This window comes from Triturus cristatus, chromosome 8 (genome assembly GCF_964204655.1).
Source record: "Triturus cristatus chromosome 8, aTriCri1.1, whole genome shotgun sequence".
NCBI lineage: Eukaryota > Metazoa > Chordata > Amphibia > Caudata > Salamandridae > Triturus > Triturus cristatus.
In genome coordinates, this window is record NC_140591.1 from 36548314 (window position 1) to 36620402 (window position 72089).

Sequence of the window (72089 nt, forward strand, 5' to 3'; positions counted from 1 at the left end):
TTATCAATGTCAGTATCCACACTGCTAATTCTGACAGTACTGTTCTTGCTACTTCTGCAGACTGACTGGAAATGGCCTATTTTCTTGTGAGAGAGGTAACGTTTCCCAATGGCTGGACATCCTGTAAAATTGCTAATGTGGCTCTTAGAACCACACCTGAAACACACGGTTGGAGGAGTTTTCAGCTGTTCACCTTCATAGTTTCAGTTTCAATTATTCACCAAACATACAGGCTGAGCCTGGCAAATCTCATTAGCAGACAGTGCATTCACTGAAGCCTCAGCATATAGAACTTTCAATGAGATAAAGAGATTGTTCAACGCGTTTGGCAAGGTCAATGATCTCATTAAATGCAGGATTGCGGCAACTAAGTAATCTTTCTTGAATTTTGCGGGAAGAGCACCTGAACACAAATTGATCATGTATACTTGTGTCTACATTCTAACCAAAACCACAAGTGGAAGCTAAGATCCCAAGCGCAGTAACATATTCCTCTTCTCCTTCATCCGCAGCTTGCTTACATTTGAAAAAATTATGGCACTAACATAATACTAGGTTCCTCTGAAAATTGTTTTCATAAATCGCTCGAGCACTTCAACATATATATTCCATTGAGTAGCCCCAGACTGGGCTGCGGGCGGTAATGTGGAAGGCAAACTGTCAAATATTTTCTGTTCTGCGAGACCCAAACTGCCATACAATCATTCAAACTATTGCTGGAGGCTGTAATTACCTGCCTCAATGGCTACAATATAATTTCCAAAATCTAAGCCATTGTGACCATTTGATGGTTAGCTTGCTAAGTTTGGCCAAAAAGGGAGGTGGCTGGGTGATTTGTTGAGGGGTTGCTGTGTCACAGAAAGCCGATTTGTAACTTAAAGTTAGATGTACTCAAAGCTGCTGCAGAAAGTAATAATATGCAGAAGAAAAATGTACCACATAATAACTGTTAGGAAGCCAAAACACCTTGTCAGCTGCCCACCAGTCATTACCTTAGCAGTGATGAAAGAAGAAATTGTTTCGGTAGCAACTGTAAGGAGCAATGGACACTTGTGGCAAGTGCTAGGAGCGGTCACCGGTGAAACTGCTGAAACTTGACACAATGTCAGAAATGCCCTGAAGTAATATGGCCGACACGTTGACCGATGATGTGACGTTAGGACGTTGCACTCTGGGATGTTGGTGTGCGCTCACCAGCATGCGTGAGTGCACGAACCACGATACCTGTGTCGAATCCAAAAGTAGAAATAAACAAATCCACTCCAGAAAATGCAGAGGACGTGTGCCTGGTGTCTGCAAATGAAGACGTTGTGGGGCAAAAAAGTATTAAATAAATCCAGCTGAAGCGGTGTTTTGGCAAAGTGTGATAAAAAGGTAATAAACTCCCAAAAAGGCATCAGTGGGTGAATAGTGATGCAAGGTCCGCTGGTCGCCGATATGTAACGAAGCGATGACCATTAAAGCATGAATTCACAAGTCAGTTTATTCAGATGTAACACCTACGATGTCCTGCGACCGGCCAGACAGGATCCCCGTTCAGGAATGCCTCATCTGAACCTGGAATCCACAATCGCCTCTCGCAGGGAACACAACATACATTTATATGTGTACATGTTTAAATAACAATATCAAATTACCCACGTGCCTGTCGCCAGCACAAAACAAAAATCACATGACAGGCCCACATCATCTGGCTTCTGCGTCCTGACTTGGGTAAGGCAACCCAACCTCTGGCTGAAAGGTGACTGCTGTGGGCAGAGAGAAAAGAAAAAAAAGGGACAACTATTTCACACAAACTTATTCATGTTTAATAGGGGTATCAGGGGCCCTAAATATTAGCGGGTCAACGCCCCCATGCCCTTTAGGGCTCACCGCTGCTAGTATTCATGCTTAGATATACAGTCAGACACCAGAGCTCAGGCAGAAACTTCAGTACCTTTCAAGCACAATAAATCGCCAAACAAAATTGATTCCACACCTGTCCAGCTGTACATTTCATGAACCTAATAATGCATTGCGTGCCTCTGAACTGAGTCGCGGGTTTGGAAGTGGCTACTTCTATCAGAACTTTAGTACACCCCTTATCCCTTTCAACAGACTGTTATGGACTGCTAGGTCTGGGGTTCGGTTCACTCTGGGCATTCATTTTTAGTGAGCCCATTCTTGCCACTGCCAAAGCTACCTTCTTTCAGACGGAACCAAGCACACCTGCCTTAGTGGATGGATCTATTACCACTGGGTTTCTGTCCTAGGAATTGCCACAGTGCATAGTGTTCCAGTAATGCTGCAGGCCACAGTCCCCCAACCAGTGCAGCCTGTGCCTTGTATCCTACTGTTTCCTACCCATGTATTTATAGGCAGCTCCTAGGGACCAGCAATTTGAGTCAGGCAGCAAGACTCCACCTCATCCAGGGGAGATTCTGTCGGAGCTGCAAACTACTTGCCACAATCTCCAGCCAATGTCAATGGTGCTGAAAGTCACCGCGAGCACCATTACCAGCCATTACCTGCATGCGGTGGGTGTCATGGTAAACTTTGCTAAAATTGGCAGGGTCAAGCAGGGAGCTTGTCTTGCATCTGAATTGCATAATTAGGTGAAATGGACTTGGAACAGCAACAGAAGATCCTTGGATTAATTAAATTACATATCAGGTGGTAGATGCCTTTTGCATAGAAATAGTTTTATATGAAGCACTCTGCAATCCTGCTGTTTAGTATTTAGGTATCTTTGGGGAATCAACCATATCTCTGCACTTTCCTACCTATGAGAATACGGGTTGCAAGTATTGCACGTAAAAAGCAGGAATCCTCTTCAGGACTCCACCAGACATCAACGTGGAACCCTTCAGAACGCTGGAGCTACCAGAGGGACATGTATCTCTGGCAGTCTATTTTCGGGTCAACTTCCAGAGAGAGCCAAGATGTCTGAATACACCTAGACATTGGGCTGTCCTTTGTGTCCTGGTACTTGAGAGCAGAGCCTTAGTAGGCTATGAATAGTGCTGCATGGTTATTGTAGCTGCTATAGATACTTGGGTATGGTTCCTATCAGAATATTAATGAGTTACTATTACTTTGTTTTGATACCATATGTGTATAAAGTCTTATCTTGTCCAAGTTCAAGTTACTGATGGTATTGACTGACATAATGTATGTATTGTCTTGTATGAATTCTTATAAATAATTGTGTCACTGATGACTGATATATTGATGCTGGCTCTCCAGCTTGATAAAAATTATCATCAGAGCAAGAAAACAAAAGAAGCACTGTAGGGGAGATGGGATCTTTCCCCAAAGCCACCACCCACAGGGCAAGAGTCTGCACATCAGTCTGCAGGCAAGGACCATTTAAAGTCTGACATTGATAAACCATTACTCTGATTAGGAGATAAATAGTCATTGGAGGGGGCCATTTCCTACAGGTGCTGTGCATTAATTTTGCTTAGCCGGTTTGAGTGCTGAGCTAGGAGCCACAGTCACCTCGGAGATTCCATCAAGGAAGCTAGACACTTTTTATATCATGTTGTTTTGTTGAATCCTGTTCATCTTAGTAGTGGCATCACCAGGAAGGGTCTTTGGAGCACCCAAACCAAAGACTGACTGCTTGGTGCTGGACCAGGCATGGCTGCTACCCAAGATGGGTACAGTGCTGAGCATTTAAAGACCAGCTGCAAGGAACAAGTGCATTCAATCTCCTTTCATTGTAGTCAATCTTTTGAGGGTCGCAGTCCAAATGGCCAAAAAGAGATGGAAGTTTACAAGGTAATCAGCAACAAACTGGAAGCACCATATGATATTGAGAACGTAGATGTGATTTGTCCTACACTGTTCCCTAAGAAATCCTTCAGTTGTAAAAGATTTCTGCAGTAAATTCTTAAATAAAAGACTGTTTTTGTGCTTTATGGTGAGGTGGTTAGCGCATTATTCAGCTAGGACTGTGAAACACGAACATTGAATATATTTATTTGCCTTACAGAGTCTAATTTACAGTTTGCAGCCCTCTGGCTTTTAAAAATTAAAGTGTTTCCTCAGGCCACTGTCAAGATAGATCTCAAAGTATCGTTAATAGGGCTGGGGTCTTCATGGTGGTTGTGATATGTCATAAATGTGGATACTTGGGATGTCTAGGTGCTCCTGAATGCAAAAATGCAGAATACTTTACATGTTATTAAAAATAAAAATCTGTACGCCTATTGAGCATTTTCCATGATGCATTATTAAATACTGTGTGTTTTAAGATAGGTCTGTACATTTTACCAAAATAAAAATCTGTACGCCTACTGAGCATTTTCCATGATGCATTATTAAATACTGTGTGTTTTTAGATAGGTCTGTACATTTTACCTTTGATGACAAATAATTTAACAATATCCGATCACGGGGTTTGGTTTGGTATCCGTTTTTCTTGTGGATAGTGCCTCATTATGGGCATGTTTCAGATGCACATCATGGCAGGATTGAACATAATTTCTGGCATTCTAGTTAACAAAAGCACCTACCCAGCACATCTTCTGACTCCAGATTAGGTCATTCAGCTGCTGCCATGGCACCTGCCAAGGAGCACTCAACAATCTTATTTATTTGAACATAGATGAGAATTGTGATCACTTGGATGTCAGCCTTATTGGCATTTCTCATCTGTAAGCTAATTAAGCATTGTCAAGTTTAAATGGATGTTGTGACTTGGAAAAACAATAGGGAATTGCGAAAAATGTCATTAAAATTAACACAAAACAGGTTACAAGATTAATAAAATCATCTTCATTAACAAATATGAATACCAATAAGGATTAACTTTATTTTACTTTATATTAAATGAAACTTAACAGACTTAAAAAAAACTTAACCTAAGATCCTCCACCAGATTTCTTTGTCAATGCTTAGTACCATAAGTAGGCTTTTAATGTAATGGCTGTTCAAAGCCTATATCATATTCATTTCATGATTATGAATTACTCTCGCACAGTTACTAGACTACAACACTGGTACATTTTGCTCAGAAACGAGCTGTCATGACCCCGTAGTACTAGGAGAGATTTCATGATCTGCTTTCACTTGGGCATAGCAAAATTTAGTCATGTTACAAAAACCTTTTGCATTTGTGAAAAAACATTGCAAATCTACATGCATCCTTTTTGCTGTTTGTATGTATGTATGTGTGTTCTTATATAGCGCTCGACTTACCCTTGGGCATCTCGGCGCTTGCATTGGGAACCCATCCTGGTTTTTCCCTGTGAGATAACCCGTACTGGGCATCCCCAAGGTGAAAGCCAGGCATCCCGCCGCGGGGGGCCATTGTGGAGATTAAGCAAGCTTGTTGCCCAGAGCTGCATAGTGTGAACTCGTGCTTAGAGTGGGCACCGAAGCGAGAATTATCGAGTCCGTGGACAATTGGGCTCCGGTCCCTGCTGCGTCGGGAATCGAACCCTGGTCCCGGGTCTGACCTCTGCTTCAGGGTACGCCTCCTCTAACCAGTGAGCTACACTTCTCCACCAACCTTTTGTGAGAAAGGAGATATTTTTTCAATGGTAAACAGAGCAAAAACTGTCACTAATTCATAATAGTTTGCTGTGTCTACAAAACAAGAAAAAACATTTTATCCAAATGCCACATGTAAAGGTTGGACAGTTTGATTACGTACCATCCACCCATTTTTATAGGGTGAATGTACTCAAAAGCTAGCAGAGCACCGTACAGGGTCAGAGAGAGCTTACAGTCAATGGGTGATAGGAGGTGGTTGGTTTCTAGACAGTTAATGCACTGTGGAGTAGTATGCCTTAAATATGTGAGTCTTCATCTTTTTCGTAAATTGGAGCAGCGTTGGGGTGATCCTCATGGATACGGGGATGTTGGTCCATATCCTGTGTGTTTAGATAGAAACTGCCTGTTGTCTGCTGGTGTCCTGGCTACAGGCGTGTGAGAGCCACAAGATGAGTCGGGTGCTGGTTGTGATGGCTTTGTAAATTATGCAAGTGATTTTGAGGAGGGTGCAAGCCGGCCAGGGAGCTATTGGATTTTCTTCAGGATAGGGGTGATGTGATCATATTTCTTCAGGCCCTAGATAAAATGTGCTGCTTTGTCTATAATGCCTTTAAGGAGTGCCAGTGCGGAGTTTGAGAGGCCGTGGAGCAAGAGGTTATCGCATCCAGATGAGCGAGTACGAGGGGTTGAATGGAAGTTCTGATGCTGTTTTCTAGAAGAAACCGTTTAATTTTCTCTAGAAGAGAGAGCTGCTACCCTGCAGCCTTTGTTTTTTTGGCAATGAGTTTCTTCAGGATAAAGCCGAAGTCCAGTGTTCTAATGTATGAAACAAAATCAGTTAATTGGTATTTTATAAGCAACAGGAAGTTTTGGTTTTTGAAAATTTTTTGTCACAAGCCAAGGTATTTTGTTGGCTTGTCATGTATTCAATTTATACAACTGAGAAGCCCTAGCACAAAAATCTGTCTGTGGTACCAACCGGTGCATAACGCCTTTTCCTTAATAAACAAGTAGAAAAAATTGCATACATTGTTTTTCTTTGCTTTTGGGACCAATACAAAGTGCTGTTCTCATTCTACAAGTCACATAATTTCTTCACTTAAAAAGGGCGTTCATCGTTGCTGGGGCATGGGGATGGGACTTAATTTCTTAATCCCATGCCCGTCTGCTCAGTGATGAACACCGAGCACACTGACAAGTAGGTAAATGCAGGTATAACATTATATTTCACTGCAAGGCTTTGAAGCGCCCTCTGTTGGACTCTCCAGAAAAAAAGGAAATTCCATTTCAAGTCCCCACAGCAGACAGTCAAAATTTCTTGCAACTTCAATTCACAAACTGCTCTGCAACTCCTGATTGTAGTGTGTTTACCCTGGTTAAGAGTTTACTCCGCTGATAGGTCTATAAAGTCTGGACCTTACAATAACAGGGTTTATATTTATATCATTAATCTCTCTAGTTATGTGCAAGTGCCCTTTTTACTGCTGTTGCTCAAAACTGCTATACCTCCAGAAGTTGTAAGGTCACTTGCATAGGCAGCCCATTCAGCAGTTCTTTAAATATTTTTGCTTAAGCCATGAAGCTCTTACTGAGAATTAACATTTTTCTCAATCATTGTTTTCCACGCTTTGTGAATCTCTAGTTGCACATGCTGCTATTTCATGATATGTTTTTGCTTTCTATGACTGAACACTGGGAAAGCTGACAGGGGAGCTTCTTTTTGCAGTTTCTTCACAGACTGTAAGCCTTTGCACGGCAAGCAGCCCAAAAAAAGGCCTTTCATGTTTACTGCAGATGAAAATATTTTCTTGTGTGCTTGCTGATGGTGAATTAGAATTGATAGCCAAGTGAGAAGTTTATATTCTTTGATACAAAATTAAGTATGAAAAATGAAATAACTTGTTCCCATATCCAATACAATAGTAGGTTTTAGCTTTGCCTGTGTGCATCTGTTGATGGATCTCTAGAAACACTGATTTAATAGAGCTCTTTTTACAGTCCCTCCAGGTGTATGCTTTTCTACCCCTGTGTGTTCACTGGTGGTTCTTTAGATGTGCTAATTGACTGAGGCTACTTCCACCTGTTTGGTTTTACAGAAGTGTGTTTGTTTATGTCTCTTTAGGTGTATAAATTGAGTAAAGCTCTTTCCACATTCACTGCATGAATATGGTTTTTCCCCGGTGTGTGTTAGTTGATGAGTCTTTAAAGTTGATGCTTTATTGAAATTCTTTCCACATTCACAACATGTGTATGGTTTTTCACCAGTGTGTGTTCGCTGATGGCTCTTTAGGTTTGCAAAGTGAGTAAAGCTCTTTCCACATTCATAGCAATTATATGGTTTTTCCCCAGTGTGTGTTAGTTTATGTCTATTCAGGTGTGTAGATTGAGTAAAGCTCTTTCCACATTGACTGCATGCGTATGGTTTCTCCCCTGTGTGTATTCGCTGATGAGCCTTTAGAGTTGATGTTGCACTAAAATTCTTTCCACATTCAGAGCATGTGTATGGTTTTTCCCCTGTATGTGTTCGCTGATGGCTCTTTAGGAGTTTTAAATTACCAAGGCTCTTTCCACATTCATTACATGTAAATGGTTTTTCCCCTGTGTGTGTTCTCTGATGGATCTTTAGGGTTGCTGAATCACTATAGCTCTTTCCACATTGACTGCATTTATATGGTTTTTCACCTGTGTGTGTTCGCTGATGGTTCTTTAGAGTTGATGTTTGAGTAAAGCTCTTTCCACATTCACTGCAGGTGTATGGTCTTTCTCCTGTGTGTGTTTGTTTATGTCTCTTTAGGTTTACAAAGTAAGAGAAGTTCTTTCCACATTTACTGCATGTATATGGTTTTTCCCCTGTATGTGTTCTCTGATGAATTTTTAGGGCTGCTGATTGACTAAAGCTCTTTCCACATTCATTGCATATATATGGTTTTTCCCCTGTGTGTGTTCGCTGATGAGACTTTAGATTTGATATTGTATTAAAATCCCTTCCACATTCACAGCATGGGTATGGTTTTTCCCCTGTGTGTGTCCGATGATGGTTCTTTAGGAGTGTTAAGTCAGAAAAGCTCTTTTTACATTCACTGCATGGGTAAGGTTTTTCGCCTGTGTGTGTTCGCTCATGGCTCTTTAGACGCACTAATTGCTTAAAACTCTTACCACATTCATTGCATGTATATGGTTTTTCCCCAATGTGTATCCAATGATGGTACTTTAGGCTTGTTAAGTAAGGAAAGCACTTTCCACATTCACTGCATATGTATGGTTTTTCCCCTGTGTGTGCTCGCTGATGTTTCTTCAGCATTGTTGATGTAGTAAAGCTCTTTCCACATTCATTGCATGCATATTGCTTTTCCCCTGTGTGTGTCCACTGATGGTACTTTAGGCTTGCTAAGTGAGCAAAGTTCTTTCCACATTCACTGCATGTGTAGGATTTTTCCCCTGTGTGTGCTCTCTGATGACTCTTAAGATTTCCAGAATGAGCAAAGCTCTTTCCACATTCACTGCATTTGTATGGTTTTTCACCTGTGTGTTTGCGCTGATGCCTCTTGAGCTGTAATGAGTCAGTAAATCTATTTCCACATTCACTGCATGTGAATGGCTTTTCCCCAGTGTGTGTTCGCTGATGGCTCTGTAGAGACCGTAACTGAATAAAGCCCTTGCCACATTCACTGCATGTGTATGATTTCACCCCCTTGTGTGCTCTCTGATGACTCTTAAGATTTCCAGCATGAGCAAAGCTATTTTCACATTCATCGCATTTGTATGGTTTTTCCTCTATGTGGGTTCGCTGATGCCGTTTTAGTTGTGTACCCCGAGTAAAGCTCTTTACACATTCACTGTATGCATTTGATGGTCCTCCTGTAGACGTTTCATAATCATCCCCTTGAACTGATGTTGCATTATAACTCATCTTTCTTTCAATGCATCTGTTTTTGATCTTTGTGGTTGTTGTTGGCAAAGTATAGTGGATACCCTTTCTCACCAAAACTTCTCCTGTGTAGTTTTTCTTCTGTTATTGTTTGTGAGAGGACTTTTAGCTGTGATGCTTGATGAATGGACTTACCAAAGTCACTCTGCCTTTATGAGCTGTCTCCTGTTTGCTGATACTGCTTCAGTATCAAGTAGAAACCAAAGCTAACCTTTTGTTTGCTGTGTATGTATGATGTTTTTCCAGTGTTTAAGGTCCATGGGTTAGTCACATTTTGGCATGCACATCAAAGGGGTGCAACTGACTGTTGCTGGACTTCTAACAATGCTGACGGACTGTGGTTGCTGAAATACTGACAATTTACTAACATTCACTACATATAGGAGGTATTTCCAACAGGTGTGTTTTGTACCTTTAAATATAATGTTGAATGGTGACTAGAATCCTTGTCAATCCGTATGCTGTTTCTTCTGAGGTATGAATCTTCGATCTTGATTAAACGTTTTCAAATAACTGAGCAAAGAATATACATCATTGCTGACTAACTACGTATTGCAATTAATTGATTAACTTGGGTTTTCTAAAGTGCAACAGCTAACCAAAGTTTGCCCGAGCTCTAGTAACAACAGTATTTCTAATACGGAAAAGGAATTAAAAACAGATTAGATTTCCCTGGAAAAAGTCAGACGCTGTTTCAGAAAGGAAAGCAAGTTGTTGCCAAGTCTGAGTTCAATTGGAAGGGAGTCCTTAGGGAGGGTACAAGAAACCTGTACGATCTATCTCCTTGCCTAGAAAGATTGACTCTTTTTATAGTTGCTAAAAGTTTATTTTCAGAGCAAAGGCTTCTCCTACGAACATAATTCTGGATTTTACATCTAAGTTATGATGATCCCCTATCATGATAGGTCAACTCCTCTCTTATGTATCATCCACAAAGCCTAACGGCTAGGGCAGTCGTCCTTGAATCTGGGGAACTGGGTTCGAGTCTCGGCAACAACGCTGAACATCCTGTGATTCTGGGCAAATCACTTAATCTCCCCATGCCTAACAAAAAAAATGAATGTGTCCTCATGTAACGCAACTGGTGCTATGTAAAGTGCTCTGATACCTTCGGGTCAAGTTTGCGCTATATAAAACTCCGTAAAGTAAAAAATAAACTTTTTAAAAAAATAATCAAAGTCTTAAACCAAACTCCTTTCTTCACCAGAAGCCAGTGAAGTTTCCCCAGATTCTCGAGGTTAATCAGACATCCGGTCTAGCTGCCACATTTTGGACAGTTTAAAGCCTTTGCACAAGATACCGAGGTTAGCCAAAATTTATGACATTTCCACAATCCTATCTCAAGCCAAACAGTGGTCCGATGACAGTATTCCTAGAGGTAATGAGTAGCAGTGGAAAAATTTGAATAGCATACCCAGAATTACAAACCAAGTGGAAACAACCTTCTTCATGTGCTTAGTAAAAATTAACTGGCTAGTCAAAAGAATTCCCAAAATGTTGGGCTCTTCAGGTTGGGCCATTTTTGCCACACATGCAAGCAAAGTATGAACTTCATTGCCAAGTCTGTGCATAGTAGGATAGTATTCTGCATTGGAAGTAGCTGAAATATTCTATTATTGTAAACTTCAGTCGTTTGCCTCACGATTAATGTGTTGCACACATTTGATCTTTTTTTGTGGTTCATAAGGTATAGTGCAACAGATTGTATGATGGACTAAAGCCAAAGCATGGTTCTTATCGTGTTCGATAGTCAGCACACCCTTTAATAAAGAATGTTAAGTGCAACTACTGATGCTGCAATTTGATACTATGCAGATCTTAGGGGTAATGCTGCATGGTTGTTATCTGATTCTTGGAGCGACTGGATTGCTCTTGATGCAAGTTGTAGCATTTCTTCATGTGTGAGTTCTTCTGTCTCTTACTGTGCTGTTCGGTTTCTGGTGTCATCCTTGTTCTTCTTCATCGTATTACGTATTTATGACTGCTATCTGTGGAAATAAAAATAATTGCAATCACTAAATGTATAGGATGCATATAGAACACAGCGTGGAAAAGGGCATAACTAATTTCGATTAAATGTACACTAAGTCTGATGACATTTATGTTACTGTAATAATCACAGCCACTGTACAGATTTTCAGTTATTTGTTGTACTGCTCACTTTGCCTCTAAAAGACTGGAACCATCCTTATACAAACATGACTTGATCTTGCTCGATTGAGAACAGTGAAGCTCAAACTGCAAGGCAAATTTCACACTGAACAGGAACAAACGCAACTCAAGACGGGTTTCGATATTCAAGATCCTTGTAAACAACATGCATCGTGAATTTTATGTCACAGCAAGAACATTATTGAAGAAATCTTTACATCAGTGTGCCTACAAGTAACCCAAGAATAACAAAATCATGAAAAACAAAACAATAATGCATAAAGTAAAACAAAATACAACATGTTTGTTTAAAAAACAGTATCATGCTCAAGACAAACCATAACCCAGGGACAAGGTCCTTTTAAGGTCGCAGCTTACCAGACAGTGCAGCTGTCTGGTAAGCTAAAGACATCTTGGGGACTTTCAGAAAGTTGACCCAGGAATCCATCCACCCATTATTTACCACTAGGTTTGTGGTTTGTAACTCACATTTTCTGGCTTTCTATTTGAGGTTTTATTTGCTGTAGGCTCTCCAGGTTCAATTAGTCTCTCCCGTTGCCCAAACCATGTTTACTCTATTCTTCCACAAACTCAATTTCTCTAAATGGGCCTTTAAATCTTGTTCTTGCCACATTTGCTGTGCGTTCAAAGACAGAGGTCAAACGTAAAGCTGTCTTCCAGGGAGCTTGGTGGTTTTTTTCCTTTCTCTGACTTCAAAGTGAGAGGCTTCATGTGACAATCATGCAGGCTAGGAAATCTGTACTCCATGCCACTGCTCTCTCCTCTGCACCACTCAACTCTACACCTCTGAACTACTCCACTATATGCCACGTCACTCTATGCCACTCTGCATTACTCCACTCTATGCCACTGCACTCTACACCACTGGAATATGCTATGCATCGCTGTACTCTATGCCACTCTACATCACTGCTTTCTAAGCCAATCACTACACTCTAAGCAAATGCACTCTACACAACTATACTCAAAACCAATGGACTCTATGCTGACCTGCTCTGCACCACTGTACTTAATCCACTTCACTGTAGGTCACCCTACTCCACTTCACTATACGACACTATACTCTATATTCCACACTATTCAACTCTGCTCCACTGACACTCTACTCCACTCTAATCCACTCTATGCCATTCTACGACACTACTACACTCCACAACGCTCTATGCAACTCCCTCTGTGTCACTCTATGCCACTTTACTCCACTCTATTTTATGACACACTCCGTCACGTCACTCAACTCTATGACAATATACTCTGCTTTACGCCACTCAACTCTACATACAACTGTCTACTCCACTCAATGTAACACCATCTACACCACTAAACTTTGCCGTACACCACTCCTTGACACTCTATGCCACTCTACTCAACTCTGGGACTGTACTCTACTCAACTCTACTCTACTCCCTTCCACTGTACAAAACTCTGCTCCCTCCAAGACACTCCACAACACTGTAAGCTACTCCGTGACAATCCAATCCACTCCTCCCCATGTCACTCAACTCTACTGTATGCCACCCCACGCCACTCTACGCAACTCCATAAAACTCTACTATACGACACTCCACTCTCCTTTACCCCACTAACTTTTAGCCATGCTGAATAGCAGCCAATCTGGTATACAACATCGCTAAAACATATTGGCAAAGCCAATGCTCTTGCATAAGTGAGACTTATTGGCTTAGCCAGTGCTGGTTTTTTCTAGGCCTGCATCCCAATCCATTATTTTTTTTGCCCACAATGCCACTTCAGTTTGAACCTCGCCATGTGCAAATCAATCGTGTTTCTGCTCCAATAGGAACAGTCCAGGCCAAACTGCCTTGAATGGCAACACAATCAACCCAGGACCTGTTTCCCCCTTATTAGGGCTCACCAGCCAGTTATGGCATGGTACCAGTGGCACAGTGAGCATGGGACCTACATCTAAGCACACCGTTACGCTTAGGATATAAAGAGACCAGTCCAGCTTGAACTACCAGGCCAGGTCCTCTCTGAACAAGAACCCAAGCAACCTAGAACTTTATTTTGCCCTCATTAGGGCTTATTGAGTATAGCTTGAATTTAGTGACACAGATCATGGACTGGGCACGCTCATCACACTTCGGGCAAGGTGATGGATGGAATGTGTGAATAAGTCTCAGCACTGGTAATTGATTTTGCCCACCATGCCACCTCAGTCAGGATTTCAATGGCAACATATCAGCCCAAACCGCCAGGCCAGGTCCTCCCTGAACAGGAACTAAAACAACTAAACAACTCCGAACCAGTTACCCCCTTATTAGAACTCATCAGCCAGGTAAAGCTTAGTCACGGCCACGACTGGGCCCACCCGTCCCATGACTTGGATCCTGTGCGCACGGTGCCACCAGAACCAAGCTATAGCTGGCTGATGAGCCCCAATAATGATAAAACAGGTCCTTTGGGAGAACCCGTCGCTGAGTACTAAGCTTCCTGGTGGATTCTGTGTCTCACAAACGGACAGAAAGGAAACCTATATCGTAGACTAAGGCGGTTAGCCAACCCGAGGTGGTTCTACATTTATTTTACACGTTAAACTTTGTTTAATAAGGCATATCTCGTTTACTTACGTAAAGTCTGATTTCCCACTCTACATAGAGCAAATGAGTAAAGGATGCCTCACTATCAGGGATCCACTGAGGCCAATTTAAAAAGAAGTCTTTGTGCTCTAGTACACGTAAGCGATTCCGCAAGGCTCTTCATACCAATGTAGAGACCAGCTTGCACTCACCATGATTACAGGTCATAGGGCCAGAAAACGAGCTCCACCCTCTCCCTTAAAACTCACATGGACAAAGGAGAGGAGATGAGGACTCCATGTCATTGGGGGAATCCTTGCCCCATGACTAAACAACTGATACACAAGACAATTTAACAGACATCTCAGATGAGAAGGGAAAAAACTACCATAGTCCCATAAAACACTTGAGGCAGGTAGGGAGCCAGACTCCCTGCTTTTATACAACATTATTCATCATACAGTGCCCAGCATGATTTAAGCCAAGGACTGTGCCATCTGTGTTGCCGCATATCAAAGGAGGCTGGGCTGTGCCATCTTCTAGGCTGCTATGCTTTCAGGAAAAAAGCCACATTGGCTCTTCCTGGGAGGATATTGTGTAGCACCTTACCTTTATTTCCTCTCCAGGAAAACAACCCAGGATATTTTCCGTACAATGAGTCTGTTCCATAATAATGTAATTTTAAAAAAGGCAAGTGATAGTTACCTGGTCCTATGTGATCAAGTATTCTGATTAATATAGAAATTGAAACGATTTTGCTCATTTTCATTCTTCCTTAGCACATGAATTGCATTATTTTATTTATATATTAGCCCTGCTGAACAAGCAGCTTCAAATCCGAGCCACTTATTTAATCAAAAACACCTACACTGTTTCCCCTTGATTGAACGAGACTCTGAAGCTGCAATGACAAATGCTGTGATTGAAAACTGAATGTATAACTTTGGGAAAGCGCATGCTCATTAGGTTCCACGATAGAAATCTAAGAGGCGCTTCCTTATTCCTTCCATTAAACCAGACTGAAAGTTCACAACAGGTTAATTCAAGTGAAACGCTTTTATGTCTCAATATTTTGGATACTGTCGCCTCTGCTTTACTTCTAAAACTTAGATGCAAAATAGACTCCGTCCCTTGGGAGAACTTAGTTGTCATCTTGAACTTCGTTATATCACATGAAGTTCCCAATGTGTGGGACTGCAGTCAATCAATCTGGGAGACATTAGATGACTCAACTGGAGCAGCTGTAAAATGACAACTTTGAATAAAGGGAATATTGTACTTAAGTTGTATCAGTGAGTTTATACGTGGCCTAAACCTCAGTTTCAATGCTATTAGCCAAATCACTCGACTTTAATTTGAGCCCTATACTATCGAATGTACTCTGCTCAGTGCTAATTCATGTTGCCTGCAGAATATCTTCGCAAATTATCAATCTACACCCTGTTACATGTCTCAGCTAGTTGGTCACTTTATTGACTCTTGAATCATAAGTTTTATTGGCTCCTTTCAATAATTTAGGGACATTTGGCAGGTATATATCAAACAGCTTAAAAATATTGGCTAGAATATGTTATGTTATGTTATGTTATGCTATGGGGGATTTGTACAGCGCACGGCTACTCAGAAGAGTGTCCCGGCGCTAAAGAGGTACCCCTTGAGAAGAGAGATCCTGAAAGCTTCCAGTCCTGGCCGGCATAAATTATTGATGGAACGGCCAGGTCTTAAGTTGGCGTCTAAAACTAAGGAGTTCAGGTTCAAATGTGAGGGAAAGAGGCAGTGAGTTCCATAATCTGCCTACAGTCACCTGAAAGGAACGTCCTCCCTTCCTTGCTTGAAGAAATTTTGGCACCACTAACAAATGTTGGGCCGAAGATCTTAGCATCCGACCCGGAAAGTAGCTCAATGGATAATTCGTCTTTGAAGTAAGGTTTAAAATCATTGCTCACATTTCTTTCATTTGGCCAACCCCTCACAATAAATTTCTTCACCCTGAGTTGGCACTTGTCCAGTTTGGAATATTCATACCATTCATGCAGAGATACTGCCACTTCAACGGCCACGACTCCGTCACCATTCCTACCACACATATGACTTCCTGATCCTCTGAATTGGTAATACCATCACTGACAGGGTATCTAGAGAGAATATCTGCTCTAGCATTTTTAGATCCAGGGATGTGTCTGACGTCAAAATTAAACTCATACAAAGGAGCAAGAAGTTTCACGAATCTGGTACTAGCCTTGATCAGGTTTTTCTCAGACAACAGAAACACTAAAGGTTTGTGACCCACGACCAATAAAAAAAATTCAACCCACAGGTATGTCACAAAATGCCTGGTAGCCCAGACACATGCTAGAGCCTCCCTTTCTATAATGCTGTAATTACATTCAGCTTGGGACAAACATCTGGAGGTTCAGGAAACTGTATTCTCCTTTCCATCCACCATTTAGGAAAGTACTGCCCCCCTAAACCGACACCACTGGCATCTACTGTAACAATGGACATATCATCTCTGAAAGGAAAAAGGGCAGGAACCTCTACAATAAGTTTCTTTAAAGCCACAAAAACCTCTTGCTCCTCTGCTCTCCACACGAATGCTTCACCCTTGCGTAAAAGTTTCCTGAGCGGTTCCGCTCTAAGGGCAAAATTATCAATGAATCTGGAGTAAGACTCACAAAGGCCCAGGAAGGGCCTCAATTGATCTTTATCCACAGGCTCCGGACTGAACTGAATTGCATCCACCAAATTAGCCTTGGGTTTGATACCTGTGCCAGAGAAGACATGCCCCAAGACACAACCTCAGATACTATAACACTGCAATTAACCGTGAACCCATGGTCTCCAAACTTGCCCCAAAACTCATCAAACACCTGCAAATGTTCCTCTTGAGTTTTGGTAAACACCAAAATGTTAATCTGATAGGCTAACACTTGCTTGCAGGCCATAAAATCAGTTGTTAAAAAAACTGAGGTAGCTGAGGCCAACCCAAAAGGTAAACGCAAACATCTAAATGACCCAAAAGGCATATTAAATGCTGTGAGAGACCTGGAACCAATGCTTAGTTCCACTTGATGATACGCCACCCTGAGGTCTATAGTGGAAAAGAATCTGGTGCTACCTACTTGAGCTAACATCTTCTGAATCTTAGGTAAAGGGAAATAATCTACCAAGATGATTTTGTTCAAGGATCTGAGGTCGACACAGAGTCTCATGTCTCCATTCCTTTTCTTGGCTATAACAATGGGTAAAATCCACTGAGACAAGTCAACAGGTCTCAGAACACATGTTAGCTAAGTGAGTCTTTAACTGACTCCTCATGCTTAAGGTAACAATCCTGACTTTGTGAACCACCGGTACTGCATTGTCCTTAAGTAAAATTTCATGCTTAAAACCCTTGACCACACCCAACCAGTCCTCAAACAGAACTTTGTGCTTCTCTCATAAATTGGAAACGGGCAAAGGAGGCTTAACTGGTTTAGGCAAAGGAGGTGTGGAAGGAATGACTAAAGAAATAAGACAGTGAGTGCCTAGACGCAGCACCATGGCAAACACCCCTTGATCCTTCCACCCCAAAATGTTTTCACCTTTTTTTTTACAACATAAGCTTTAGTATTGATGACCCTATCTTGAAACGTAAGTGTATCCGTAAAATAACCCATCAAATCATTACTTTTGCCCTCCAAATGCTACAGTGCGCATGTTCGGAGGCAGCAATTGGATTGACCCCCACTTTGACCAATATAGTTCATCAGTAATTATGGCGATAGGTGACCCACTAACCCTACACGTAACTCCTCCTATGACTTTGCCAATGCCAATGTCACAAATAGGTTCACCGCCCCTGGGTGAAGCAATTCATGTTTCAATCATTTTGGTGGATACTACAACTCTGTTCCACTTCTTCCTCCGCTGATTCATTATGACTTCCAATGTGCTCTTCATCCTTGACGAATACTATTTTCTGGACATTCCTGCACACCCTGGCACAATTCCCCACTTTCTTGCACTTTGCACAAGTTTTACCAAGGGCAGGGCAAACTTTGGCGTTGGCCAAATGCGAATAAGAACCACATCGGAAGCAAACATTGATGGACTTGCCACTTTTCTTGCTGTCCTTGGGCGGCAAATTGTTTGGCCTAGCTTTACCATCCACCACATTTACATGTTCATGATCCACAAGCTCCTTGCCTTCATTATGTTCTTTGGATGCCTGTACTGATCTTACAATTCTCCTGGCTATTTCCAAGGTTTCATGTAAGTTGGGGTTGTGACAACACAACAGTTTCTCCTGAATACGTTTGCCGTAGCAATTTACGACAATTCGGTCCCTAAAATAATTATCTGGATTGTCATCAAACTCATAAGTTTAAGCCAAAACTCTTACTTCAGCAATAAAAGTGTCAATAGACTCAAATTGTGATTACCTCTTGGTAAAAAAACCTGTCCCTCACAACAATCATACTAGTGTCATCCTTGAAATGGGTTTTAAGTCTGTTGATGGCTTCTAAGCACACATACCACATGCCTATCGCTGATAAACTATGTGAGAGACACCAAGGCATTGAACATCAGAATATGTAAAAAAAGAATTGCCATACTAGTGATACTTTATGGCACAAGGATAGCAAAAACAGAGCGTGCCTATCGCCGAATGACAGGCATTAGTTGAAGCTACTAGCATGCCTGTCGCTGATAAACGATGTAAAAAACTCACAGACACTGAGGCCAAAATTGAAATGCAGGAGAATAACGCAAGGTGTCCCAAAATATGACCTCCGAACGTGTGAAGTTCCCAAAGTGTGGCTGCCATGCATGACGTGCCGTGTATCAGGAGTCAATAAAGCTCGTAAAGAAGTGCACGTGATCCTTGGGAGGCCTGTATCTGACGGCAGCAGAAACGCGAGCAGGAAATTGCCAGCAAGCTGAATACAACAAAATTGGAGTTGAAGGTGCACTGCCAGAAGCCGTTTGGGTAATGACACAGAAGCGGCATGACGCGGCGCTCACCTGCGCTGAAAAAACATGTCAATGGGCTAGTACAGGTGCCGTCCTTGCTGGCATGAGAGGGTTCCTCAGATCATGGCCAAATTGTGTTATATCCCACACGGAGAGATGAAATGGAGAAATAAACCTTTATTCAGCAGGGCCGGACGGGCCATAGTGGGCACTGGGCGTTTCCCTGGTGACTCGCCAGGGTGGGGTCGGTTTTAGACCAAAGGGGGGATGTTTTTAGGTCTCGCCTGGTGTAAGCAGCGCACGCGCTGCACTCGCCATGCATGGGCTTCTTGGAATCAATACGATTCCAGAAGCTCTGTCTCAGCTCCACCTGCAAATGTGATTGGTATGCGTCGTTGGTCATCACTTATTATTCAGAACAGCCTTTGTTCATTGTACCAGAGGGTTTTTAGTACCTCCTGGTTGCCACCCTGTCCTCTTTAGGCCACGCCCAGTGGGATTGGATCTTTTACTGGCGGCTAAAGACGGTGGGCTTAATATTGACTTGCTGCACTTTTTTTTTTTTTAACTACTGTATGCGTTTGCGTGTGGAATGCATTGCACTGTATTTTGTTGCTATATCTTGCATTTGGAATGCTTTTTTATTTTTATTTTACAATAGCAGACCCACCCTCCCCACCACCTCCTCCCCCTCTCCCCATTAACGCTGCGACCCCTTGGCGCCGTGCTCACTGCCCACCTCCTCTTCCCCAGTCACAGGTCAGACATTATCTACCTAGCTCGCACGCAGTCGGTCAGTCGCAAGCGCTGCACACCAGTCACCCAGTGTGCACCCTCCTGTGTTCACTGTCATGTGCGCAACCTCATGAGTGCACGGTCCTGTGTGCAACGTCCTGTGTACCTTCCTGTGTGCGCGGTCCTGCGTGCACTGCCCTGAATGCACCACCTCTGAGCACTGTCGTATGTGTACTGTCCTGTGTGCACTGCCCTGAATGCACCACCTCTGTGCACTGTCCTATGTGTCCTGTCCTGTGTGCACTTTCCCCACTGACAACAAAGCCTCGCTATTGTGTTCAATCTCGGGAGTGCTACTGTGGCAGGGCGATGCCCGAGTGCTTCCGTCTGTGGTACTCCCTGCCCCCACAGTTGGCAACCCTCCCCGGGCACTTACAATATGTCGATCTAGCACTTGGTGCCCGGGAGGGACCAGCGCCTCGGCCCTGCAGTCTACCAGCATGTGCAAGTAGTGGGTATACATGTGCACACGGGTGAGGCGGCCACGGGTTTGCGTTCAGTCTCGGCTGCAGTTGGGGTGGGTGGTGCCAACCTTAGAAGCACAGAGTGATCCAGCCTAATGTCGGCATATCTGGGCCTCGCCGTCGAAAGGAATCGGGGTGAAAGTTACGCCTCGGTGCATTCTTCGAGCCCGCTCCGTGGGGTCAGGGGAGGACGGTGTGCCCTGGTACATTTGTAGGACACAGCAGACTGGCATTTATATCAATAACTTTACATAACGAGACTACTGTGCCCTATCTGGTGCTTAGTATAACGTTGCGTTGTAAAAGTTTAAATATTCTCTACACACACACGTGTTACCATCCTTGTGGGGACTATGTGTGAACACCTGCCTTGTGGGGACTAACCTTTCCCAATGTTTTAAAAATATACCGATAACAGAAAAATGTTAAGAAAAAAAATCATTATATAGGATCCTGCTTCAAATTTGCAAATATATTGTTTTTTAATAGCGCGCACAGAACCATCTTTGTGGGGAGTTGAACGTGTGTTACCATCCTTGTGGGGACTTACTCAATAATAATCATGTCTCATGGAATACATTCACAAACAAATGACTAAATGTTATTTTTCTGTGATTTGGCTATATTACTTGATTGTTTAGACATATATGAATATCTCTTTGTATCCTACGAGCCTCCAGCAAATGGATTTTGTTGATAATGCATTTCTCAGTAGAAACATATAGTATATAAAGTCCACGGAAAGGGATTTACAGATACCTAGTCTATTGCCGAGTTCTCACAAACATTAAGAGATAAGGAAAAAACTAATTATTAAATTCATGTAAAGGCCAAAGAGCATGCAGTGTGGTCAGATGGGAAGGTCAAGTTAAGACTACCTATTTTTTTTACATCAACTTAACCATATTATTGATATGGCTGTACAATAATAGTATTCAAAGATATGGCATGGGATTATAGTAATGTTCTAGAGCTGCCAGAGGGAGTGTGTTGTGAAAGTCATTTTCAAGCCCCCGCGGTGATAGTGCATTATTATATTGATGCCCAGATTCCCACTGACAGTGTTTAATTACTGTCACTCTCAAGTCTCCATAGACCAAGTGTGATTATATGTATGTTAAAGCCCCCACCGAGATGGTGTGTGATTGTAATAATGCTCAATTCTCTGTAGAGATAGAGTTTGATAGTTATGCTAATATTGCATGAGATAGTGTCACTAGAGTGATGCCCAGGTTGCTACACAGATAGCATGTCATTATAGTCATGCTCAAATCCTCCAAAAGATAGTGTCTGATTATTATAGTCATATATTATAGAGATATAGTGTTTGGTTATAGTCATGTTCAAGTACCACTAGAGATAGTCTACGATGATTGTGATGCTGCAGTTCATGCAGAAAAAGTGTGTTTTTACAGTAATTCTCAGGTCCCCATAGAGATAGTGTAGGATTAGTTGTGTTCAAGTCCCCGCATAGATAGTGTGCGATTATAGTCATGTTCAAGTCCCCATGTAGACAGTGGTATGCTATTTATATTCAAGTCCTCCATATACAGTGATACTTATCCTGATATTCATGAATAAATAGTATGCCATCCCTGTTGTGCCCAGGTCACCACAGATATAGCATTACATTATAATCACTCTCCAGTCCCGATAGAGTGAATTTATATTCATATTTAAGTTCCCCTCATGGATAGTGTATATTTATAGGTATGTTTAAGTCCTCACAGAGACAATGTGTGGTTACAATCATATTCAGGTCCCCATATAGATAGTGTTATGATAGTCACGTTCAACTCCCTATAAAGAGAGGGTTATGATAGAAATATTCAGGTTCCTGGAGAAATGGTGTATTATCTTAGTCATACTCAGATCCCTGCAAAAATGGTATGTGATTACAGTGATGTTGAGTTGAAGGCACAGATAGTGTGTGATTATAGACATGCTCAAGTCCTGAAGAGGTATTGTTGGATTAAAGTGAAGCACAGGTCCCCACAGAGATATAGTGTGATGATAGAGCTGTCCACGATCCCGGAGTGATAGTGTGTTACTATAGTATTACCATGGTCGCCAAAGAGAATGTGTGTGATTATAGACATGCCCAGGTTCGCACAGAGATAGTGTGTGATTAAAGGGATGGCCAGGTCCCCACAGGGATAGTGTGTGATTATAGACATGCCCAGGTCCCCACAGAGATAGTGTGTAATTATAGACATGTCCAGGTCCCCACAGAGATAGTGTGTGATTATAGACATGCCCAGGTCCCCACAGAGATAGTGTTTGACTATAGTATTACCAAGGTCCCCAAAGAGAATGTGTGTGAATATAGACATGCCCAGGTTCCCGGAGAGATAGTGTGTGATTAAAGGGATGTCCAGGTCCCCACAGAGATAGTGTGTGATTATAGGTATGCACAGGGAGAGTGCACAGAGATAGTGTGTGATTATAGTCATGTTCAAGTCTTCACTTTGATGTGTTATGATAGGTAAGTTGAAGGATCCATATGGATTATTTTAGTCTGGTGACTTATTAAACTAATGAATCCTCTTGTGGAATATGTGTTTCACCTCTCTCTCACATGTTTGAATCCTTGTGTTCCACTCAGTCTTCCATACTTGAAAGGTACATAAAATAAGTACCATTTACTTGGATAACAATAAACATATGGTAGTCAACACCAAGATACCCGTAGGTGTGAATGTGTACTTTATATAGGCACATGAGATGATGTGATGTGATATATAGTGCTACTTAAGCCAACACCAGAGATAGACTGGAATTATTTCATAACTATTAATCCCACTTAAAACGAAGCATTAACTGATTTAAACTGTGTCCCTTCAGGAAGATTCACACTTCCTTAAACATCCAAGTATCTGAGTGCTCATTTTCTTTTCTAGCCACCCTCTTATGAAATCTAGTCTCCATCAGGAAGATACAACTGTAATTCTGATTGCAACAAACTCCCCAGGCTGATTTGATCTGACCCTTTAGGATTATTACAATAGAGAAATTGACTTAGGAACTGGCACATTTTTATAATTTTCGTCTCTATAATTCAAGAATGTAATGGTACTTCCCTCATAAATCTCCTATTTCTCTCAAGTATTTATTCTACCCGCTCTTGGGGCTCTTTCTAGCTACCCAGGCTCATACTCTACCTATATATAGGTACATAAATACCTATATATATGTACATAAACCTTGTTTAACAAACTAAAAACATTTAATGTGTTTGGAAACACAAACTCTATAAGTGGTTTTTCCAGAATGGGGCTAGCTGTCCTTTGTGCAAATGTAGAAAACAATCAAGCTGGCAGTGGTAGATCCGCCTTTTTATTTAAAAAGACACATTCTCAAAAATGTGCCCAGGTAAAAAATGGGAAATTGTCACAAAGTTGAAACACCCATTTGAGAACCAACCTTTTATATTTAGAGTGTAGAATACAAATTGTTAAACAGGGCTTATGTTTTTTGTTTTTTTTACAAGAGTAGGAAAAGGTAGTTTGGCTGTGTGGTGCATCAACCTTCTTCATGGAAAAAGGCACCTTCTCAGAAGTGCCCAGGTCAACTGCAACAAACGTCCTTGGGGTTTAAGGTCTTATTATTTGAAGGCCAAATCATATACAAAAGTCTTACAAATGTTATTCCTGAACTTAACTGGTATGCTCATTGCATAAGTATAGAGAAAGTCACTTTGGCTGATGTACAGCTGTCTTTTTAATGGGAATACAAATCTCAGAATGCTCCTACTTCAACTATAAGAGCCTTTTGCAATGTTAACAAAAACATTTTTGAGAGGTGAGGGCAAATGTTTTACATCGTTGTGTGGGGGTATACAACTAGGCTTCCTAAAAGTGGCTGGTGAATCCTTTGTTCAGGAATAGAGAAGCATAAATCGATAGTCATGCACTAGCTTAAGGTGCCTGCCATGGTGTGCAGGGATTAACAGTAGGACACCATAGCTGCCCCCTCGGCCTGCAACCGGAGGCAGCAAGGGAAAGCAAGCCCTGCTAGGGGCTCCCAAACACGCTTTCCAACAGGGTTTCTATGTCAGAAAGGTTGGCGTGGAAACCGAGCTGTAAACCTTGCATCGTAATCCAGATGGCTTAAACCTCCGTCCATATAGATTACAGGCCGGTTCCGAGTGGCCGACAGGCTCCTTGAGCCTGTTGGAAGCCAGCCAGAATGACTGTCAGGTTTTGATTCTGACCGATTATTGGAATCAGCCGGCCGGACTTGAAACCAATGATGTCGGCCGTAAAGCCTCCGACCCAAGTTCGGAGGCTTTATGACCAACATCATAATCAGCCCCCATGTATGAAATAATTAGTAATCTTTATAAACAAGTGCATATTATATTTATCATTTATAATTTGTATGTTTCATTTTATTTATTTTATATACATTTTATTATTTTATTATTTATAATTCAATTTATCTTCTTGTGCTTGTGTTTTTTTTTCAGTAGTAGCGAGAGAAGCGAATTCTATGTATGTTTAGTTCAATATTTCATTTGTTTATACATTTTTTGTATATTTAGAATACATTTAGCATCCTATTTAAATTTATACAAAATATATTTTTTACTTTAAATATGGTTAATTATTTTAAGTTTTTACATATTAAAATATTTTTTAATGACTGTAGGATTGCTATATGTAACCTTCCTGAAGTCCAACACTTTCCCTAATGTTGCACAGATTGGAGTGGGAATAGTAAATTTAGGCAATGCAATTCCAATGCTTTCCTTATTGTTGCTTAATTAGAGTGGGGATAGTAAAATGGACCCTTTCAAAGTCCAACGCTTTCCATACTGTTACTTAGGATGGAGTGAGAGTATTAAATCTAACCCCTTTAAAGTCCAATGCTTTTCCTTCTGTTGTATATATAGGGGTGGGACTAGTAAATCTAATTCCTCTGAAGTCCAACACTTTCCCAGCTTTGCTTACATTGCAGTGGGAAGAGTAAATCTAACCCCTCCAAAACTCAACCGTTTTCCTACTTTTACTTAGGATGGAATGGGAACAGTAAATTTGACTGCTCGGAAGTTCAACGCCTTCCCTACTTGTGCTTGGACTGAAGTAGAAATAGTAAACTGAACCACTCTGTTACTTAAATTGAAGTGGAAGTAGCAAATCTGGCCTGTCCAAGTCCAACACTTTCCCTACTGTTGCTTAGACTGAAGTGGAAAGAGTAACTCTACTGTTGCCTAGATCAGAGTGGGGATACTAATTCCAACCCTTCTGAAGTCCAATATTTTCTATACTGCTGCTTAGATTGGAGTGAAATAGTAAATGTAGCCTCCCTGAGGTCCAACATTTTTCCTTGTGCTGCTTAAATAAGAGTGGGAATAGGAAGTCTTACCTTTGCGAAATCCAAACGTTTCTGTACTGTTGCTCGGACTGGAGTCTGAAGTCTAATATTTTCAATGAATTTGTTTATGTTGAGTAGGCATAGTAAATATAATATCTTTCAAGAGTAACCCTTTCCATACTTTTATTTTAATTGGAGTTTGCTAATTTAATTTAGCTGTTACTTTTACTTGCTGTTATGTTTTAAATTGTATATCTTTTTATGTTTATTATTCTTGAATATTATTTTCATTTACCTAATTGTTCTGTTTTTAATGTTTTCTACAATTATTTTCATTAATGTTAATATTATTCATGTACCTATCAATTATTGCGCTACTTAAATAAAAGTGCAGTTCACCCTAAACTCCTATAAAATATATAGAAATATATAAATAAAAATCTCCACCTATTACAGATAGTGAACAACAATAAAACCTAATGCATACTTATAAATAACACCTTAACCCAGAAAGCAGTGAAACACAGACCGCAGAAACCAGCAAAACTATGATAAAAACGAAATGACTGCCTTTTACCTTTGGTAAACACAGCCATTAGCCAATCACATATTCACTTCTCAGCCCCATGTAATTGTGTGAACATACCACGGTATAATGTGGCACAATATATAAGTAAAAAGATTTTAAGTTAGAAGTTTAGCACTACTTGCACTATTTACAGATACTACGCCGCTCCACTTTACACCTTGTCCATTATACACCACTACACTGTACACTAATCCACTATACGCCACTCCACTGTACTTCACCCCACTTCACTCAAGGCCACTACCAAAAACTAAACATTTACACATCGTAATGTATATTCCTGCCACCTGACATTTACATTCATTCACACACTTTCATACTATGTCTGTTTCAATTAACTCAGCTCTACGCCACTCCACTGCATGACACCTCACTTTACACCCCTCCACTCTACGCTATTCTACTCTACACCATTCCACTTTATGCCAGTCCATTATACACCACTCCACTGTACTACACCTCACTCCGCTCTAGGCCACTCAACGCTATACCACTCTACTTTACGATAATATACCATACACCACTTGATTCTATTACACTCCTGTCTAAGCCACTTCACTGTAAGTGCCTCCACTGTGCACCTCTCCAGTGTGCAGTATTCCACTGAATACAACTCCACTCTATGACACTACACTCTACGCTACTCTATGCCATTCCAATCTGTGCAACTTCATGGTACATCACTACACTCTATGCTATTCCACTGGATGCCAGTCAACTAAACAGCACTCCACTATACACAACCAGGGTCGGACTGGCCATAGCCGTCACCGGGCGTTTCACCGCGGGCCGATTTTGGGCCCCTGGGGGCCGTTTTTGTTACAGGGCCGTTTTTGCAGCATATCTGCAAAATCGGGCCCTGTAACAAAATCGGCCAAAACCGGCCCTGGCAAACAGCTCGGCCGCTCCCAGGGGGGTTGGCCGAGTTTTTTGCCAGGGCCAGTTTTGGTTCCCAATCCGGCCCTGTACACAACTGCAGTATACCCCACTCCACTCTGCCACAATCCAATGTATGCTATTATAATGTACAACACGACATTTTACGCCAGCCCACTGTACGTCACTACACTCTACTCTTCTACAGTCTAAGCTATTCCATTGTAGGACCATGTACTCTATGCTACTTCACTATATGCCACACCACTGTGCTTCACTAGACTTAATGCCGCTAAACTCAACACTATGCCATTGTATGGCACTCCACTCTATGCTACTCCACTGTACTTAACTGTGGTCTACGCTATTCTGCTCTTCCCCACTCAAGTGTATGCTATTCTACGGTACGCCAATCCACTGTATGCCTACAGGGTGGTCCTGTTGCTATTGGACTGTCGGGGCCGTCGGCTCCTTGCTGGGCAATCTCTTGCCTGAAATGTGGCAGACAAACACTCGCCAGACCGCCATCATAATAAAGCCCATAATTAATAATCAATTATATATTTATTTTACAGTAACAGTAAAAAATTATATGACAAAAATTACATTAATTATAATTAACAGCCCACTATTATAGTATTAATTACTAACATAAATGTAAAAAATAAAATGTACCTTACATTTAACAAATGAATTTAAAATAAAATAATTAAACAATATACATAATTAAGAATTTACAATAAAAAAATATTTTAACCTCCCACCCTATTCCACTACAAACCCAAAACCATGCTACTTCCATATAAATGATTAATTAAGTATAATAAAGAATTTTACATTTTAAACCTGAGATGTTCTGATCCACAAACATTTTGCACTTTATTCATGTCACATGATATTTTTTATTTGATGTTTGTGTCATTTACCCAGCAGGTTTTAAGATACAGTAGGACTACCATGCTGAGACCACCTTGAGCAAAGTGAATCCAGAGATAGGCGACTAAATTAGCTTGACATTGCATTTCAGTGCTGTGATGTGGAGACACAAACTGAAAAGAAACTCTAAACTGAGATGATTGGTACTTGATATGGCTAATTGTTTCATTTTTAAAATATTTTCTTTTAATAAAAATATCATGTTAAAAAGGCAAAAATGCAAAATTTGCTTAACTGCCTGGCCTTAGAGTCAACCTAGGCGATCCGTCTTCAGAATAAACTCTTCTAAATGGAAGTTCTGAAAAACTGCAAAAAGAAAAAAAGAGAAAAGACTGCTCTGTGATTAACCCACTCGCTTACAAGACCACCTCCTCCTGCTTAAAAAAACAAGAGTTGGACTTTAGATGGCAGCAAAATTGACCTCCATCTGGACGTCAAGAAGACTGTGCATACCACCACTGAGCATTCATTTATAGACAGGGTGTCCTTGTACCCTTCCCATGTCAGGCCTTCTAATAAGCCCTCAGACTCTAGAAACATCCTTGCTCCAATTGCCTACAGGGTAGAAGAAGAAACCGTACTGACCAGCAAGGAATCAAGCCACTGACTGAGATCAGTGTCATACTGTGGCTCATCGGAATGAAGTTTTGCCTGCTGGACATATTAGGAGGCGGGAGGAATGGAAAGGAATGCCATCCTAGCCAATCAACTCTGCTATAATACATGGCATCAGGTTATGACGAAGAGGTGGTTAAGGCAGCAGAAAAAATTTGGAAAAAATACAAAGTACAAGGAGGTGCAAAACAGGATGCATAATTACATCTATACATATGAAGCTGTTCCTCAGTATGAGATGCTGCATATTTAAATATGTGCTAGACCTAGGCACAAACTACAAAATAAATGTTGGTGATGGTTGAAATACCTGAACTGATCCCAACCACTGGTAATAACACCGGGCTGTATTCTAGTCCACTGTTTTTACCCACCATACCTTTCTAGACAGAGGCCCCCCTTATCCATATCAGTACTGACCCTCCTCCACATGCAAACAGTATATTCCAAACTGCCAGGCAGGGTCCCCTCTAGAATGGAACACAAGCAACCCCTACACTGGTTTCAGCCTATTTCACCAGGGTGCAGCTTGAGTCTCATGGTGCAGTGAGCATGGGATCCATGTCTGGGCATACCTGTCACACTTAGGGTGTCAAATACAAAAAAAAATCAAGGTAGCATTCTGGTCTATTAATCACCTGAGCATGAAGCATATGATACTGTACATAGCATTTGATGGTGGCAGCTCTGCACATGACAACATATTAGCGTATGCAAATGCATGTTTCTGAAATGTACTCATGCCAATTTGCTGCATTCTATCAAAAGAATGCAGACATGATCAAGGAGCAGTTGTCTCCTACCCCTTTTTGAGGTCAGTCCATGCTATCCCATCTTTTTCTACTAACCACTGCTCTGCCAAACCAAACTTACAAATGATGGGACAAGATGGGGTGAGATGCATCTAAAGGGACATTTTCATCATTCCAAATTTATTTGTTCCCCATTTTTGCTTCAGTATGGCTAACACCTGTTGCTATCATCAGTCTTTAAGTACCCCCTCATCTGTTCACATTCAGCTTTTTTGCAATTATTTGTATGCTCAACATACACTTCATAGATCAATGGAATAAGAGTTTACCTGCATAGTCTTTTTCTTGTACCTTCTTTCATATCTTTTAAAATTGCACCTATACTTGGAATTACACCAAAACACTTCTTTCAAACTAATGGTTGATGTACAAAGCCATTTAGCGGTTGCAAACTTGCTAAATCTCATGGTCGGCAACCACTAAGAGGCCAGTTACGACTGTGACAGTGCAGGAGCAGGGCTGCCATGCCGCTGCCCCGCTCCCACACCACCAATGCCGAGTGAGCACTGCCCGCCAGATTGAGAGATTTCCTGTGTCTGGCGGACGTTTCTTTGGCGGTACCATGGCAGTGCCTTTGAAAATGAACACTGCAATGGGAGCGCCAAAGGCAGTTCAAAAGTGCAGAGTCCATGCCGTTCAGGAACTGGCGTGCATGCACACAGGGCGGTACAACATGTGCCCCCCTGAATGCACCCGGTGCACAGGGCCAAGAGGAGGCCCATTAGGGCCCCCCTTCTTTCCCACTGCCAGCAGTTTCATGGAGTAAGAACCCCCTTGAGAGCCCGCTGGCGGTGAGGAAAGTTGTAATATGCTTGGCGGTGCTGCCGCACACCACCAAGCATATTTTCGGCCCTCAGACCTCCACACCACCACCAGAGATCTCTGATCCCTGGCAGTTGCAGCAGTGCCAAGGCGGTCCGACCGCCAAGTTGTAATCTGCCAGACGGAGCGCTGGTGCAGCAGTGCCTGGACTGCCACCACTGCACCACCATGAGTTCGGTGGTCCTCGGACAGTGAACATGAGTCCAAGGGTGTATGCATGATGTCTAGCATACAATTTGTTCTGGAAGGGTACAAAATAGAATTCTTAGACGGCTTTTAAAAGTTTTTACTTTGTATGTGTCCTGTATAATTGAGCACACATGAAAAGCTGGAAAGATTGGAGCAATAAAAGCATTTGTCCTTGATATTACCAATGTCAAAACAGTGTTATTTTTGTATGCAAAACCCTGTGCACTTTTTGCAGTAGGTAAGGTTTTGCATGAAAAAGGATGTTTGTATGGGAAAACACATATCACCCAAGGAATGCCTCCTTGATGCTAAGGAACGCTAGGTGAAGCTCTGCATTATTTGTGGTGACTTTCCAGCGCAAAACAAGTTTTGCGCTGGAAAGTATATTTCAACTAAACATCTCACGTTGATTTGTGCCACTTTTGTAACTGAAAACCCAGTGCAAAATGTTAGTGAATATACCCTTAGGTACCTATATTTGTCCCACAGACTGCAAGTTCCAGTAACATACTGCTTGTGATTTCCCCATCGACCCTGCAGATGCTACAATTGAATCCATAGCAGGCCAGCTCAGATTCTCACCTTTTTGGGTGATCAAAAATTTGTATATTTGAGTATGGTAATAGTTTAATAAAAGTGGTTTCTTAAATAGGTGAGTAGAACTCAGGTGCTTCTGTTAACTTACTTCCTCTCCTCCAGACCTAGCCCACTCCACTCTTTAAAAATAAAGAAATGCATCTGTCAATGTTTAACTAAATGCATTTTTAAGAATAAAAATGGGAGTCTAAAGCACATAAATTGGCAAATTGACTTCTGAAACAAGGGCCATCTGAGTTGCTTCCGACCGATATTGTTGCAGATTGGGAACCGCGCGACCTCAGGTCAGCGGTTCCGACCCCGCAATTAGGATGCGACCACACAGGGTGCGGTCGCAAACTTCCATTTTTCAATGGGAACTTGTGCGGCGGGCCGAAGCTGCCCACAGAAAGAGCTCCCATTGAAAAATGTAAGTTTAAAAACATCCCTGCGCCGTCTGGCACACAGTGCAGGAGGGCCCAATGTCATTTTCCAACAGTCTTTCCATGTCGGAAAGGCCGACATGGAAAGGCTGTTGGAAACAAGACATCATAATTCCGACAGCAGAAACGCCATCCTTAAGGGATTATGAGGCCTTTCCGACCAACCGACGGGCCGAATGTGTCAATCAGACCCTCTGACTGCTGCCTCCGACCGCATGCATCATAAAGCTACAGACGGACCGCAGCAATTGATGCGGTTTGGACCGCAACCGACAAGCAGTCGTTGCGGTCTAAACCTCATTGTAATAAGGCTCTTAATTGTAAAATATTTACTAACTCATGTGATTCAGGCCCTGAATCTTGGGATGAATCTCCATTCCTTGTAGTACTACCTAGGAAGTAAGATTCCATGATGCAGGACTGCAACCTAACCTCAGCCTCCTACTCATCCTCTTTGAATGAATCTTGGCATAAGAGAATCTTCCTGTTGTCTGTAATTACATCTCTTTTATTTTACTCTAGGCCTGGATGAAATTTTCAGCACAATGGTGTAATTTCCCGTATTTTTGGGAATTTCAAGTTATACTTATGTGAAATTCATGTCTGAAATTGCTTCATAATACCACACCATGTAATTATACCCCATTCATACCAAAATCATAGTATGTGAACGTGGGAGCTTGTCAAACAATTAGAGCGCAAGCAGCTGTTGCTCGGGTAACTTTTATTTTTTGCACAAAGAAGCATTTTGCACTAAAATATAATGCTAAATGCTGGATTTGCATATCGTGTAATTATAAGTAGTTCCAGGAAAGCCAATTACACAACTTTTACGCACCCCATATTTAATCGGGACATCTATGAGAGTATATTCAGTGACGAGGAGAAGAATGCTAGTGAAAGCACCCCATGATCTGCCATGCAATCTTTCAATGATGATCTAATGGTGACTGATGTAAAAGCAATACCCAAACACCACTTTTCTTAAACTCAGTTCATCTGTGAGAAGAGCTCTGAAACCCTAGAGATAGGGATTGAGGAGGTTAAGTGGCACCAGGGCTCAGATGTTTGAGGAACCTTTTACAGACTTCTCCCAGCACGAGAATGCAGCTAGCATGGAGTCACATTAGGGTGTACGAGTGTGAAGAGCCCAGAGCAACCTACTACCAGTGCTCAGAAGAATGAATGAATCAATCAGTACATTTGTAGAGCGCGCTACTCACCCGTGAGGGTCTCAAGCCGCTTCGGGGGTGGGGGGGGGGGGGGGGGTGCTGCTACTGCTCGAAGAGCTAGGTCTTGAGTAACCTCCTGAAGGTTAGTAGGTCTTCGCTCTGCCATAGCAGGATGGGGAGGGTGTTCCAGGATTTGGCGGCGAGATGGGAGAAGGATCTGCCGCCGGTGGTCGCTCTTCGGATGCAAGGGGACGGTAGCCAGGGTGCGGTCGGCGGAGCAGAGCTGGCGGTTTGGGGTGTAGAAGGTGAGTCATCTGTTGAGGTATGCTGGTCCTGTGTCATGGAGTGACTTGTGTGGGTGGGTGAGGAGCCTGAAGGTGATCCTCTTGTTGACGGGGAGCCAGTGCAGGTCTCTCAGGTGGGGTGTGATGTGGCTTTGGCGAGGGAGGTCGAGGATCAGGCGTGCAGAGGCGTTCTGTATGCATTGCAGTCGTTTCAGCAGCTTGGCCGGGGCTCCCACAAAAAGGGCGTTTCCATAGTCCAGCCTGTTGCTGACGAGGGCCTGGGTGACCGTTTTTCTTGTGTCGGTGGGGATCCACCTATAGATCTTTCAGAGCATGCGGAGGGTGGTGAAACAGGAGGACGAGATGGCGTTGACTTGCTTGGTCATGGAGAGTGTTGAGTTGAGTATCAATGAGCAAACTGCTCCCAGGACAGAGCAGAGGGGTGCATATATCATTAGTGCAGCAGGAACTGTGGCACCTGAGCTGAAGGAGGTGAATAGCCCACTGCATTGTAGCCAAAGTCCAAATATGGAGCATAAGGACACAGCTATCAGTACTGGAGCATGTACAGTGGTGCCAGGCAGAGCCAGGATGAAATGCCAACAACAGTAGGGATTTGGGCGCTGCTATTGTCTTGTACAGTGATTCAAGTGGGGTGCCACCGCACCTATTTGGACAGGTAGCATGCTACACCATGACGGCGTGTGTGGCTGTCAGTGTTTTATTTATAATCATTCTATATGGAAGTGTTTTGACTTCATGGATAAGTAACCAGAGAGATGCTCTTATCTTGTCTTGGGGTGCAGTGCCTATGAGTGGAGCAGGAGCTGTGAGAGATAGGCACTCAAATTATAATATAGTTATGACTAAAGCATATAGGCAGTACACAGCACAAGCCTTACCAGAGGGACGGTAGGGTGATATGTGTATATACACTAAAAAAGAGGGGTAAACAGAGATGGCTTGGGAATCCATCTGGCAACATCTGCAAGAAAGGATTATGTAATATGTGTAAAATGGTAGTGTGTAAAATTTGCATCATTTGTGCGGAATCATGCAAAATGTCAGGAAAATTATGTGAAATCAAGTGTAAGGATGCAACCGCAAATTCATTGTTTACTGCTGCATGTGAGCACAAAAGGAGTTTTGCGGTAAAAACATAGCACAAAAATACATTAGTGGCACAAGCAACAGAAGGTCACGTTCTGGACCTTCACATTATTCCCATGCACTTGCGGTGAATGTTTACCACAAATGGCACGTAGTTATGTGAAATGGCACAATTTCTGGAATTCTGCATAACAAGTATACCATGAAATTCTAGAAACTACACAGCTTAATTTAAATTTCAAAAAGGCCTAAAAATTACATCAAACGGTAATGACGGGAGCTGGTACTATGAGAAGTAGCTATGCATCATTTTTTCAAAGGCAGGGATACTGCCTAATAATGTACAGGGATATGTCAAATACTTTGGAGAAGAACACCATGAGATGTAGAGAGATCAGTCCCCTGGAAGACTTTTAGCCAGGCCCACTGGAATTATTTGGCAGGGGAGGGCCGAATTTTGCGGCAGGTTTGAGGTAATTATGCAGCATGAATAGGCAAATTATGCTGCGTGATGTGGCACACCTTGTGATAGTATTACTTCATTAGCTTTTCATTTTTAAACTTGTTAGCAGTGCCTGGGCATTAGTTTAATACTCAAATATAGCAACAAGCAACAGAAAGGTGACCAGTCAACCTTTGCAAAGGGCCTTCCACTATGCGGCAACACGTGTCGCTGCATTTTTAGTAACTTTTGAACCGACTGTGCTAGAAACAATTTTTTTGTTTAAATCAGCAGATTGTGTGGCAGGTTAAGGATTATGTGGAAAATGCAGCAAATCCACTATAACCATATAACTATGCGGAAATTGCAGCGGCCGCACAATCACACAATTCTAATATCCCTGCTTTTAACTAAAAGAAATGATGCTCAAGCGGTAGCGGTCGAAGAGGGGTAAAAAAAAGTAGGGGAACTGTGGGTGGAGAATCAGAGGGTGGGAATAACCCGAGAACTGGATCAGTGGGCGGAGTCAGAGGTGTGGCCAGAATGCGCAAAACATCCCAATTTTTAGTATTTGTTTGACATTTCACTGACCAGTTACAGCTTATTATGTTATTTAATTCAATTAATGGATGCAAATAATTATTTAAGGTTTAATATGAGTTATTGACATTAAAATACAATCACAAAGTGGGATATGTTTCCAATCACAGAATGTCCCATTATACGCTTAGAAGTGGAAGCACAAGCCATTTGTCTCTGATCCATGGAGTTTCTGTCATCAGCACTTCTCCTCCCTTTTTCCACAAGAGCAGTACAAACATGAATGGGAAAATATCCTAGTCTGCAAAAGTTTTCTATATAATTATGGCTCTGCCATATTTGCCACATAATACATCATCTGCTGCATAATCTGACAATTTTAACTAATAAATTGTTTGTAGCTCAAACGGATCAAAAGTTACTAAAAAAATGTGACTTGTGCTGCTGCCAAGTGGACGGCCCTTTGTAAAGGTTGACTGATCACCTTTCTCACTGCTGCATTTGTATGATACACTGGTACTAATAAGGCAAAATCTTTCCAGATACTGTTAGCATGTGTAAAAATGTCAAAATAATAAAGTGTCAGAAAATATACTGCATTATGTTGCAGTCTTCTTTTGCTGCATAATCTAGTCAACCATGCGGCGTAATTTTGTCTTCTTTTGCTGGATAATTCCAGTGGCCCCAAAGCAGGCAGCACGTCTTAAAAGTGCTTGAGCATGAAGCAGAGAAATGTGAAGTTTGCGAACATAGTTTGGTGTGCGTGCAAATCCTGCTTTGCCAATCCCTGGTGAGTTGCAGCCACTACTGCTGAAGCAAGGTCAATGGAGGTACCAATGGGTGAGGCGGACTGGCCTCAAGGGCAGGGCCGACTTTAGCGCTGGTGGTGCCCTGTGCAACAATGTTTGTTGGTGCCCCCAATGACCACCTTCGCCATGGACTCCCACACTACCACCCATTAACAGTGCCCCTCAATTCTCCATAACCACACTCTCCCTCAGATGCATTTAATTTGATTCACAGCGCCACTTATACCAGTGTAGGGTTTCGGAGCACTTTACATCACACACACTACACCGAGACAATCAATAATATGTGTGTAAATCATTGTATAGGAAATGTTACAGAAGACAAAGGACCACCTAAAGTCAGCACCCGGTGGGAACACACCGGTCGCACCGCCCTAGAGCTGGCACTTCAAGGGTCCTTTGACCTTGCTCCAGGGTGTGCTGCTTCATAAGCTTGCCCGCAACACTAGAGGTGAACTTCAGTATGGATTGGAGGGGACAGGCCTCCAAGGTTAACCCACACTTGCCCCCACTAGGCTAAACCTGCTGGTGCTAAGACACCAGGGCTTCTGTGGTCTCGCAGGGCTTTCTTAGACCTAGCATGGGAATGTGCTCCCTCAGGAGACTGGTCTGGTGAACTGGTCATGAAGGCTGAACCTGGTTCCCAAATCCCAATTTGGCAGCTCTGACCATAGTGCCACATCCTCTCCCCCACTGAACACCATACTGCCCCACTGAGAGAAACTTGCATGGCCTTTAACTACAACCCAATTGTGCCCTGCTAGAAATACCTGGATGTGACTCTGTTCAAATTACGCACTAGACAAGAGCAATACGCTGCCTAAAAAACGTAACAACAGCCTGAAAAAAGCAAACACTCATAGGGAATGCAAGATTTAGTTAAGCATGTGAAATGTAAGCAGGAACAACATGGTTATCTTAATGCATTTACACTCACTATTCAGAAATCAGTGAATGATTGTGCCTGAAAAGTTAAGGCCATGACTACAGGGCCCGGAAGGGTCCCGCTTCAATGTCCATTGCTTATGTCCTTACAAAACGCAAGCAGTATGGTAAAAGGACCACATCCATGAACACCTAGCTGTGGTACACATTTTGTTTTCCCATCCACCCATCAATCCGGCATTGCAGTATTTCCGGGAATGGTGCACATCAATCAATCAATCAATCAATCAAATCGAGAAATTTGTATAGCGCGCTACTCACCCGGGGGGTCTCAAGGCGCTTGGGGGGGGGGGGGGGGGGGGAGGGGTGGCCGCTACTGCTCGAACAGCCAGGTCTTGAGTTGCTTCCTGAAGGCGAGGTGGTCCTGGATGATCCGGAGGTGGATGGGGAGGGAATTCCAGGTCTTGGCTGCCAGGTAGGAGAAGGATCTTCCTCCCATAGTGGCTCTTCGGATGCGTGGGACGGGCTGGTAGATCGTAGTTGGCGGGTGGGAGTGTAGAAGGTCAGGCGGTTGTTGAGGTACCTGGGGCCCAGGTCGTGGAGGGCTTTGTGTGCGTGGGTGAGGAGGCGGAACGTGATTCTTTTGTTGACGGGCAGCCAGTGCAGGTCTTTCAGGTGTCCGGAGATGTGGCTGTGGCGGGGGATGTCCAGGATGAGTCGTGCGGAGGCGTTCTGGATGCGTTGGAGTCTTTTCTGCAGTTTGGCTGTGGTTCCGGTGTAGAGGGTGTTTCCGTAGTCCAGTCGGCTGGTGACAAGTGCCTGGGTGACCGTCTTCCTGGTTTCGGTGGGGATCCATCGGAAGATCTTTCGGAGCATGCGAAGGATGTTGAGACATGAAGACGAGGCGGCGTTGACTTGTCTGGTCATGGACAGGGAGGAGTCCAGGATGAAGCCCAGGTTGCGTGCGTGGTCCGTTGGTGTGGGTGCGCTGCCTAGGGCCGGGGGCCACCAGGAGTCGTCCCAGGCAGATGGTGATAATCCGAGGAGGAGGACTTCCGTCTTGTCTGAGTTCAGTTTCAGGCGGCTGTTCTTCATCCACTCGGCTACTTCTCGCATTCCTTCGTGTAGGTTGGTTCTGGCGGTGGCGGGGTCGTTGGTGAGGGAGAGGATCAGCTGGGTGTCGTCGGCGTAGGAGATGATGTTGAGGCTATGTTGGCGTGCGATAGCTGCGAGGGGGCTCATGTACTCATTGAAGAGGGTGGGGCCGAGTGATGATCCTTATGTTACGCCGCAGATGACTTCGGTGGCCTCAGATCTGAACGGGGGGAGGCGGACTCTCTGGGTTCTTCCGGCGAGGAACGAGATGATCCAATCCAGTGCCTTCTCTTGGATTCCGACGTTGCTGAGGCGTTGGACTAGGGTGCGGTGGCAGGCAGTATCGAACGCTGCGGAGAGGTCCAGGAGGATGAGGGCCGCTGTTTCCCCGTTGTCGAGCAGGGTTCGGATGTCGTCGGTGGCTGCGATGAGGGCGGTCTCGGTGCTGTGATTGGCTCGGAAGCCGTCTCGAGGAAGGCGGCCAGCTGTCTGTTGACGGTCTTCTCGATGACTTTGGCAGGAAACGGGAGGAGTGAGATAGGGCGGTAGTTCTTGAGGTCGGTGGGGTCTGCTGATGGTTTCTTCAGGAGGGCGCTGAGTTCAGCGTGTTTCCAGCTCTCCGGGAAGGTGGCGGTGTTGAAGGAGCAGTTGATGATGTCCCGGAGATGGGGCGCGATGACTGAGTCGGCCTTGTTGAAGACGTGGTGAGGGCATGGGTCGGTTGGCGATCCGGAGTGGATGGTGTTCATCGTGCGGATGGTGTCTTTGGTGTTGACTGGGGTCCAGTCGCGGAGGGTGGTGGTGGGGGGCGTTGGTTCAGTGGTGGGGTGCGTGATCTGTTTGCCGAAGCTGTTGTGTATGTCTGCGATCTTGCTGTGGAAGAACGTGGCGAGTGAGTCGCAGAGGTCTTGTGAGGGAGTGATGTCATTGTTTCCGGCGCTGGGGTTGGAGAGCTCTTTGACGATACTGAAGAGCTCATTGCTGTTGTGTGTGTTGTTGTCTAGACGTTCCTTGAATGCTGTCTTCTTGGTGGTGTGGATCAGCTGGTGGTGTTTGCGGGTGGCGTGCTTGAGGGCGATCATGTTGTCTGTGGTCGGGTTCTTGCGCCAGGCTTTCTCGAGGGTGCGGCAGTTCTTCTTGGAGTTCTTGAGGTCGCCGTTGAACCACAGGGCTTTCTTGCTTCCGGGCCTGCTGGGATGGGTTTTCAGGGGTGCGAGGTCGTCGGCGCAGTTGGTGATCCACTGTGTGAGGTTGTGGGCTGCTTGGTTGGGGTCCGTTGAACTGGCGGGAGGGTTGTGGTTCAGTGATGCGGTGAGCTGGTCGGTGGTGATCTTGTTCCAGTTCCTGCGGGGGACCTGTTGCGGGAGGTGGTGAGTGGTGGTCTTTCTGAAGCTGAAGTGGACGCAGCTGTGATCTGTCCAGTGGAGTCCGGTGGAGTGGCTGAAGGAGATGTACTTGCTGGAGGAGAAGATTGGGTCGAGCGTGTGTCTGGCGTAGTGGGTGGGGGTGTTCACCAGTTGCTTGAGTCCGAGGTTGGCGAGGTTGTCCAGTAGGGTGGTGGTGTTGTTATCGTTGTTGTTTTCCAGGTGGAAGTTGAGGTCCCCTAGGAAGATGTAGTCAGCGGAGGGGAGGCCGTGTGGGCTGATGAAGTCTGCGATGTCTTCGCTGAATTGTGTGCGGGGTGCTGGGGGTCTGTAGATGAGGGTGCCTCTGAGTGTGGTCTTGGGGTCGGTGTGTATCTGGAAGTGAAGGTGTTCAGCGGCTGTGAGGGTGTCTTCGGAGTTGGTCGTGATGCGGATGGTGTTCTTGTGTACGATGGCGATGCCTCCTCCAGTCCGGTTGACGCGGTCCCTCAGGGTGATCTTGTATCCGTCCGGGATGGCTATGGCGATGTCGGGTGCTGAGGAGGCGTTCATCCAGGTCTCCGTGAGGAAGGCGACGTCCGGAGATGTGGTGTCGAGCAGGTTCCATAGTTCCACGGCGTGTCTGTGGACGGAGAGGGTGTTGAGCAGGGTGCACTTCAGGTGGTTGCTGTTGGTGCTTGGCTTGGCGGGTGCGGGTGTGTTGCAGGTCCGGATGCAGGTGAATTTGCAGGATTGGCAGGTGAAGGGTCCATGGGTGCGTCCTGGGGTGGCGTGGTGGCAGCCGGGGAGGCGTCCGGTGTTGAGTGCGCTGAGGGTGGCGGCGTCGTTCGTCCGGCGGGTGGGATGGCATCTGCGGGGGCCAGGGGGTCTGGCGCTGGGCGCGGTCCAGGCACGGACGGGCGCAGACGGGCTTGCCTTTGGCGCACCATTGGCGCACCCGCTGCGCGTACCTGCAGAGTCTGCCATAAATGGAGAGTGGAGGGGGCGGAGCGAGGGAGGAGCAGCTGGGAGGCGGGAGCGGAGTGGCAAGTGGGGAGGGGAGTGATGCGAGGTGAGGCTGAAGGAACCGGGGTGGGGCCGCGGGGGAGCAGCGGCAGGGAGCGGGGAGCGGGGTGGATCAGCGGGAGAACGGAGAGAACACAAATGCAATCAGGGGCACGACAGTGACAAACAGGGGGAGGAAAACGGCGATAGCAGGCAAACAGTCAGGGGCACAACGGCGGCAAACGCTGACTGGGCACACGCAGGTGGGCCACGCGGCGGGAGGAGCGACCGGCACTGACCAGGTCAGGTCAGGTCACAGCTCCCCGCCTCGCGGACACCACCTTAAGTACTCAGTGGGAGGGAGGAGCAGCTGGGAGGCGGGAGCGGGGTGGCGAGTGGGGAGGGGAGCGATGCGAGGGGAGGCTGAAGGAACGGGGTGGGGCCGCGGGGGAGCAGCGGCAGGGAGCGGGGAGCGGGGTGGATCAGCGGGAGAATGGAGAGAACAGAAATGCAATCAAGGGCACGACAGTGATAAACAGGGGGAGGAAAACGGCGATAGCAGGCAAACAGTCAGGGGCACAACAGCGGGAGAAAAACGGCGATGGAGCGGACAAACCAGTCAGGGGCACAACAGCGGGAGAAACAGAGTACTGTCACAATACAATAATAATAAAATACAAAAACAATCCAAGAAACAGTAACTGGCAGTGGCGGCGGCAAACGGGGACTGGGCACACGCAGGTGGGCCACGCGGCGGGAGGAGCGACCGGCACTGACCAGGTCAGGTCAGGTCACATCCTCATTCAGGGAAAACAATGCTTTTTCAAAGAAAGGATAAAACAAAAGTAGCGCTTCACTGGGAAACTCAGTCTGGCCGCTTTGTGAACACTGTCATGCTTTATTTAGTTTTCTGTTTATATTTCATATTTTTGAATCTTTTATTTCTCTCCATCCCAAGGCTGTACTCTGAAATAGAATAATGTCAGAAAAAGACAACACTTGCAGCAAAAGTATTTTTCTTTTTTGGATCCATTTCACAGGGGAGCAAATACACGAAAGGAGGAAAGAGAGGATGAGAACCCTTTCTTGAAGTCACGGTTTACAAGATGAAGAAAGGGAGGGGGGGGGGGGGGATCAGCTGCCAGCGACGGAGCAGAAATGCACACTGTGCTTGCCTTCTCTGGCAAGAAAGAAAAGACAGAGTCCCTTTCCTTCTCTGCGCACCACCCGTCCCCGAACTTCTCTGGAGGCCTTGGCGATTTCAACCGTCCTGGGACCCATTATTAAAACGAGAAAAGTAGGGGCACGGGATCTAATGATTTATAGAAGTAGGGGCACGCCGTGCCCTGCCGATCCCGCCCACTTCACCACTGTCAAGCGGTGATCTTATAAAGGGCAGGGGTTTTTTTTTTTAATAAGAAAATGAAGACCATTAGACTGTAAAGGACCCGCCTATGAAAACACACAGACATAAAACATTTTTACCTACATGTATATTTAAGTCAAAGCTATAGGTTTTCCTACTACTTCTGGAAAAAAGTAATGATTTCGAATTGCAATATAAATGTGTTTTAATGGGCATTTGCTTCTGTGGCCCAGCTCTTTCACAGTAGTTAAAGAACGTGAAATAGTCCTTCAACCAATTAAAGACTTCAGAAGCCCACTTCGGCTCTTTTAGTGGGGTTGCTTTATTTCACAAAACAGCACACTTGAGCGCCGGGATTGTAACTACTAAAAATAAGACAATCGAAATTATACTCTGCCGTGCAGTTTGTGAAACAGTAATCTGGAACTATGAACAACACTGATGGATTTTTATAATAAAATGACAATGAAGACAAAAAACGAATGTTAGAAGGCTGCAGCTTTGAACATGTTTATTTTTCACTGAAAGATTTACCTTGCTTTAAGCCTTTGTGCTGTGGGCATGTAAGAATTGGTGAAGTGAGTGCAGTTCTCAACAAGCATTTGCAATGCAATAGGTCTCGCATTATTAAAGTTTGAGATCTTGACATTGCTCATAATAATGCAACACCAATAGCAATAGCTATTGCATTGCAAATGCTTTTTTTGCATGAGCGTTGCTACAGGCTCGACCTAAAAATTAGCTAAAACACTGGCGAGGAGAGAGGGAGAAGAGAGAATAGAAGGCATTAGTGACGAGGCAGAAGAGATATAGAACAAGAAGCCAGGGCTATCTGTGTGTGGTGTCGCAGATCACACTTGCCCTGTATGTGGCGCTGGAAGGAGGCCGGATCCAGACGGTGCGCAGGGTGACCAGAGGTATCGAGACTTCCCTGCATTTATACAGGTGGCCCTGCTGAGCGGAGCCGAGAGAGGAGCAGGCAGCTTTCGGCACACATCTCAGAGAGACCTGGGAAGCAGCAGAAAGCCATTGCCGGAGCAGCAAACCCTGAGCCAGCATGCTCTCTAACGGCCACTGCGGCAAGTCTACTGCAAGGATTGTGTAGTATGTGGCAAGTCCCCAGAGAGGGGCCAGAAACTGCTGAGCAGGGAGCACCCGTAAGGCACCTAATACATGCACACCACAAATGTGTCCCTACAGCAGCCCTGATACTGTCTTTAGTAGACATGCAGACGAAAAACAGGACCGTACCAACTACCGTACTCTCTCTTATAAAGGTGCCAAGATACATATCTTGTACCTTTGTAAAGAGAAGCGTGAATAATAACAAGAACTGATGTGTGGCGAGGCGGGGAGGGGTGCAGACACACACAAACATGAGCAGGTAACACAGCTCAGCCAGCATGTCCCGGACCCTCCTGTGTTCAAATGCCTGAACCTAAATAAAACAAGCAATTAGGGGAATAAGCAATTTACAAATGACGGGAGTTGGCAGGGGGCAAGGACTGGCATGTTTCTAGCCAAAGTTACTAAAAATGCGTCAGGTTGACTGCTCACTCTTCTGCTGCTTATTTCTGTATTTGTGTTTCAAAGTGGTGCTGATGGGGTGAAACCTTACATGGAAAGTGTTAACACTTCTACCAATTCAAAAATAATGAGGTAATCAACAAAATGTGCCACGTAATGCCACATAATTAGCATTTTCACGCTGCATAAAATATCCAGCTGTATCGCACAATTTAGTCCTCCCTGCCGCATAATTCCAGTGGCCCTGATCATGATTATTATTACACATGCTGCTTCCGGGCATGAGTTCCCAGCATAACATTCTAGCGCTTCAACACATATACACTCAAAGCACTATCACCGGGTTCCATCCTCTCTGTTTGTTGCACGAGTACTATTTTCGGGTGTCCATTTGCTGTTAATTCTGGTAATATATGGTTGTTTGGAGGAGTCGAGGAGAGTTGCAGGGGTTGATAGAGCTTTGCTTCCTACAGCAACGAAAATAAGGAGGGTTTCTCGTGGGTATAAAGGTGAGATACATTAAAGGATTACCGAAGTCACTTTAAAATATCTGGGCGACACACAGCGCTATCACTGGTCTAAAGGCCAAGTTCAAGCAGGCACCCACATACCTCGGCGGGAGGGGACACCTTCCCAGATGCTTGCTTGCCAGTATCAGGCCCTGTTGCCTAAGAGTCCAGGGCAGATTCAATGATTAGGGGCTTTTTCAGGGTGTCCAACCCTGGTCCAGTAGGGGCCGATGCACAAGAGATTTTCATGGTAACCACTGACTATGCAAATAAATTCCAGTCATTGTATGTAATATTAGCATATGTGGATCTACTGAAATCCCGGCTTGGATTGACCTTTCTCAACATGTTGGACGCTCCTAAAACAAGACAGCAGCTGACATATAAAAAAAAGCAGCTGCTGAAACAAACACAAGCTAAAGCCACCAGGGAAGAAGACAGCATTAAGGACATCTCTGAAAAGTAATGCGTCATCGATGATTCGGCAACTACATCTGACTTACTCCTGTAGTACTACTGATTTACGCCTCAATTGCAGGAGTATATCTGTCTCACTTTTGGATTGGTGGAATAAGCCACGAACAAGTCACAGAAAAGTATTTCTGAATCGAGCCCTGGTTCTTTACTTACAGCCTTTTTTTCAGTTTTATATAGGGCGAACACGACATCAAGGTATTAGAGGGCTTTGAATGAGCACCTGTTACATTACACAAGAACACATTCATTGTTGGCAGGCACGGGTAGGTTAAGTGATGTACCTAGAATCGCAGGACGCTGAGTCGACGCCAAGACTAGAACCTGGCTCCCCAGCTCCAAGGTCGGCAGCTCTGACACCTGACTGCCCTTGGATGCATTACTTTCAGTTAAAGATTATTAAATATTGGTTTCGTTTAACACCTTTTTCGCTTTCATACACACTGCCAAAATGCCATGCTCTTTAAAGCGACAGGCCTGACTGTCTGTGTATGCGCTATCTCAAACCAATGAAACGTTTTAGACAATGAGAACAGCGATCTGTGTACATGGGCAGCGAAAACCAGAACACTCCTGAGAACAAGTCCTTTGACTGTGCAGGATTTATCTGTTGGCATAACGATGGTGAGTGTGCACAAAGTGACCGTCAACGGTGCAGTGTTTACCAGACGCAGCGTTAGGCGGAGTCATGCTCTGTCCTTTGATAAATGTCAATGTTAGCGTCTGCATGAATTCGGCGTGGGCTCAGTGTGTTCAAGCGCCAAATTACATGGAAGCAGGTCACAAGTTCTAAACGAGCGCCCGCGCCTCGCAGAAGAGAAAGATTAAAAAGAGAGGGGAGAGCCGAGGGTGGCTGGAAGTGAGAAGAAACAGACCCGGCTGTGAGTAGGAAATAAAAAAACAGGCTTGAAAGTAGCATGCTGGGCTGGAGGAAGGCCGCCGTTCTATCGCGAACACGGGGAGCACGTCTTAAATAAATAAACAAACGTGGCATGAGAAACAGATGGCACACTGCAGTTAATGAAAACAAGTGCGAGTTGCGGACGAAAACTGTAGTTAAGCGCCGCTGCTTTGGAACTACACGGAAGTAACTTGAGGATCAACAGCCAACAGAAAGCACAAACACAAACACAATGCCTCAGTTAAACCAATCACAAGCAGAAAAACAAAATAGACTAAGTTTCAGCCAACATATAGATTACTTTAGGTCTCGCTGAGACAGCGCATGCAGCGCATGCGCTGCCACACGCGAGACCTAAAAATCTAGAGACACTGGTGCCAGGGGGTCAAAGCGACTTGGCTGGGGCTGGGAGTGTCAGGCTAGGCCCTTTGTCCTGCAAGAGCGCTTCTTCGCACCTCGTTCGCACCCCCTGGAATGATAATGCAATCCCTCACCTCGCATCAGCAGGAGGGGGAAGGGACAGTCTCAAAGGATGCAGGTGAATAGCGCTTTACTCTTTGAAAGTGTAAAGCTCTCCCCGCGCAGTAACAGGGAAGGGAGTTTCCATTCTTAAGCCCGGTAGAAGGTGCAAAACAACATATTTTAAATCCAAAGAGGTCACAGAGGGTCAGGATCTCGCAATGGCACAGACCGGCAAGGTAGAAGTTCAGCAGCCGCTTGACACTTTCATATGCTGTATCTAAATTAATTTGTAAACTAAAAGAAATAATCCCGGTTTTATTTTGGCTTAAACAATCAGTTTATTTATCCTGATTCTGGTGCTTTTCCTTCTTATGAAAAGTAAACATGACCTGGAGAATGCAAGGACAGTGGAGGCCTTTTAACTGAGCTTCCTCTGCTGAGCAGCCAAGTTTAAAAGTGCATTCTAACGCACTCACTTTTAATGTGGTGCTTCAACCCCCACGGCCAAGGCCCTCTTTTCACGAGAAGGGCCTTCCACGAGGATGGATGCATTTTTTAAGCAAATACCTTCCTGGACAAGGTCCCTTGTGCTTTAATCTTTGATTACAGTATTCTGGTCTTGAGGTGAGTGTCGCTCTGACTGTTGAGGTACATGACACAGGCTTAAATCCATTAAAACATGTAAGACCAAGAGACCAATGCGTCACACTTTCATGGTTGGTAGAAACAGTCATTTTTGTTATTAAAAAAACATGGATCTGGTGCTTTTATGATAAGCACTTTAAACAGAGCTTTTGGGAATGTGATTTGTATTCTTCTAGTTCATTTCATTAACTCTTGGTGACCAAAAGACTGTGTTGAGAAATGAAACGTGCAACCGCAGAGGTGAGAGTTTAATCCACCGAGTTAGATTGAAACGCAGTTCTAAAAATGATATAGGGACACAAGGAAAACGTTTGATTATTGTGGCACATTGTAATCAAAAGCATTTTCACAGATTTCACTAAAGTACAAGACAGCAATGGCATGGGCAGGAATAGTGGAAGCCTCCTTAAGATAAGGGGCAGGTACTATACATGTACCAAGTGAAATGTGTAGATGCAAAAGACACAATGTCCCTCTGCATGGTCTTCTTGGATTGGATCGTAACAGTTTACACACAGATTTAGGTAACAGATAGAGGTCTCATCAGCTATTCTATTGAGATTTAACATGTAACCATGCTGATCTCAGAATTTTTTTCAACTGAGCTATTACTAACATCCCTCCTCTCAGAACTGAGCGCGCGGTGATGTCTGGCAGTAGAACAGAGCATCACAGGGGCACTCTATCTCGGTTATATAAATATCAGTGCAGAGTTTAGATCAACCCATGCCAATGTCTCACTTATTGGATGCCATTGCTTGGTGTATCTTCGGGTAAAGGTGCAATGTAATTCTTGAGTAGGAGTGTTCCGGGTTCAAGACCTCATAACTTTGGGAATTCAATATTTAACCTTCACCAGTTTTGCTAAGCAAAGAGCTCACAAAGTTTAAAAAAATGACACCCTCTTTATCAGTGGGACTGTCCCAACTGCCATTTTGGGTATGTCAACTTTACAATGCATCCTTCACCACATAGCACCTTTGCCAGGTAGTGCAGTCAGAGGTTGGGGAGGTTGTCCAGGGGATTGGAGGAGTTGGGGTCATTGTGGTTGTCAAGGTGAAATTTGACATCTCCGATGAGTATGTAGTCCGTGGAGGCGATGGCACAGAGGGCAACGAGGTTGGTGATGGTAGTGGTGAGCACTGTTCAAGGTCTGGGTGGCCTGTAGGCAAGTGTGCTGCTTAGAGTTTTTCTAGGGCTGGTTGAGATCTGGAAGTGGAGGTGTTCCATGTTGGTGGATGAGTTGTTCGTGGTGGAGGTGGAGAGACGGACAGAGCTCTTGTGTGCAATGGTGAGTCCTCATCCTGGGCGGTTGGGACAGTCCTTCCTCTGGATCTTGTATCCATTGGGGATGGCAGAGGCGATGTCGGGGGGCAGAGGAGGTGTTGGTCCGGATTTCTGTGAAGAAGGCGACGTCAGGCGAGAGGGTGTCAAGAAGGTTCCAGATCTCTATGGCGTGTCTGTGCAGGGAGCGTACATTGGGGAGGATGCACTTCAGGGCTTCGGTGGTGTTGGTGTCGGGTGTGGGGGCGGCAGCCTTGGTGGTGCCGAGGGTGGTGAAGGTTCAGCAGCAGTGGCAGCAGCAGAACTGGCGATGGGTGGTGTTCAGCGTGGACAGCTTGCAGTTGTTATTCCTTTGGGGGTTGAGTGTGAGGATGGCAGCAGAATCGTAGCGGTGGGTGGTCAGAGAAGCAGTGTCCCTGGTGCTGGTCTGGTCGCAGACGGGCTTGCCTTTGGCATGCCAGTGGCGCGCCCGCTGCACATGGCCGCCGTTAAATAGGGAAGTGGGAGGGAGGCGCAGCGGGAGACCGGCGATGGAGTGGCTGCAGGGGCAGCAGCGGTGGAAAAGTAGGGCACAACAGGAAAAACAGGGAGAAGGAAAACAGGCAAAGAGGCACAAAAAACAGAAGGCACAATAACAAGCACAGAGGCACAGATCTAAGGCACAATAACAGAGGCACTGGATAGAAGTAATTAGAGACAAAACAGACAGCAAAAAGCGGCACAATAACAGGGCACAGAATAAGAGAAATTACAGAGCTTAACAGACAGCAAAAGATGACAAAATAACAGGGCACAGAAGAACAGAAAGTAGAACGTGCACCAGAAGAGAGGCAGACAGATGCCTCAAACCTACTGGCAGGGGTGATGCTGGGTCGGTGGTAGTGGCACACCAGCGGGGCTGCTGTGGGAGAGAGCAGGACCCTGGCCGGGAGGTCAGGGGTCTTGCTCGTGCGCCCTCACAGTGGCTGCCATTAGATAGGGAAGGGGGAGGGAGGCACAGCTGGGAGGCGGGAGCGGGAAACCAGCAAGGGGGGGGGGGCCGCAGGGGCATCAGTGATGGGAAAGTCGGGAACAACAGGAAAAACTGGGAGAAGGAAAACAGGCAAAGAGGCACAGATCAGAGGTACAATTACAGAGGCACAGGATAACAGTAATTAGAGAAATAACAGAAAGCAAAAAGCGGGACAGTAACATGGCACAGAATAAGAGAAATTACAGAGCATAACAGACAGCGAAAGACGGCACAATACCAGGGCACAGAATAACACAGTAGAACGGGCACAAGATGGTATTTCTCATATCGCTGAAACTTCAATATGATGTTCTAAAAGTTATTTTGGAGCTGGTTGCTGTGCAGACAATTGAGATCTCCAAACACACCATTGCCCTGTATCATTCTCATGCATGAAGTGGTGCATGTGAGTAGTTGAGAACAGCACATTTAAAATGAATTGGATTTCACCCCATCCTCCTCAGACCATTGGGAATACCATCATCTTTCACTGCAAAATGCAACCCAAGTCATTCAATCATCTAGCCATTATCTAAAAGTTCATATTACATTGTGCATATTAATATACAAACAAAGGAAAAGCAAAATAAAGACTCTAAATTCCTGGTACAAGCATTAAAATGTAACAATAGGCATTGATGCCTGTAGATTATGTGCAAAGAAATGATAAAATCAGTTTATATTGAATATCAGTGTAGTGCACCATCAATGTTTTGTTGCAGATAAGGATCAAATGGCAATAGCAAAGTATTGTGAGACTTGAAACTGACCTATTTTGCTTTTAGTGATGTTCACAAGAGCACTAACAATTTTCAGGCTCAAAAAAATCTAAATTCAGCAGCTTCATGTAAACAAAGTTTTATTTTAATAAATAGAAAAAAGATTAATATTCATGAAAAATATTTGGATGAACACAAGTTATAAAGCTTTTCCTTTCAAATGTCAGGCCTTCTGGCTGATAGTGGGTTTTTCTGGTGAGCAAAGTGTGTTTAAATGCAAAGTGTGTTTAAGACCGCAGTACCGCCTCCTGCCTACAGGGGCAGAGCTGAGCAGAAATATAAACACACTTGATGAAACACAGGTCCCCACAAGGTCATTTTTGTAAAAATTGGCACAGATGTTGTTCAAGTCATTTTTTATTATTTAGAAAACATTGCCTTGTGGGGACCTGGGTTCAAGCCCCCACAGTGCAGTCAAGTCCCCCACAGCGTGAGCGTGTTATCACACTCAAGTCCCCACAAGGATAGTAACAGAAACCCACACACACAGACATTTGCATATTTCCGGAACTTCGTCGACATAACAAAGAATACAGTGCTGCTATTAAAAGCATTTTTGATCAATATATTGCACGCGTATCGGTCTGGTTTACAACGTCGGGAACAAACACTCGTTGGAAAGAGAGTGGGCGTTTAACAAACCCGCAGAGAGAGGCCTGTACAAGTCTTGGCCCCGATTGAAGTCGGCACGACTGATGGTTCACTTCACACAGAGAGGCCGAACAAGTGTCTCCCTGGCCCACAATTATGTTTGAACTTTACATTTCCTTTAAGTAAAGTAAAAATCGCCGAACCTTTCATCATCAATCACTCTGTGAGCAGACAACAAACTCCACACAACTGCATAGTTGACTAATAATTTACAACAATTTGTAGCCCGTACGTGCTAAAAAATTTGGAGACGCTGTTAACACAAGTTGTTAGCATATATAACTGGCTGAGCTTTGATAAACGAGCACAGTGCTTGTTCCCGTAAAGATGCAGGCCTCGCGCGACAGCATGTGTTTCCGATTGCGCGCCGGCTTCAGCCAAATGCAACTTGAAAGCTGCATTTCGTGCCCTCTGCATTCATAAAGTAAAAATGAAGCCTTTTTTCGCCAACACATTACAAATTGACTCATGCAAAACAGCTTGAAAACAGAGGCGTTTGGTTGCCATCAAACGCACAATCCATCCGCGTCTTCATTATAAACTGAAAGCAGGACTTTCAGACTGAAGCAGACGCTGGATTTGAAAACGTTTTCTTCAGCGCTTCATTTGTATAATACTATACAATAACTTTTATTGTTGTTGTTTTTTTTGCCAGCATCTCTCCAGATGTACACACTGTTGGCAGAAGAGAGGAGAAAGCCCGGTTGCAGCCAGCGATGGCTGCCTTGAGAGGCCCCTGGTTTCTTTCATCTCCTCCAGGTGATTTACGGTCTTTCCTCTTGATCTGTGATAAGGCTGTGAGTGACCAGTTTATTGCCATGCGTTTGCCCGTTCTTTCCCCAGCCTGTGTAATCAGTGCTTGGGTACGCCCCAGACATGCACAAAAACTGCCTCTGGAAGGGCAGGTTTATTGTTGTGGGCCCTTTGGATATTTAGATAAACAACTCAATTTACAAACATCGACGAGGCAGGGCAACTTACACCAACTCTTTACCTCCTTGTCCCTCCTGATTGCCGTAATGCTAATAAACTTCCATTGTTTTATTTCACTGTTTCAGTTCGACAGGTCTCTGCAAATTTGTTTCAAAACTGGCTTGCGACCGCCCTTTAATTTGTGAATGCTACATACTCCGTTGCAGGAATACAGTTGGGGAATGCCTCTGCCACCAGACACAAGGAAAGGAAGTCTGACTACAAAGTCAGAGGATTTCACGGTGTGACTTGTTCTAAAAAGCCACTATCACAAAACTTTGTTTTCAAAAGCTTGTATGAACTCAAGGGCACTTTTAAGAGAACCGGATGATCACATATTAACAGTTTTTTGGTAGCGCAGAAGGCATTGCTCACATCTGCAGAGCGATAAATAGGGCACATTCTGTCAGAGAGACATGAGAAGCCACAGCTGAACAGTCCTGTGTAGAGCTGCTAGAGCAAACTACAATCCCCCCCAACAACCCATCTCACCACTTGAACAACCTCATGTAACACTTGATGTGTTTGTGGACATACATGAATAGATGTGTTTCCAGCTTAAATATGCAGCCCTCGGTTATTTTTTTCTCAGTATTTAGTGAAAAAAAATGTGTGTGCAATTTTTGTGCTTCTGATTTCTTTCCCTCCCACTTCCTCAAAAGAGACCCCTCCCTGGTCTTCAACTTGATGACCATTGGGACAATGCTGATGCCTTCTGGGCATGGCATGACGGCCACTTCAAAAGGCTGTGCTCATTATTTCTGCATGGCAAGGTGACTGCTGCAGGCCCTCTCACCCTGTTGTACCAGTAAGTATATGTCCTTGGGCACGAGCTGCTTCTCATGCGCTTTGTGACTGGCAAAAATAGTAATTGTATAGCTATTCAATATCTGGCGGCACACCACCCAGGATTATATGCTGCATAGCTAAGCACTTATAAGGTCCCAAAGACAAGAAATATTGGCTATGCCAATGCTTGTTGTTACCAGGGGCCTGTTTTGCAGCATAGCTGCAATATCAGCCCCCTGCAACAAAAGCGGCACAAAGCTTTCCACTAGCGCCCCCCTCCCACCTTACCCCTGGGAGAGACTGAGCTCTTTGCCAGGGCCGGTTTCGGTTCCCAGTCCGGCCCTGTTATTCAGGACATGGACAGCACACCACCCATCTTCTCTTGCCCACGTTCCACCTCCCGCAATCCCATATTCCACCCACCGGATTCCACAAGGGAACCCTGGTAAGAGCGAAGAATAGAACACCACGATCACCTGCTAGTGATATGAAAGTGCACACTGTGGTGCTCCTAGAACTCTCGGCTGCTTTCGATACGGTCGACCACCATCTTTTGGTCGACCGGGGTCGAGAGCGCCGGGACCCGGGGTCCTCCTCTGAAATGGATATCCTCATTTCTCAGCGACCACTTTCAAGCAGTCCGTCTCGCCAGCTTTGTGGCTGAGAAAAGGAGACTGACCTGTGGAGTTCCACAGGGCTCATCGCTCTCTCCCCTTCTTTTTAATTTGTATATTATTCCTTTGATCTTGGCCCTTCAAAAGAAAGAGGTGGTTATATTTAACTACGCCGACGACCTCCTTTTAGTGTTTAACATTGACTCTTCCCCTTCATCTACGGAAAGCTTCCAGTCTACTATGGATATTCGCTAGCAACTGGATGAATGCTAACCACCTTAAGTTAAATCCAAATAAAACCGAGCTGATTCTCACGGGCGGCTCAGGGAATCCCTGGAACTCCAACTTTTGGCCACATTCTCTGGGATGCCCTCCATCTCATGTCAACTCAGTCAAAAGCTGGGGAATCGTGATTAGCAATGACCTCACGATGAAGGCACAGATGTGGTATCTGCTTGTTTTTTCCACCTCCTGAGAATTCGCAAAATAAGCAGATATTTAACCTTTGAGGCCCGGAATCAAGTTGTACTTGCCCTGGTTATGTCGCGTATTGACTACGCTAATTCCTTGTATACCGGCATTCCAGCTTACCAACTACCTCGGCTCCAACTGGTGCAGAACCAAGCCACTAGGCTTGTGTATGGCCAACCTAAATCTCAGCATGTGAAACCCTTGTTGAAAAACTTAAATTGGCTTCCCGTGATCCAACGCTATCTCTTTAAATTAGGCTGCACTATCTACAAAGCCCTCTTGGACGGTGGCCCGGCTTTCATTACATCTAGAGTACAGGGCTTTGTCCCCTCTCGAGCCTTGCGTTCTGCGAACATGAATCTGCTGACCCCTTGTCCGTTTAAACATAAAAAACACGGGGGGTCTTAGATTCTCGAATCTGGTGCCACAATTCTGGAATTCTCTCCCCCTCTAATTGCGCCCATCTTCTTCCTATACTCAGTTTAGGACGTTTCTTAAAACCTGGTTGTTTGTCCAGGCCTACAACTGAACTCTCTTTTTACTGCTCCAGCAATTGACTGACTCCGCTTAGGGCCAAAAAAATGTTGGTGAACGTGCGCTTTATAAATTGTTTTTAACATAACATAACGTGGGCATGCGCAGCGGAGCAGGAGGTGTGACGGACAGAGGGCAAGCTAAGGATCTACATTAACAGGTCTGCACTGATTAATGCTGCTGCACGGGCAGCTGCTGCCAAGTATTACCAGCTTCTAGGCATTTTCTGAATCCCACAGTAAATATAAGTATTTTACAGTTTTCTTTAACGTTTCTAATGGTGTAGTAAAGTTATTTCATAGTATCATAATTACAGATTTGAAGCATTTTCACTATTATTTACCACAAAGGTATCGTTGTTATTCATTCTTCTCGTGCCACTAACACCATTGATTGTTGTAGGTGCATTCTAGTTGTTCTATTATATATCTAGATGCAATAACAGAAAAATGAAAGCAAACTACCAGCCAGGCAGCAGAGAAAGTTGTATCTTACATGTTTAAGCCACGCCCTTTATACGTAGTCGACGCCCCTTTGAGACCCCCCCCCCCCCCCCCCCATATGAAGCACTGCTTACAGGTAACGGGGCGCGGCTTCCCTCATCCTGACACCCCCAGACCGCTGGTAAAACACATACCCGGAGCTGGGGCTCCCTGCAGAGGCCTCTACTCAGAAGAGCCCAGCTCGCATCGGGGAGAGATGGTTTATACAACCCCCGAGGGTCCGACAGCCTCCTACCTGAGCAGAAACCTGCAGACGGGTCCAGGATCCCCTCCACCGCGGGCTGGAAGACGCCAGGGGAAGTCATGGGGCCTGGAAGAGGTTTGTGTTGGCCTGGGACGAAGATTCCCCCTCTCTGAGGCTGCAGGGACCTGCCAGCATTTACTGCTGGTTCTGTCTCTGCCTTCTGACCCGGAAAAGGAAGCCCGACTCAGACGAGCAGGAAATGAGGTCGGTGCCAAAATAATCTCAGGAAACCGAGGCGGGTATCAGGCTGAAGCGGACACCGATGGGTTCAGCCTCGAGGCCTGGTCAGGGTCATTGATGTCTCTGTGTTGCTTCTCAGTCCGTTGTCTCTATCAGTTACTCTCGGACCGGCAGGCACGTGTTTCCTCTTCCGGTCGTCGAAGGCAGACAGCACCAGCAATGAATGTTGTCACTTCCGGCCTCTTTCTCCGGCTCCAGCAGCTGTAGGGTGGAAGGATCCCTTGTCTGTACCGTGACCTTATCTCTCTGACCCCAGACATCACCCCGGCCTCGGATTGTCATATTCACTGTCCCAGGCCGAGGGAGAAAGGGCCCTGAGCAGGTGCCTGCGCAGGTAGGAGTCTTCCTGTGAACCTTTCCCCGCTTCTGGACAACCTTAACTCTCCACTTCAAGCTATGGCCTCTCACCGCCTGCATCACCCTTCACCCCTGCCCTCTCCTTTGCAGCCTCTCCCCGCCTGCGGCCCACTTCACCTCTTCCCTTCCCACCTCTCCCATCCATATCTCTCTTGTGCAACCTCTCCCCCTCGCAACCTCTCTCCCTCGCAACCTCTCTCCCTCCCCCTCTCCTGTGCAGCTTCTCCCCTTCCCACCTCTCCCCTTCCCACCTCTCCTGTGCAGCTTCTCCCCTTCCCACCTCTCCTGTGCAGCTTCTCCCCTTCCCACCTCTCCTGTGCAGCTTCTCCCCTTCCCACCTCTCCTGTGCAGCTTCTCCCCTTCCCACCTATCCTGTGCAGCTTCTCCCCTTCCCACCTATCCTGTGCAGCTTCTCCCGTCTCTACCTCTCCTGTGCTGCCTTTCCCCTTCCCGCCTCCCCTCCTCTCCACCTCTTCTGCGCAGCCTCTCCACCTTTCCTCTGCAGCCTCTCCTCCTTTCCACCACCTCTCAGGGGCGTAACACAGACCCCCGCAGCCCCTGCGGTGCGGGGGGGGGGCACGCTCCAGGGGCCCCCTCACTCTAAGCGGAGGGAGAAGGCTGCGCCTGCAAGCAAGCCTCTTCAGCCTCCCCAAGTCCCCATAAATAAAACTGTGCGCGCACACCACAGTGACGGCATCTAAGCCTCCGAGTCTCCCCTCTCTTTCAATCTCGCTCCTCAGTTAGTGAAATCCGAGACTTCAAGAAACGGGTATTACCCTCTCTTTCCTCCTTTCGTTTATTTGCTCCCCTGTGAAATGGATCCAAAAAAGAATAACATTTTTGCTGGAAACGTCTTTTTCTGACACAAGTGCAGCCTCCGGGTGGGGAGAAATAAAACATTCCAAATGTGAAAAATAAATAACTAATTAAAGCAAGACAGAGTGGTTGCAAGGTGTCCAGATTGATTTATTTACACCTAAACACATTAGCGCCACTTTACAGTGTTTGCCAGTGAAGTGATACTTTTGGTTACTCCTCTCTCTTTGAACAACATTGTTTTCCCTGTGTGGGAAAGTGCACCTTGCCTGGAGGTACTGAAATACCTGCTTGATGGGTGAATTGGAAAACAAAATGTGTACAGCGACTGTGTGTTTACGAATGTGGTCTTACTGCTTATGTTTTGAAAGAATATAAGCAATGGGCACTGAAACGGGTCCCTTCCGGGCCCTGTAGTCATGGCCTTACCTTTTCACGCAAAAGCACTCACTAATTTCAGAATAATGAATGTAAAAGGAAAAAGGTAACCATGTTGTTCCTGCTTACATTTCACAAGCTGCACTTAATCTTGCATTCCCTATGAGTGTTTGCTTTTTCTAGGATGTTGTTAATTTTTTTTAGGCAGCGTATTGCTCTTGTCTAGTGCGTAATTAGAATTGAGTCACATCCAGGTATTTATAGCGGGTCAGTGCAGTGCAAGTTTCTCTAAGTAGGGCAGTATGGTGTTCAGTGGGGGGGTGGATGTGGCGCTATGGTCAGAGCTGCTGAAGTGGAACTGGTGAACCAGGATCCTCCTTAATGACCAGGCTCCCAGACCACTCTCCTGATGGAGCACATTCCTGTGCTACACCTTAGAAGGAGCTGCAAGATCTTAAAAGCCCTGGTGTCTTAGCACCAGCAGGTGGACCCTAGTGGTGGCAAGTGTGGATTAACCTTCAAGGCCTGTCCACCACTATCCATGAAGTTCAAATCCAGTCTTGGGGACAGACCTATGAAGCAGCACAACATAGTGTGGCAGCAGTGCTTAATTTGTGCTGGTGCTTTCCGGTGCTGAGCACCGGCACTTATTTCACAGGGCCAGGACTATACATTTCTTCACATGCGGTCGGATTGCCTGATAACTGTTGGAAATAAAAATCATTTATCTGGGTGACTGTTTGGCCATTGGCGGGGTAGAATTACTTTGTTTCATCTTGTGTGATTGGGAGATCAGAGAAGTCCTAAGGTCAGAAAGAAAGAACATGCTAATCAAAATGAAGGTCTGTGATATACAATCTCATGGAGTGCAACACAACTGTGCCTCCTACTGGAGAAATGTAAGGTGAACACTTGTGTACAGGACTGGCAGTCTGGCAGCTTACAGAATGATTGTAAGCCTCGCTGATAATACCAGGGATGCAAAGGACACCCCAAAGCCCACATAGTGCGCGGGGGGGCGGGGTGAGTCCTGTAGGCCCCTTCTAGTTATGTGTGTAGTTGCGGCATGGCTGCTTTACGCTAGCTTTTTAACTGACAGTGCTGTGTGCAGTAGACTAGTAGTGCCAAGCCTCATTAATATCAGTGCTTACTTTGAGCCGGTGGCTGCAGGTGGGGCCACCAGTACTTTTTTTGGGCACTAGCACTTATTGTTCCTATCACACTTCGACCCAAGACAAGAGAGAGAAAAACACAAAAGGGGTGATAAAAAAAAAGATGGAACAGTGACAAAGGGTGGAAGCAGAGACGACAAAGAACCTTCAGGAGTGAGAGAGAGGGGCATGGAGTGTCTAGTGGTGGCTTAAATGTGCATGAAGGGTGCTCAAGCCTATCCGGTCTTGGTCTACGGCACCACAACGTTCTGCAGTGCTGGTGGCAGCTTCTGAGCAAAACTTTGAGCCCCGGCACTTAATATTTTACAAATTAAGCACTGTGTGGCAGTGACCCTGTCACTGAGGTCACAGGACCCTTGAGCAGGGTGGCTCTAGGGCAGTACGACCGCACCGGGTGCTAACTTCAGGTGGGGGCGTCGTGTTTGTAAGTATATTATGGTTTTAAAAGCACTTGTTGCAAAAAAGGGTTCATTTGGGTAGAAATCAATTCTGATTATTAAAGAGAACCCCTAACCATGGTATTATGTTTTTAATTATGAGTTTGTGTTTCTGCAGACCAATCACTATTCAACTATGCTGCCTACTAGTATGGTTGTCATGTGACTCCTACACCTTGTAATCCTTTGTCTTATGTAACATTTCCTACACAGTGATTTACACACATGAATTATTGTCTCTGTGTAATATGTGTGATGTACAGTGCTCTGATACCCTACACTGGTATTAGTGGTGCTGTAAATTATCTGATACTTTATTTTTTTGACATTTTTGCACATGCTAACAGTCTCTGCAAAGATTTTTCCTTATTAGTACTAGTGGAACATACAACTGCAGCAATGAGAAAGGTGACCAGTCAACCTTTGCAAAGGACCTTCCAGTTCACAGCAGCACAAGTCACATTTTTTAGTAACTTTTAATGTGTTTGAGCTATAAACAATTTATTAGTTAAAATCGTCAGATTATGCAGCAGATGATGTATTATGTGGCAAATATGGCAAAGCCATAGTTATGTGGAAAACATTTGCAAACTAGGATATTTTGCCATTCATGTTTGAACTATCTCTCTAGGCATCTTGAAGCTGGAAAACTCCTGCATCCATCCCAAACTGGGTTTCGCCCCTCTTAAGGGACTGAAACAGCCTTACTGGCAGTCGCGGAAGACTCTAGAAGGATTCTTGATGCAGGTGGTTCTCTAGCCGTGATATTGTTAGATCTCAGCGCGGCATTTGATATGGTTAATCACTGTATCCTAATGCATCGACTCAAAGATCTGGGTGTGACAGGAACAGCCCAGAATTGGCTGTGCTCTTTCCTCGAGGGTAGATCCTTCCAGGTCTTCGAGGCCGAGGCCATTTCAAGCCCTAGGCCCCTTTATTGTGGAGTGCCTCAGGGGTCGTCCCTGAGTCCCACTCTCTATATGGTTTACATGGCTTCTCTCGCAGACATTGTTCTACCCTTTGGGGTGCATATAATTACATATGCCGACGACACTCAATTAGTGGTGGCATTTAACTTGTCTTGCCCATGCCTCGAGGAGGTGATGAGGTGGATGTGCCATTCTTATTTAAAACTGAACGGTGATAAGACCGAGCTTATGTTGCTCGGTAATCCCTCCCCCCTCGAGGTTTCCTCTATCTGGCCAGCATGTATGGGCCCTGTACCTATCCCCAAATCCGAAATAAAGCGTTTGGGTTTCTGGCTTGATTCTGAGCTTAGCTTTTAAACCCAAACAAGGAAAGTTGTTGCCTCCTACTTCGGTATTCTAAGACTTCTGCGTAAAGTGTTGCCTTTGCTACCCCCTCAAGCAAGAAAGCTCGTGGTCCAGGCACTTGTCTTATCCCGCCTGGACTATGGCAACGCTCTTTATCTCGGTGCTCCCTGTGTGGTCTTAAAGAAACTTCAAATCATGCAGAATTGTGCCGCAAGGATTCTTGATGGTACTCCAAGCCGCCAGTCAGCCAAAGCTGCACTTAGGTCTTTACATTGACTTTCTATTCAGGAAAGAGTCCACTTTAAAGCCCTCTGCACCACCCATAAGATGCTAGGGGGTGTGGGACCGGCTATCATTTCTTCCTTTGTCCAGCCCTACCAAGCCAACAGGCGGTTACGTTCAAATGACCTCCACCTGGCGTCTGTTCCCAGAATCAAGAGGTCCAGAAGTGGCGGCCGGCTCTTCTCTTACAACGCCGCTAAACTCTGAAACTCCTTGCCGCTTCAGCTACGTAAAGAGCCAGACCACACCGTCTTCCGCAGGAAGCTCAAAACCTGGCTTTTCCCTAATTGATTGCCACAGCTTAGTGCTGTTTCTGCCGTACCGCTGGGATGCCTTCGGGTAACCATGCGCTTTATAAATGCTATTTCATTTCATTTCAACTGCTCTTGTGGAAAAAGGGAGGAGAAGTGCTGATGACAGGAACTCCATGGTTGGGATACAAATGGCTTGCGATTCCCCTTTTAAGGATATTTGGGACATTCTGTGATTGGAAATGTATCCCACTTTGTGAATGTATTTTAATGTCAATAACACATATTTTTACCTTAAATAAACATGTGTATCTATTGGTTAAATTAAATAATGTAATAAGCTGTAACCGGTTAGTGAAATGGGAAACGAATACTAAAAATTGGGATATTTTGCTCTTTCTGCCACACCTCTCACTCCACCCACTGACCCAATCCATTGGTTATTCCCGCCCTCTGATTCTCCTCCCACAGTTCATCTACTTTTTTCCCCCCACTTCGACCACTGCCTGGCACTAACATGCATTAGAGACAACTGTGGGCTTTTACCACTGGGTCTCTTAGAGAATGACACCTCAGGTCCATACACGGGGGCTAAACACAGCACGTTTCTGGGTTCTCCACACAACGCGTTTGCTATTTGATGCCAGACTTCTGCAGCATGTGTTGAGGAAATTAAACATCCCCTTGTGCTTGTATAAAACATAGCTGCCAAGTGGCATTGGCACCATGTCGTGTCCATTGGTAGCTTTTATCCAACAACACTTTGCATGCTGGAATGTTTAACCCCTTACTTAGATGGTCACAGCACAACTCCCAGAATGCAAGGCGCTGTTGGCTTAAAATCCAGGCCTGGCTGGCGGTGTCACATGTGACAATAGAGCCATATGGAGGCAATGGTGTATCTGTAATTTAGCAGGCGTGCCTATACTCTTAGTAAATTGTAAATACAGCCAGTGTTAACACACTGAGGTCTGAGGCCTCTGTTTGTTATGAACTAAGGCCCAGTCTGGTGGTTCAGGTCAGTCCTTGTGAGGGAAGCTGCTGGACTTGTTTTTACCATGCACTTGAAAGTATTTTCACCTTGATGCAAGAAGAAAGTTGGATTGTTTTACAAAACATGCTTGATTTTTGTTTATTGCTGGACTGGTGATTTCTTTATTTTGCACTTTGAAAGTATTTGCACTTTTTCTTTTGCTTTACTAACTACAGTTTGTATAGATTGTCATTAGGTACTTGCTGATATGGTTTGTTTTTATTCTACATGCAGTGTTATTTATGGTGTATTGCATGCACTTGTCTGTAATACGTGTACCTTAAATCTTGTATTTAGCATTGGTTACACTACAGAAATGATCAATTAAAACAGACAAACATCTGCATCAATGTTCTGAAGCATCCAAACAGTTTTCTTCCTCAGCCTTGTTTGCCTGCCTGTTTTGCAGTGCTTACTAATAAAGACATGATTGAAATTGCTTCCTAAGTTCACGTTATTATCATGCATAACTCTAGACAGTCGCTAGTGTGCGGCATGCAGATAATTCACCAGTCTATTTCTCTTGACTTTCGCAGGATACTGAGTTATAGCTTGTGTACTTCTCATGTATATGGTCAGTCGAGTTTTTATGGAATTGCAGGTTTGGGTTGATCTTTCAAAGTTTCAAGGTATTGGCAATTCTATTTCAGACCCTTCATAGTTGTTCTTTGTTCTTCAGCCATAGGCAGTTCCTGAGACAATAGGACCGCTCCTTGGCATTGCTCTGAATGCTGCCTCAGTTAAATAATCTGCTTTTGACAGTGTTGTTACAAATGGCATAGCTTGTATGTTAAGAGTGTTTCCCACTTTCTCATTAGAACTTAGAGATAGACAATATAGAGGCATTTCATTTAAATGTTGGAGGTTTCAAATCAAAATATGCTAGATTTCTGGGTGGTAGGGCAAAGTGGTAGATGGAGGGCCGCGCGGCCGGGGGAGAGGGGCCCCCTCCATGTGCTTTGTAGGGGGGCCCCCTAAAGTTTTGTTACGCCACTGCTTAGTTGCACATAAACATTGCAAACATTTCACAAAATCTACTTGTCTCTCTGTAGGAACATTTGTTTGTTCTCTCTGAAAACAAGTTAACCTTCATTTACGGGTAAAGGTTATGCAAGTCTTCAGGTATAAATGTGTATTTAGCAAATAATATTTTACTTATCTTCGCTGGCAGCTTTTCCCATTAATTACCTTAACAACTGTTTATTCAACAACAGGAAGCCCTCTGAGCACAGCAAGGGAATCTGTCTAAACAGCTTCACCATTCAACATTATCCAAAATTCCGATATTCTGAAACTTTACCGGGTTGGTTCAGGTTAGGAGAGCCTGTTTCTTCCTCTGCTCCATGCTCTACAAAGTCTGCTTACCTCTCAGGAACTTCTAGAAACTCCTGGAAGCAGCCATGCTCCAGCTGCTCACCATGGAACCCTATTCGAACTAAAACTGAGGAATGGATACAGTCTCTTTTTATCCAAGATGGATGCTGAGCTTTGGCCAAAATTTTGCCAGGTCTTCTCCACTTTCAGTGAGAGTCGCTAGTCCTTAGTTACCGACCATGATGCCTAGTACTGCCCCACCACCATCTGTTACTGTGAAACTGTACTTGTCCACAACCTTGCTGTGGATACCTCCACTACATATTCTCCTCTCATTGCACCACACCACATGCCATTAAGGCGGGATGTGTCCCTGGAATCTGGACAGTACTGCTCCATTAAGACCCATGTTGCAAGTGTGGAAGAGGTTTATCAATATCTGTGACATGAAATTTGTGAATTAATTGAGGGGGATGAACTATGTCTGCAGGGTCCAAGAGTCATTTTCAGGTCCATATTCTACCAATGACTGCAAGTACAAAAGACTGCTCCTACGTTTCTTGGCATCTTTAATAATCTCAATCTCATATTATGGTCGACCTTTAACAAATATGGTTGGATGTCTGGAATAAATCTTGTTTGTGGCAGGTTGTAACAATGAGGACAGTTCCTTTTGCTGTTGTCATCTTTCAAGTTTGGTGTGCCATTTGTGATATTTGTTCAGTAAGCTCTGCAACACTGGGTACTATATCAATTGGCTGTAGCATTAACAAGGGCAAGCATTGAGTGTGGAAACCATCATTTGTATTAAATGGCCTAGAAGAATGAGCTTCATTTTAACATGAGATCTCTGCAGCCCAAAACATCTACTCCAGACCCAGAGGTATAGCTTAAAAAACATCGGAAATAACATTTCAAGCTTTGGTTTGTTCTTTCTGTTAGGCCATCACTCTGAGGGCGAACACTTTAGGCTAGAGAAACCTAAACACCCAGAACTCTAAGCGTTCCACAATTTAGCGGTAAACTGTATGCCTCTATCTGAAATAATGTTACTGAGCCCATGAAACCTCACAATTTGTTGGAAAAGCAACTGAGGCAAATCTAAGTTGCCGAAAGACTTTTATAAGGTATGTGACAAGCCAATTTTGTTAATCTATCCACTACAACAGTAACAATGTTGTACACTTTTGAGTTGGCAAATGTGCCTGAGATGGAGTAGCTAAAAAAGAAACACTTGAGGTCTTGATCGATCTTCCTCAGCTTGAGCACAAACATCGCAGTAAAAAATAAATTGTGTTACATCAGTTGACAAACCCAGCCCCTAAAACTAACACTTATGTTTTTGCTTTACCTCAATGTCCAGACATGTGTGTTATGACGCTGTTCTAGAGATTTAGTCCATATGGAGCATCATACTTTTTCATACTTTCTTCTAGTTTATTGATATTTCTTGTTGGTTTTCAAGCAACCAAGACATTAGTTCGATAAAGGGTAGAACCTTTCTTTTATCATCTAGAAATGTAAGGAGAATATTAGCCTCCACAACTAAATCATTCGAAATAATAAACTGAGCTTTATATGCTTACTTTCTCCTAGTCATAAACATATTGACAAGCAGTCAGGTTTTTTATTGTCTGGAGTCAGCTGAAATTTTACTATAAAATTATAGTCAGTAAAATAAAGGTCCATTTTAATTGTTGTCACATAAGTGCTTGAGCAGCTTTCCAGAACTGGTGATTTCTATAAACTGTAAATACAGTAATGGGATGTTGAGCCCCTAACACATAGTGTTCCCCAGCAAAGATGCACCCCACCAGCCAGATGCTCAATTCTTTTCTATGATTATCCCCACAAGTGTTGGACTGATGCCGCTGGTTTTTTGACTCTGAAATGCACAGGACCCCCTGACCAGGCCCCAGCGCATGTGCTCTAACCCCTAAAAATGTATGTGCAATTGGCTAATCTCTGATTGGCATATTTAACTTACCTATAAGTCCCTAGTATATGGTACAAAGTGTACCCAGGGCTAATAAGTTAAATGCCACTAGTAGACTGCAGCACTTAATTGTGCCACCACTGCAGTGACAAAGTGATAACGTGGCACTGAGTCGGCCACGGCAGCCTAGTTGGGCAGCTTTCAAACTGCCAACCCGACATGGCAAAGTAAACCCTTTTGCCAAGTCAAAACCATCCTTTTGAATATTTATAAATCACCTCTCGGAAGGCCTTAGTAACCCATGAGTCAGGGTGCTAAAAATACAAAAGAATGACATGTTCCTTTTATGCTTTACAAGTCCTGACAGTTCAAACTTGCGATTGTCATTTTCACTGTAACAAGGCTGGTAGTCCCATTAGTTAACAAGGGTATACACTAGCCCAACTGCTTCAAGGTATCAAATACATTTTTTCATTAAACCCAACTTATTGCGTAAGTCAGATTTAAAGTGACTTTTAATATAAATGTGCCTTTAGAAAGTCACCACACAGGTCCTGCACCCTTGGCTGGTGCCAGAGTGCACCCTTTCTCTCCACAGACCTGAACTACAACTTGTGAGCCGAAATGAAAAGATAACGCTTTTTGGGCAGAGGCTCGGCAGCTTATACACTACTAGTACTTGCTGGTCTGTAGGTAGCCTTGAAATCCATTGAGAACCAAGGCTTTCACCAGAAATCTGGACTTCGCATGCCCGCTGACGTCGAACCCAATACCAGACTCAAGCTGCAGAGGACCTCGCCGATGACCGTATCTTCGAGAAAAAGAACCAGAAAAATGTCTACGTGCAAAGGTAAAATCTTGACTGGGATCAGCCCGGCGCCTGCATCTGACCACGCGCTCCATTGCGGTCAGCCTGAAATATGACGACCGAAGCTCATAGATTACCACTAGTAGCGAGAAGCAGTGATTTACAAAACATTCCGGAGTAAATTGCAGTGATTTATGAAAACCTTGCAAAAACCATAACTCTGGTTCCCTTCAGCAGAAGTGTGTCGTTTTGCTGTCTATCTAAAGATAAAAATCCATATTATTTTTAGAAATTGGGATGGGGTTTTTATTGTGTCATGTTCCTTACTTATTGGCTCTTTGGTTCTGATAAAAGATGTACACTTGTTTTCCTCTGAATTAAGCCTCACTGCTATGTGCCGCAGCAAACCAGAACTGAGCTAGGGTTTGATTTAAAGAAACCAAACTGGACCTGATACAGAATAGTGAAATTAGTACTTGGAGAGGTTTCACAATCACCCCAACTAAGATCTGACAAGGTGAACACCAGTGGGGCTATAGAGTGAGCTTCCTCCAGGATATGTGGACATATACCCACTTCCAAGTCTGGCAGGCCTCAGTCAGACACTCAGGTAACGTATCTTGCACCTGAGAATGGAAACCGTAAACACATTGTCCAAGCATCATCACTTAACTACAGATCTAGCTTTGACACAGGGGGATTTGAGGGGAGCATCATTGATCATAAAAGGAGTATTTCATATGGGCTTAGTTTAGTCTTCTGGGAAGGGATTGCTCTCAAAGACCATAGGCCTTGTGGTAAAGCATTGGGCCTTTTTAACTGTGTCTTTGAACAGATCTTAGCTATCTTCAGGGCCCCATTATTCATTGTACCCTTTACCTTCTGATTCTGGGTGATATACACCTTACAAAGTGCCTGTACTACTGAAAATACGAAACGTGTTTCATGATCACCACTAATTTGGTTTGGTAGCCCAAGCCCGGGGATGAAGTCTCTGAGTAATCGCTTAGCAACACGAATGGCATTTACGCAGGCACAGGGGTAGACCTGCACTTATCCTGAAAACAAGCATACCACAACAGGAATGTAGGAGTAATGTGCACACTTGGGTAGTTGCATAAAACCAATCTTGATGTGAATGAAGGAGCCCTATGTTGGAGGTTGAGCAGCAGGGGTGGCCTTAATCCCTTCCCCACCATTGAATGACAGGCATGTGTCACAGAAGTGTGAGTGTCTTTGGGCTATGGAAACAAAGAAGGGCACATACCAATGAGTTGCAGCAGCATGCATCATTCCGTCCCAACTAATGTGAGCATGCTCCATGATATGACCTGGCGAGGTTGGGGAGCAGAAATTTCGGTGCGACCACACGCCCATTGTTGTCTGTCCCTACCCCCGTAGGGTCTCATTACGCTGTTGCTTGATCCAGAATTGCGTTTCATTCTCAGAGGCTTGCTTTTGCAATTGAGACAAATCATTTAACATCAGGTCAGGAAATATATATATATATTTTTTTATTTTATAACCTTTGTAGAGCGCTGCTGTTACCCAAGGGTGTCCTGGCGCTGTGTAAAAATACTAAAAAGGAACTCACCATCAGACTGGAGAGATTATTCTGAAAACAGCTACGTTTTTAAGGCTTTACGAAAAGCCAAAAGATTAGTCGGCTCTCTTAAATGTAGTGGGAGCTTATTCCACGCTTTAGCTGCGTTCACTACAAAGCTTCTGCCACCCCAGGAGGCTTTTTATACACGAGGTACACAAACTTGTTTTGCAGCCGGTGACTGAAGCGTTCGGGTGGGAGTATACCATACTAACCGCTCTTTTAGATATGCTGAACCTGTTCCGTGAATCGCTTTATACACCAGACACAAGTCCTTATATTGGGTGTGTTTTCTAATTGCAAGCCAATGAAGCCTCCGTATCTCCTTAGAGACTGAGGCATACTTGGGGATGCCTGATATAAGCCTAGCGGCGGCATTCTGCAGTAATTGCAGTCTGTTCATTATTCCTTCCTGCATATTAAAATAAAGGCTATTACAGTAATCCAACCTGGACATAGTGAGCGCAGTGACTACTGTTTGATGACACTCTATAGGAAGGAGCGGGAGAACTTTCTTACAAGACCTTAAGGCGAAAGATGTGGCAGAAGACACTGAGTTCACATGATCACTGTGAGAAGTTGGCCTGGTATATGATGCTCACTAATTAAAGTGATCACCTTGTACCATGCCAAACAACCCTTATGGTGTGGTTGTAAGTCAACCTTTTCGGACTAGCTGCCCTAGTGGTAGCGTAGGCTAATCAGTCTTTGAGGCTAAACTCGTGAAGCGTGTTAAGCCAGCTGTTTTACCAAATGCAACCCCCTTTTATACCAATGAAAGGACACCACACAGATATATATTCAAAATATATATGTATTTATTTCTCAAAGTAACCCCTAGTCTCTTTATGAGCACAGGAGCACAAATCGTCAAACAAGATTACAGTAGAATACACAGAAGTTGCACTTTATATGGATAGGCCCTGGTGGCCGTTCAAACCATATACTAAAATAGTGGTATAAGTACCACGAACAGAAAAGGGAAAAGGCCTAGGGCCTCTAGAATCGCTGGGCCTACAAGGAGCTAACTTCAGTTAGTGACCAGGAGGTCCACGGGTGGCGTGTGCAGAGCAAATAGTCACACGCGTGCTCCCATAGGTTTCAATGGGTGCGTAAAAAGTACAAAGTTACTGCAAAAAGGATCTTCCGGATGGACTAGGAACTCAAGATTGGAAACACAGACACTAGAGATGATACTCTACACTTGGCCACCGGAGTGCCAACTTTACCTCACCCACAGGAAGCGGGTGCATAGGTGTCGAAGTGCGTCGGGTTTCATCTATCTGTTCCGTGGAGCCTGAAGACAAAGATGCTGCAGGCGGTCGGTCCGGGAGAGATGCGGTGGATCCAAGAGTGGATCGGTGTTGTAGAAGACCTGTAAGCAGAGGGGACAGTGTTCACAGTCACTAGCCAGTGACCAGCGTGGCACCAGGTGGGTACCAGGCAATGTCGGGTGCAAACAGGAAGAAAGGTGTAGCTTGTCTCTGCAGCCACGTGGTCCCTGGAGGTCGACGACGTCCAGGAGTCGGTTCACGAGCTGTCCCACGCAGGCTCTCGCTGTCGGCGGTGTCGGCGACTTGATCGAAGCCAACAAGCCTTGGCAAAAGCAATTGTTGTGGAGAACAAGATAAGCTGATGGTTCTGACCAGCAAGGTCAGAGGGACTGCTCCTTTGGAGGGGAGCAAGGGCCAGTCTGGAGCAACCAGACCAGCGGTGTATTTCTTGAAGTTCGTCGCCAAGATGGCCACTAGCCAGCGGGCCAGCAACCGGTTAGGCGCGTCGAGTGGCAAAATGCAGAAGGGCCCCACGCAGATCGTGGAGATGCTGGAGGGCTCACCTTTGGTGCAGATGCTGCTCGAGGGTTGGGCTTCTCAGATCCCAAAGCACAACTTGGAGGGAGCCTCGGTTGTTGCACTTGCAGCTTGTCGTGGTCGTTTCAAGATGGCTGGCTCCACGTGTCTCGTTGCCTCCACGGGTCTCCTCTTCTCAGGGACTGTGGATCGGGCGGTGAGAGGTCTGGAGGTCCAGGTCTTGTCAGTCTCTGGGCTCGGGCTCCGGCGGGAGGCGGCGGCAAAGCAGACGTTGATTCGCTGGATGGTGCTTGCGTTAGCAAGGTGGTCACTCCCTGACCACAGGGGAGATTTCCTTCAGTCTTCTGTGCAGCAGAATGTCGAAGTTCCCGTCTTCTTCTTAGTTTCAAGTTGATTCCAGGATGTCTGAAGTCTTAGGACACAGCTCCTACCTTTAAGCGGATTCTAGGGGCCGGACTACCTGCTAGGTCCCTCCCTATGGGTGGGACCAGGAAGGGGGGTGGTTACACCCCCAATCCTTTGTCCAGCTCGCCCCAGGCCCGGGACTGGTGTGCCCCAGGACCGGTTTGAACTGGCATATGCACCGAGGCTCCTTGTGAGCCTCAGGCATGTCTGGTTCCTTTCAAGCCCTACCTGACCAATACACAAAATCCTGTCTGGGGTGGTGCACGCACCTCCCCTGGCAGGAAACCCTTTGTCCACACCTCCCAAGCTGGAAGGACTCCCAGCAGCAGGAGGGCAGACTTGTGTCTGTGGTGGCAGCATCCATTTTGTGGAGCTGAGGCTATGTCTGATTTTACCCGGGTTTCAGGTACTGTACATGTCGTGTCCCTCTAGAAGGGTGGAATGCTAACCCCGTCGCCAGAATTGGCGAGGGGTTAGTATTCCAATTCGTATGACACCTTACTCGACATGTTTTGATAAAGCCAAACCAAAGATAGCATTTAACCGCGAGGTTCATAATGCACTTAAGAGTATATGGTATGACGATATCTGGAAACAGTAGAAGGAAGGGGTTCCGACCACTGCAGACAGGCTCAGCTCATGCCAGAGCACCATCTCACATGGAACCAAGCACTCTGCCTTCAGGATTGTTAAGGCCTGCCATAGGAGTGACTTATAGGTTAACATGTGTCCCATTTAAGGTTAGGTATAGGTATACTACACCTAAGTAAGAGGTGATTACACCAACTTACCCCAGCTGAGTGATCAGCCAGTTGTGTCAAATTGTTAGGCCAAGCCTGGGGTGGCATAATACATGCTTCAGCCCCTGGCAGGCCTTGGGTACACCAATGCCCTGGGTACCTAGTGTACACTGGTACAGGGGCTGACAGGGTGATCCACTTCCAATTGATTATGCACCTAGGGTGCATAGTGTAAATTTAGTAGAGAGAACAGCAGGCTGGGGGTCTGATTGGCAGGCCCACAGCCTCAATATATCAAAAACCAGTGAAGCAAAAAGCAAAAATTTGGGGTGACCATAGGATAGCAGACCCTACTCTCCTACACAACCCCCCCCCCAAACGCAGGGACATTAAACTAGCCTTGACCAGTCTCGTCTTCATGTCCTAAGTGGAAGTACCTGGAGAGACCATCTGCATTCCCATGGTCAGTACCTGGCCGGTGCTCCACTGTAAAGTCCATCCCCTGTAGGGAAATGGACCACCTAAGCAGTTTGGGGTTTTCACCATTCATCTGATTTAGCCACAAGAGGGGCTTATGGTCGGTCTGAATCTTGAAGTGAGTGCCAAACAAGTATGACCTCAGCTTCTTCAGGGCCCACACCACAGCAAAGGCCTCCCTCTCAATAGCTGACCAATTCTTCTCTCTGGGGGTCAACCTTCTGCTAATAAAAGCAATGGGTTGGTCTTGACCATCTACATTAAGTTGTGACAGCACAGCTCCCACACCCAACTCAGAAGCATCTGTTTGGACAATAAACTCTTTGGAGTAGTCAGGACTTTTCAGGATAGGTGCAGAGCACATGGCCTCCTTCAGGTCATCAAATGCCTTTTGACAGCTTACTGTCCACTGAACCTTTTTGGGCATCTTCTTGGATGTCAGATCATTAAGAGGAGTCACAATGGACCCATAGTTCTTAACAAACTTCCTGTAGTACCCAGTCAAGCCCAAGAAAGCTCGAACTTGAGTCTGGGTGGTTGGAGGAGACCAGTCCTTGATGGATTGTATCTTACTCTCCAGTGGTTGAACTTGGCCTCCACCTACAAGGTGGCCCAAATACACAACCTTACTCTGCCCTATCTGGCACTTAGTAGCCTTGATAGTGAGGCCTGCCCTTTGCAGAGCCTCAAGAGCCTTCTTCAGGTGGATCAGGTGATCCTCCCAGGTGGAGCTAAAGACAGCAATGTCATCAAGATATGCTGCACAAAAGTCATCCAACCCAGTAAGGACTTGGTTCACCAGCCTTTGGAAGGTGGCAGGTGCATTCTTCAGACCAAAGGGCATCACCACAAACTGGTAGTGCCCACCTGGGGTTGAGAATGCTGTTTTGGCCTTAGACTCCTCAGCTAATCTGATTTGCCAATAGCCAGCTGTCAAGTCAAATGTGCTCAAAAACTTTGCAGAAGCTAGTTTGTCTATGAGCTCATCTGCCCTTGGAATAGGGTGTGCATCTGTCCTGGTGACAGCATTGAGACCCCTGTAGTCCACACAGAACCTCATCTCTCTCTTGCCATCTTTGGTGTGAGGTTTGGGGACTAGAACCACTGGGCTAGCCCAGGGGCTCTCTGAGGGTTCAATGACACCTAATTCCAGCATTTTATGTACCTCAGCCTTTATACAGTCCCTGACGTGGTCAGGTTGTCTGTAAAGCTTGTTCTTTACAGGCAGACTGTCACCAGTGTCCACCACATGGGTACACCAGTCAGTTTGGCTAGGTATCAAGGAAAACAGATGTTGAAATGATTGTAGAACTTGTCTACATTCAGTCTGCTGATGGGCAGTGAGGTTGCCTCCAAGGGTCACTCCTTCAACTGAGCCATCCTCAGGGTTCTGAGACAACAGGTCTGGGAGAGGGTCACTCTCTTCCTCCTGTCCCTCATCTGTAGCCATGAGCAAGCCCATGTCTGCCCTGTCAACATATGCTTTTAACCTGTTAACATGGAGTACCCTATGGGGACTCCTGGGAGTTCCTAGGTCCACCAAGTAGGTAACCTCTCCCTTCTTTTCCAGGATTGTATGGGGTCCAGACCATTTGTCTTGGAGTGCTGCTGGGGCCACTGGCTCCAACACCCATACCTTCTGTCCTGGCTGAAACTCAACCAAGACAGCCTTTTGGTCATGCCAAGCTTTCTGTAAGGCCTGGCTTGCCTCAAGGTTTTTGGATGCCTTCTCCATATACTCAGCCACCCTGGAGCGGAGACCAAGTACATAGTCCACTATGTCTTGTTTAGGCTTTTTGAGAGGTAACTTCCATCCTTCCTTCACTAAACACAGTGGGCCTCTTACAGGGTGCCCAAACAACAATTCAAAGGGGCTGTAGCCAACCCCCTTTTGTGGGACCTCTCTGTAAGCAAACAGAAGGCAGGGTAGAAGGATGTCCCATCTTCGCCTGAGCTTTTCAGGTAATCCTTTGATCATACCCTTTAGGGTCTTGTTGAATCTCTCAACAAGCCCATTGCATTGTGGGTGATAAGGGGTGGTGAACTTGTAGTTGACACCACATTCCTTCCACATAGCTGTCAAGTATCCTGACATGAAGTTGGTACCTCTGTCAGAAACTACCTCCTTAGGAAACCCCCCTCTGGAGAATACTCCCCGCAGGGCCCTGGCCACAACAGGTGCTGTAGTGGTCCTAAGGGGAATTGCCTCTGGATACCTGGTGGCATGATCCACTACCACCAGTATAAATCTGTGCCCAGATGCAGTGGGAGGATCCATGGGACCCCCTATATCTATTCCCACTCTTTCAAAGGGGACCCCCACCACAGATAGTGGTATGAGGGGGGCCTTTGTTGTGCCACCTGATTTGCCACTGGCTTGGCAGGTCACACAGGAGCGACAAAACTCCTTTGTATCTTCATTCATGTGAGGCCAATGAAAGTGAGGGACAAGCCTGTCCCAAGTCTTGTTCTGGCCTAAGTGTCCTGCTAAAGGAATATCATGGGCCAAGGTAAGAAGGAAGCCCCTAAATTGCAGAGGTATAACCAACCTCCTGGTAGCACCAGGCTTGGGGTCTCCAGCCTCTGAATAAAGGAGCCCTTCATCCCAATACACTTTATGGGTACCTTGAGCATTCCCAGCAGCCTCAGCAGCAGCCAGCTGTCTGAGGGGTTCAAGAGAGGGACAGGATAACTGAGCCTGCCTCAAGTCAGCCCTTGAAGGTCCCCCTGTCCCCAGAAACTCAACCTGATCAGGTTCAAGCTCTTCAGGGACAGTTCCTTCAGGGTTCTCTAGATCAGCTTCCTGGGAAGGTTGATCATCACTCT

The 72089-nt window shown here is 45.0% G+C and overlaps 1 protein-coding gene across 1 annotated transcript; it reads right to left on the reverse strand.

Moving 5' to 3' along the window:
* Nucleotides 1-4778: 4778 nt before the first annotated feature.
* LOC146799906 (uncharacterized) lies at nucleotides 4779-54266 on the reverse strand. Its single transcript, XM_085620833.1, has 2 exons — nucleotides 53921-54266; nucleotides 4779-11397 (listed from the first exon to the last, which is right to left on the reverse strand). The coding sequence occupies exon 2, from the start codon at nucleotides 9389-9391 to the stop codon at nucleotides 7538-7540; it is 1854 nt and encodes a 617-aa protein (XP_085476959.1). The 5' UTR covers nucleotides 9392-11397; nucleotides 53921-54266; the 3' UTR covers nucleotides 4779-7537.
* Nucleotides 54267-72089: the final 17823 nt, after the last annotated feature.

Coding starts and splice junctions, on each gene's coding strand:
- LOC146799906 (XM_085620833.1), bottom strand. CDS start 9,391: ATGAGTTATAATGCAACATCAGTTCAAGGGGATGATTATGAAACGTCT.